General features: G+C 41.8%; 2 long non-coding RNA genes across 2 annotated transcripts; both read right to left on the bottom strand.

Annotated features, from left to right (window-relative positions):
* Positions 1 to 24,551: 24,551 nt before the first annotated feature.
* Positions 24,552 to 39,627, bottom strand: LOC138880339 (uncharacterized). Its single transcript, XR_011402937.1, has 4 exons — positions 39,556 to 39,627; positions 38,566 to 38,627; positions 25,653 to 25,720; positions 24,552 to 24,658 (listed from the first exon to the last, which is right to left on the bottom strand). It is a non-coding gene; the product is annotated as an uncharacterized lncRNA (long non-coding RNA).
* Positions 39,628 to 51,040: 11,413 nt separating this feature from the next.
* LOC138880340 (uncharacterized) lies at positions 51,041 to 54,029 on the bottom strand. The gene is made up of 2 exons (XR_011402938.1): positions 53,372 to 54,029; positions 51,041 to 51,282 (listed from the first exon to the last, which is right to left on the bottom strand). It is a non-coding gene; the product is annotated as an uncharacterized lncRNA (long non-coding RNA).
* Positions 54,030 to 72,089: the final 18,060 nt, after the last annotated feature.

Raw genomic sequence — 72,089 nt, 5'->3', positions numbered from 1 at the left:
AGTGTGCCCGCGTTGAGTGCTATGCGGACCGCACAAAAACGGCCGCGGCCGCGGTAGGCATCGCGCAGACCGCACAAAAGTGGGCGCGGCCGCGGTGGAAAACCCTCCCGCTGGTCCAACTTCGGAAGTTCATATCTTTTGATCTACAAGGAATTGTGAGGTGATTCAAAAACAAATATTGTAGTCCTTCGTGTCTAGTATCCAGAAAAGTAAAGATATTGCAATTTGGACATCTGGAGCAAATGTTATGACCAAAATACTAAAGCCTATCACTGCAGAGGAAGGCCTGTGCGGCCGCGGTTGCGTTTGCGCGGACCGCGGTCATTTTGTTGCGGCCCGCGGTAGCTGAAATCTGAGGGGTACCTATAAATACGAGGTTTTGAGTTTTATTTAATATTTTGACCTAGAGAGCTCGGATTTTGGCGATTTTTCGATGGTTTTTCAAGAAATTCATCGGGGTAAGTGATTTTAACTCAGATTTGGCTAGAATATATGAATCTATCTCTGAATTCATCATTTAATTCATGATTTGGGGTGAAATTTGGGAAGAAAATTGTGAAACCTTTCAAAAATGTAAAATTATGATTTGAAGAACCAAATGGTATCGGAATTGGATAATTTTGGTATGGTTAGACTCGTAAGGATATGAGGATTCGGAAAATGTAAATTTTACCCAATTCCGAGAAGTGGTCCCGGGGCTCGGGTTTTGCTAATTTCGGAATTTTTGATATTTTTCGAATGTTTTTGCTTGGGCTTTGTTCCCTTAGCATATTGTGACGTATTCGTTCTGATTTTGGATAGATTCGACACGTGTGGAGGCCAATTCGAGGGGCAAAGGTGTCGCGAGCTAGAGAATTAGCCAGTTCGAGGTGAGTAATGGTTGTAAATAATGTCCTGAGGGTTTGAAACCCCGGATTGCACATCGTAGTGCTATATTGAGACAAGATACGCGCTGGATGATTAGTGTGGGGTCTTTCACTACTGGGGATTGTGACTTGGTCCATCCCGATTGATGATTTTACCGAATATTTGACTGAAATTCATTTGTTATCATCATGATTTGGGCTGATTGCCATATTTGGGCTTCGTGCCAACTATTTGAACCCTTCGGGGATTTTTATCACTGTTTCCTCACTGCTTGACTTATTATTTGAACTCAGTCCTGTTGATATCAACTGTTTTACTAACTCAGCCACTTTTACTCAGATTTGAAACTTAAATGATATTTCTACATCATGTTTTGGGCTGAGAACTACTGTTTTACTAATGCCCAAGGGGCTTATGATGATTTCCGGACTGAGTGAGGCCGAGGGCCATATATGAGGATATGTTGAGTGATATGAGGCCGAGGGCCTGAGTTACTATTTATGCCACGCGGTGGCTTGAGTGATGTGAGGCCGAGTGATATGAGGCCGAGGGTCTGAGATACTTTATATGCCACGCGGTGGCTTGAGTGATGTGAGGATATACTGAGTGATGATGCTACGAGGTGGCTTGATATAGCGCTTGGGCCATAAGGGGCCTCTCTAGAGTCTGCACACCCACAGTGAGCGCGGGTACCCATTGTTCTGAGTGATTGATGCTATGCCCAAGGGGCTGATATGAGTGATTGTGAGGTAGCCCGAGGGGCTGATACTATTCTGAGAGTGAGCCCGAGGGGCTGATACTGTTCTAAGTGATTGATACTGAGCCCGAGGGGCTGATACTGTACCGAGAGTAAGCTCGAGGGGCTGATACTATGCTGAGCGATTGATACTGTGCCCGAGGGGCAGATTTTTACTTGTTATTTACCTGTTAAATTACCGGTTTTACTTGTTTTAAAAGGAATATCATTTGATTTCTCAACTGATTTACTACTTTAAGTGATTTTTACTGCTTGATACGGAATTGCTTTGTGCCTTTACGCGTTTTCATACTTTCAGCCATTATTTATAGTTATTACTCACTGAGTCGGAGTACTCACATTACTCCCTGCACCGTGTGTGCAGATTCAGGCATAGCAGAGTCCGCACCTGAGCGCTGATTCTGTCCAAGCTAGGCGGTGATTGGGGTTCCGAGGTAGCTGTTGACGTCCGCAGCCCCTTGTCTCCCTTATCCTCTATTATTTATGTTTTCTTCAGATTGTTGTATCGGATTTCGTACTTTGTAGACCTATAGCAGATTTTATAGTAGCTCATGACTTGTGACACCCCGGTTTGGGCTGTGTCGGGATGGTTCCTACTGTTGTTAACGTTAAAATTCTGCAATTTATGAGTATTATATTATATGTTATTACTGTTTATGATGATTAATTGTTTAAAAGAGGTGTTCCATTTTGGTCTGGCTGGCCTTGTCTTCACGAGAGGCGCCATCACGACCGAGTTTGGGGATTGGGTCGTGACAATAGGTCACCAGTATGAACTAATATTTCAATCCTTAAAATATAGTGATTGCACCTACAAGATTGTTTTGAAGCCATCAAGAAGTTCATGGTCAAGGAAACTGATGAAGAAGTGACTTGTTCCTTTGTGATCTAACCAAAAAATGATTCTTACATAGATGTAGCAAACATACAAAATGTACAAGGAAGCACGTGCATGTAAATGTCGTGTCATGCATAGATATAGGTGTACATAACATCATCAACCCTCTGAGCACATCCCATCATATCATTTTGGCCACTGTGGAAAAAATCGTCAACATATACCAACTGATCAGGAAATGGTGCGTATATAGCCCCGTAACCTTTTCCTATATCCCATACACATATATACGCGTATATAACGCCGTCTAGTTATGGGTCAATGTACATATATAAATAAATGCAATGCATAAGGAGTACGTCAATAAAATCTCTTGGAATATCATATTGACTTTGATATTTAATAGAACTTTGCCTCTATGATTAGATTAATTTCTACTTGGATTAGTTTAGTTCTCTTTCTTCATGACCTGAGAGCAGACATGGAGAATAGCTTTAGATAATACTAGAGAATTTGAAATCAATGTTGAAAAAAATGCCATTTTTATATATTTCTTAATAGCCAATTGGCTGATTGATGAATCATCAATCAATAAATAATGAAATAAACATAAAGAAATAAGTATTAAACAAGGAAAATGTCAAACTACAAGTTACATCATAGTTCTTAAACTATTTCTCAAATGATTCACGTTTTTTTAACCTCTTCTATGGAAAACGAAAGGAAATGAGATTGAATACCCAAAGACCATTATGCCTTTGAATAATATCATGAAGTAAACTTTATCAACTTACGTATTTTTTGAGACCCATGAATAGAAGATGTAATAATGAGACACATGGGAATTCAAGAACATAGGTACCTCTAACACTTCTATGAATAGAGTCATTTAAAGAAGTTGTGCATTTGCTCGTTTCGTTTGTATCGTATTGATCATGCCAAAAGAAAGAAGAGATATTCTTAACATACCTGAGCCGGTTCTCTTAACAATCCCTCTAATACACGTTAATTGCGACAATTAGAATATCATTTAAAATATCAAAACGGATTAAATATGGTTGAGTTATGAAAAAGTAGAATACAACATGACTGAGTACAAATATGAAGTCAAAACAGTGCGGAATAGTAGTTAAAATCCCCTAAGGTTCCAAAACAGTTGGCACGAAGCCCAAGTATGGCATTCATCCCAAAACATAGTAATAATTTCCAAAACACAATGACATGAAATAGTTTTCAATCAAATACGCGACTTAACAGTCATACAAGACGGACTAATTCACAATTCCCAACGATGCACGACCCCACGCTCGGCATTTAGCTTGTGCGTCACCTTAAAGTAGCATAACAATGTGAGATGCGGGGTTTCATACCCTCAGGACAAAATACTTACAATCATTACTTACCTCAATCCAGTCCAAACTCTAGCCCGTGATGCCTTTGCCTCTCACCTCGGTCTCCAAATTCTCCAAATCTAACCAAATACAGATTTATACCATCAAAATATGCTAAGGGAATAAAGCCCATTCGAAAATATCCAATTTACACCAAAAATCCCGAAATTGGCCAAACCCAACACCTGGGCCCACATCTCAAAATCCGATAAAAATTACATCAATAGAATTCTTACATTCTCATAAGTTCATACATACCAAGAACATCAAAATTCGACATCAAATGCTCATTCAAATCCCCCAAAGAATTCTCAAACCTTTCTTCCATTTTTCCCCAATTTCCACTCTAATTTCTCAAACTAAATGATGAAATTCAAGACTAAATCATGGTATTAAACCAAATATGAGTGAAGAATACTTACCCCAGTTGCTCCACTGAAAATCTCTTCAAACTTCACCTTCTCCCGAGCTCTCTAATGGTTTTTGTGATATTGAACTTAAACCCTCAATTTTGAACTTAAACATTCTGCCCAATTGTTTCCTTCATCGCGATCGCGGAAATTGCCTCGTGATCGCGAAGCACAAATGATGATTGACCCCAATAAACCTAAGACGATCGTAGAAACACACGCGTAATCGCGGATAACAAGCTCACTAAACAACGCGAATGCGACCCACACTACGCGATCGCGTAGAGAAATTTCCTTCACCTTACGACTGCCCCTAATCCTTCTTCGCGAACGCGACCTCAGTCATGCGTTCGTGATAACCAACTCGACAGACCCTCACGATCGCAGACTCCTTTTGGCGATCGTATAAGACAAATTTCCCAGCTGCCCACAACAGACCTATGCGATCGCGAACCTTACTACGCGATCGCAGAGAACAAAATTCTGCAACAGAATTGAAGCCAAATCTGCAATTTCTCAAACATGCAATTGGTCCATTTAACCACCCGAAACTCACCCGAGGCCCTCGGGACCTCAACCAAACATGCCAACATATCCAATAACATCATTAAAAGTTGTTTCAACCCTCGGAACGCTCAAAACAACATCAAAACACCAAATCTAAATCGGATTCATGCCTAAGAATTCCAAAAACTTTCAAATTCCGCTTTCGATCAAAAAGTCTATCAAACCTTGTCTGAATGACCCGAAATTTTGTACACACGTCACAAATGAAAAAACGGACCTATTCTAACTTTTGAAATTCCATTAAGACCCCTATATCAAAATCTCACCTATCAACCGGAAAATGCTAAAATTCCAATTTCACCAATCCAAGCGTAAACCTTCCACAGACCTCCAAAATACATTCCGATCACGCTGCTAAGTCCCAAATAACCTAACGAAGCTAACCAAATCATAAAAATTCCAATCCGAAATCATATACTAACAAGTCAAAAACTTGGTCAAACCTTTCAAATTTTAAGCTTCAAACTGAGAACTGTTCTTCTAAATTCATTCCGATTATCTTGAAAACCAAAACCGACGATTTACACAAGTCATAACACATCACACGAGGCTAGCCATGCCAGAGAACTGGAGAGCGAAGTGCAAAAGCTCAAAATGACCAGTCGAGTCATTACATCCTCCCAACTTAAACATACGTTCGTCCTCGAACGTGCCCAGAGTTGTTCTGAAACCCATCAAATCATTGTGTAACCTTACCATGCACATACCGGGGGTGATCCCACGTCACCCTAACTCATATAGGTCCGATAACATGATGTAACTGAAATTTCACAATTCAACCTAGCCCACAAACCTTAGAACCACATTTCCACTTCTAAAATCATCCACAAGATTAGAATCTCACATCTATACCCTTAATAAACCAGAACAAGCTGTAACAAACCATACCGACAACCTCAAATGCAATTACATGATATACCACATAGCTCAAACTCTCGTAACGATAACTTCTGATCACAACAGTTGCTCAGAACAACCGAATATCGACAATAAACCTCTTATCAAATAAAGCCTCATTCCAACATTTTCGTATAATGCCAATGATAACTGAAACACATAGAAAGTCATAACCATTCCTCAGATCAACCATTCGTGAAGCCCTTTCTCCTTTGGCAAGGACCATAGCAAATTTTTATGCCGAACATCGACTTAATCCTTTTAGCATGCTGAAATCGAATCTGTTTGTATTCATTCTAGATCCCAACGATCCCATCTAGTCCAACACAACTACTCTGGTGACATGACACATCAATACCATCTAAAGCCACAACTTGTGCAATCCATACAGCGATAAGCGACAATTCGAACGTACTCAAATCATAAAAAATGACTCAAATAAGAGAGTTGTATCGCAAGCTCACCAGTACCACCACAACACAATGTTGAGAACCCATTACACGTCGTAGAACTAGAACACACGAATCTAACCCGAAGGATCATTCCTCCACATAACTTCGCTCCAATGCACGACTTCATCCAAACACTGGTCCACATGAAACGCCTCAAGTCACTATTCTCAAAATCGACAACCACTAACAATTTGATGTCTAGGACCAAAGCAAATCATCATAACCACGGCGAAGCAATTGACATAACATTACACAAACCCGAAAGGACATAACCGATACGCCATCCGCCGAGCAATACCCAATACTCTTCCTGCTCGAATTCCACTGAGAGACCCTAATAAAACTGTACCACATGTGCCTATAACCAACAAATCCCAGTGCCTCGCAACATGGAAAAGTAACTCATCGATCTCCCTTGATCACTAATAAGCTCAATAACAATCGAATCAACACATCCCTCAACAGTGCAACTCGGACTCAACTAAGCCAACTCGATGTAGAATCACACATCTATATTGGCCTACCAATGAACCCCTCATCAAGGAGTTCCTGAAGTTACTCCTTCAATTCCTTTAACTCTGTCGATGCCATACGATACGGTGCCCGGCCCCAAATCAATACCTAAATCAACAACCCTATCCAGCGACATGCCCGGTAGCAGGAAACACATCTAGAAAATCCCTCACCACCGGAACTAAATCAATGGTAGGAGTCTCTGCACTGACATCTGTCATGAAGGCCAAATAAGAAGGACAACCCTCTCCAAAATCTAACACACCAAGCAACAAGGATCCACTCGGGTCTCCAACCCTCCAATGGTTACCACACATTACTGATACGCACGACCCACAACCACAACATAACCTAGCTATGAGAACTCCCGGTCTCCAAATCCATAAAGCACACGAATCACCATATCCAATCCCAATTCCGCCATCTGAATATACAACACACCTCTAATACCCAATCATCCCACGAGAGGTACTCCTATAATTCTTCTGTGCCACCAAGCAAACTCGAATATCAGCATTCGACCCAACAATGGAGTGTCGCAATACTAATGAAGTATCATCAACTCAATCACATTGCCCTTTTCTGAAACGTATACCCCCATCAAGCCACACCAATTAGTAATATCATTTCCCTAATCATCTGAAGTTGTCCATGCTGCCTAAGAATTTTATGACCTTCCTTTCAAAACTGAACCGTGACCTTACACATGCAAATCTTAATCCTACACCACATACTGCATCTACCATACATCCTAGGATAAACATGGGAACTTCATATCCCTTCCGAGCCACAAGCAGCTACGTGATCAACTAGCCAAGAACTTTCTATTGGTCTCATCTAGAAGAAAATCACTACACATCCCATGCTCCTCACGCTCGTAGAGAATATACATCTCTAACTGTGGTAGGAACCATCAAGAATTCTCCGAATTCCATTTGCACAAAACTAAACCATCAGGACTGAATCCTTCTAACTCAACAAAGCTACGCAGGCCACTAAAACCCAAGAGAATTTCCGCGAAACACCTGTAGAAACTCATTACCTCGTAAGCATCCAAAAAACTAATCATATCCTTACCATGCCAATCCGGCCTACTACCAAGCTATCCCATCTATCCAAGTTCCTTCTGTTTTACCTTTAACTTGATACTTCTTCTCGCTATAACACCACAATTCCTCAACCCAGACTCACCACACGAGACCCAAGCATAAAACCACACCGTCTTAAGGCTCATAAGCCGCTGAATACTCTCTCAAATATCCCCACAAGCACCACTTTCAAAATACTTACCCTGAAAAGACTCTCTACGAACCTAAAGCCATTGCCTTCACCTTCCTGATACTGATATATAGAATCCCATAATGACATAGAAATACCGCGAGTCTTGACACCCTCCAATGCAAACCTCAGTTTCTAGCCAAATATACAAGTTGAAAATCACCAATTATTACATGTAAAATCTTGAACCCGTTAGAACTATTCTCGAGAGTTTTCCACTCTGCTCAACCTCAATTGGTCTGATCAAATGAACCGAACAACATGTGCCTCATTAGTACAACAACACCTAAGTAAGTAACCCTACCTGAATGCAACCAAATGAATTCCTGCTCTACACACCGTACATCCTTTACCGATAACAACTCAAATCATTCTGTGATCCTCATACACCCATGCAGTATAACACAACCTTTATTAAACTTTCCTATACTCGAACCATTCTCGGTCTCAACCCTTGCAAGCCACGACTGATTCACTAACATACCTCAAAATGAAACCAATACAACACATAACCATGCCATCAACTAATCAATAGTGGACTCCCCCACTTGGCTCAAAGCCATAGGTCAAAGCACACAAAACCCAAAATGACCATACTCTATTACTGCCATAATACTGTGGTGATATTAAACTAAATCCTTCATAAGCACATGTAGTACAGACCATCTAGTACTTCAAATCTTCTGCATATCTCGCATTCACCCTCGCAACAGTCAAGCACACTCACTTAAGCAATCCAAATTCAAACTGCAACGCGCATATTTCACTGATAAAAGGGGTCTCCCAACAAGCAACTTAAGGACCACACGAACTGCAAAACACCCCGCAAGAGATAACCCACCTGCTTTGTCTCAAGCTAACATCTCTTTATACCCTTCCACAATCATAAACATCACGCAGTCACTTAATCTTCCTAAGTCTAAACTCGTATCACAACATGAAATCTACTTCACTTCCCAACTAGACAACATGAAAAAATCCTTCAACACACACACAATTCGGGCTATGCATCAAATCACGATGGAAATCAAGCACAAGATAGTTCTTTCTACCTTCAAACGACCCCTTCTCGTCACATTCAAATCATATGGACACCTCTTGCAATCACATCATACTCATCACATAGCCATATGGTCATCACTCCCACTAATAGGGACACTGCCGAACATATAAATTCAAAAACACACGCTCACACAATCAGCACTTCGATGCTTAAGCTACATGCAAAACCCGGCCTCAAGTCCTCCGGACTAGCCCAACATCAATGCATAGAAATCACACCTTGCTCATCGATCAAGGATCACAAGCCATCGATGCATATCTGATACCGAGCGCTCATGCGCGCATACAAACGCGTGGAAGGAATTCAAAGAGTTACATTTCAAGTTGAATCAAGGACGGATGGCTCTGCTACCAACTTGTCACGACCCTAAAACCGACCCGGTCGTGATGGCGCCTATCGTGAAACTAGGCTAGCTGGCACAACTCCTGAATTAACCATTTAATCAATCACAATCATTTTTAAGCCTTTAATTAATGAGATATCTCATAATATAAGTCTAAATGAACAGTGCAGAATAAATACACAAACCTAACATCGAGGTATCACAAGTCACGAGCATCTACTAAGGTCTGAATACAATGAAGAGTCTAAAAATGAACTAAATGCAATCTAAGGAAGACAAGATGGAGAAAAGCAGTGCTGCGAACTTCGGGCAGCTACCTTGCTAACTCCGATAACTCTACCACTGAGTAATCACCACCCGCTACCGAGTCCAGAAATACCTAAATCTGCACACAAGGTGTAGGGAGTAATGTGAGTACGCCAACTCAGTAAGTAATAAAAGTAAATGAAAGCTGAGCAGTAAGAAACACGTAAAACACAGCATAACGCTACAACAAATGCAGTACATTTCCAAAACAGTACAAAAAACGTTTTCTTCGTAAATCAAGCTCAGTTTTAGTAAAACCCTTTAAAGAAACTTTCAATAGTTTCAAACGAGTGATAAAGACAATGAGTAAAAATGATAGAAACGTAAATAGCCCCTCGGGAAAATATGTACCACAAACCGCCCCCGGGCATAATATCAACAGAACCAGCCCCTCAGGCATAACATGAATCAAGAACCGCCCCTCGAGCAAACATGGATCAAGAACAGCCCCTCAGGCATCAATATGAAGCAACAACAACTCATCGGGCTACAACATATCACTCACACTGGGTACCCGCGCTCACTGGGGGTGTACATACTCCAGAAGGGGCCCCTTATGGCCCAAGCGCAATAACAAGCCATCTTGTGGCATAATTAAACAGGGTCTCGGCCTCATATCAAGCCACCTTGTGGCGTAACAAATCAGGCCTCGGCATCATAATCATAAATTAGCACCACACTGCTAAGGCACGCAGCTTGATCCCATAATATCCTCACAACATAGGCCCTCGGCCTCACTCAGTCAGAAATCTCTCATGCCAGTGGGGCAACAGTAAAACATGATACTCAGCCCAAAATATCATTTAAAATATCAAAACGGAGTAAATATGGCTGAGTTATGAAAATTGTAGAATACAACATGACTGAGAACAAATATGAAGTCAAAACAGTGAGGAATAGTAGTAAAAATCCCCTAAGGGTCCAAAACAGTTGGCACGAAGCCCAAATATGGCATTCAGCCCAAACATGGTAATAGTTTCCAAAACACAATGACATCAAATAGTTTTCAATCAAATACGCGACTTAACAGTCATACAGGACAGACTAAATCACAATCCCTAACGGTGCATGACCCTACGCTCGTCATCTAGCGTGTGTGTCACCTCAAAGTAGCACAGCGATGTGAGATCCGTGGTTTCATACCATCAAGACAAATATTTACAATCATTACTTACCTCAATCCGGTCCAAATTCTAGCCCGCGATGCCTTTGTCTCTCAACTCGGTCTCCAAATGCTCCAAATTGATTTATACCATCAAAATATGCTAAGGGAACAAAGTTCACTCGAAAATATTCAATTTACACCAAAAATTCCAAAATTGGCCAAACCCGACCCCCGGTCCCACGTCTCAAAATCTGATAAAAATCACATCAATAGAATTCTTACACTCTCACGAGTTCATACATACCAAGAACATCAAAATCTGACATCAAACGCTCATTCAAATACCCAAGAGAATTCTCAAACTTTTCTTCCATTTTTCCCCAATTTCCACTCTAATTTCTCAAATTAAATGATGAAATTCAAGACTAAATCATGGAATTAAACCAAATATGAGTGAAGAATACTTACTCTAATTGCTCCATTGAAAATCTCTTCAAATTTCACCTTCTCTTGAGCTCTCTAATGGTTTTTGTGATATTGGACTTAAACTCTCGATTTTGAACTTAAACATTCTGCCCAGTTATTTCCTTCATCGCGATCGCGGAAATTGCCTCGCGATCTCAAAGCACAAATGATGACTGACCCCAATAAACCTTACACGATCGTAGAAACACACACGCGATCGCGGATAACAAGCTCACTAGAAAACGCAAATGCGACCCACACTACGCGATCGCGTAGAGAAATTTCCTTCACCTCACGACTGCCACTAATCCTTCTTTGCGAACGCGACCTCAGTCACGCATTTGCGATAGACAACTCGACAGACCCTCGTGATCGCAGACTCCATTTGGCGATCGCATAAGACAAATTTTCCAGTTGCCCATAACAGACCTACGCGATCGCGAACTTTACTACGCAATCACAGAGAACAAAAGTTTGCAACAAAACTGAAGCCAAATCTGCAATTTCTCAAACATGCAATTGGTCCGTTTAACCACCCGAAACTCACCCGAGGCCCTCGGGACCTCAACCAAATATGCCAAAATATCCAATAACATCATTCAAACTTGTTCCAACCCTCGGAATGCTTAAAACAACATCAAAACACCAAATTTACACCGGATTCAAGCCTAAGAATTCCAAAAACTTTCAAATTCCGCTTTCGATCAAAAATTCTATCAAACCTCGTCCGAATGACCCGAAATATTGCACACACATCACAAATGACACAACGGACCTACTCCATTTTCCGAAATTCCATTTCGACCCCTATATCAAAATTTCACCTATCAACCGGAAAAAGCCAAAATTCCAATTTCGCCAATTCAAGCCTAAACCTTACACGGACCTCCAAAATAAATTCTGATCACGCTCTTAAGTCCCAAATTACCTAACGGAGCTAACCAAATCATAAAAATTCCAATCCGAGATCATATACTAACAAGTCAAAAACTTGGTCAAACCTTTCAAATTTTAAGCATCAAACTGAGAAATGTTCTTACAAATTCTTTCTAATTATCTTGAAAAACAAAAATGCGATTTACACAAGTCATAACATATCACACGGGGCTAGCCACACCCGAGAACTGGCGAGCGATGTGCAAAAGCTCAAAACGACCGATCGAGTCGTTACAATTTTTTTGGAGTTTATAGGATGTCACTATTTTACAGTCCTTTTTTGTTCATTAGTTTTGTCTCTATTTCTCACTCAAAACTTAAAAGATTATCTACTCAGTTGTCCAGTCAAAAATAATTGCAACGGTTTTTCCCTCCCCTTGTCATCGACTAAAAAAGGTTATGGTTTTATTTTTTTGGTTTTATTATATTTTGTCTAGTGCGAGTATTTCAATCTGCTTTAGCGAGATTTCGGAAGAATTTTTTTTTGTTATAAGAATTTGTATAGTTTTGGAAAAAACAAAATAAACATACATAATGTCTTTCGAAGGTTAATTCAACATATAGTCATTGGGCTTTATATAACTCGAGGAGTACATCATGAACTTCAAAGGGATAATACATAATTACCTCATTGGGGTTGTGCCTAAGTTTCGGTTGCACCCCTTAAAAATATGGATGTCTCATGATCCCCCTGGCCTTGTTAGAAGTGTAATAAGTACAACCTTTTGATATGATGTGGCGTAGAGAGTGTAAATCACTCACTTCGAGAGAGTGAGAGGTAAAAACCTTATTAAAAGTTATATTTATTAGCAATTCTTACATAAACTATTAATTTTTTTAGTGTTGTTTTTATGTTTTTCCTTCTTCCTTTCCCTTTCTTCTCTCCTCTACTGTTACCATCAGTGAAGGAATTAACAAAATCGCCTGAAAGTGTTTTTTGGCGAACCTTTCTTGTCAGAATTGAATTTTCCCTTTACTAAGATTTAATATTAAGAGATTTACCAACTGACCGAACCCTCTTTCTCTAGCGACTATCACTTCTCCTTCTCCGGCGACTGTCACTATTCTTATCCTAAAATGGTGGAGGAATAAAGGAGGGAAATCAGTGAAAAAAAGTGGTGAAAAAAAAGAAGAAGAAAGATAAATAATTCATGGTGTCACAACCCAATTCTAATTTAGGCCGTGATGGCGCTCAGCACCGTTGCTAGGCAAGCCAACCGTGAACAACCTAGTGATTTTCTATTTTTAACAAGTTTTCCTGTATAGAAGTTTTTCCATAATTTACAAATTTAATAAGAAATCGATTTAAGATTAATAAATGAAAGTAGTTAGAAACATTTATGATCATAGAAACAAAACCCAAAAAAAATCACTACTCTACTAATGTGTGCCAAGATCTAGTAGAATATACAAAAGATGTTTATCCTACTGCCTGAAATAGAATAGACAACAACAAAATAAAAGAAAGACTCTGGCATGCTGTGAACGGCTCGGAAGGGGGCAGCTCACCATGAAATCTCGAACCAGGAAATGGGTAACGAGATGTACCTGTCTCACATCCTATACAATTAAGTATAGAAGTGTAGTATGAGTGTTGATACCCAATTTTTTCCTATATATTTTTAATATGCATAAATACTTTTAAAATAGCGTATATATGCATATATAAGCATGCACAAGGTTTTTATAATTTTTTTATAATTTTAAAGATTTTAAATTGATTTATTTCCTCCCCTTTTTACTCATAAAATCCTCAATAATTATTCTTCAAATTATTGTTGTAATATTTAATCATCTAAATCCTATATTTATGCCAAAATATTGTTAAAATATTTTTAGTGCATTTTTATAAATGCATTTTTGTATTTTTAAAGCCAATTTGCATATAATTGCAATATTAGCCCTATTAATGTATAATTACCTTTATATGCATAAAATCGATCTTCTATATTTTTAAAATGTTAAATATCTATTTTAAATCATTTTAGTACAAGAAATTATTTTTTAGAAATTATCTATCATTTATTATAAATTATATAGTGTTAAATTGGCTATTTAAAACTTAGCCAAATTGGATTTCAATTATAGCCTCAATTAAACCCAATACCCAGCCCAATTTCGGATTAACCCATGCCCTAATTACCCTTACCCGACCCAAAACCTATCAAATCATGGCCCTCGTTCAGTCTTTCCTTTTTTAATTCTAAACGACCCCTAACCCTAATCACTTTTCCATATCCGCCGCCCTAAGATCCTCTCCTCTCTCAAAACACTCTCAACCTAACCCTAGTCTTCAACCGCCGACTTCCCATCTTCGGTTATCTCCGGTGACCTCTCATCGTCTCTTGAACATCCAATGGCTTCTCTCATGTCATGCTTGCCTTCTCTAAGGTCTTCAAGGGCCCAGGGACATGCCGACTTGCATCTAGGGTTCCTCACCCGCCTGTTATTGGCTACTCCAGTGTGATTTCAAGCAAAATCATGTTGTATTTGCTACGATCCTTGGGTTTCTAAGTAGGTTTCTTCATCTATATGTGGATTTCTCTCGAAACCTTAATTTCTTTTTTATACCTCCTAGATCTGTATAGATCTAGGGCGATTTGAGTTTGTTCCTTTAATATTTGACACTGTCCTTGAGATTCTTTACAAGAATCGTTGATTTTAAGCGTTTTTCACCTCCTACTAAAACTAGGGTTTTCGGAACTTCTTTTTAAAAAATTTGTTTAACTTATTCTTTGTGTAAAAACTTCTATTTCTTGCATTATTTTAACTGATTCTATGAGTTTATTACATCTTTAACTCGTCTATGTTGAAAGCCCAATTTTCTAGGTTTCTTTGTTTGGTTCTGTGTATCAGCATGACTGACCGGTTCTTGTTTGAGTTTCTGTGACTATCTTGCCTCGAATATGTTTCTACTGAGTTTCTTAGCCTAACTTACATCAACTCTATGTGCTTGTGTTCATCTTGATTGTTCAAGACTTGCCGCTTTTTATCAGTGTTGTTTAACCTTCATGTTTGCTAGAGTTATGTGTCGACCTCTGGTTATTCTTATCTTACTCTATTTATATGCTAAAACATTGACTCATGACTCTCTCTTTGATTGATTCTGAGTTCCCTGTTTCTTGGCTTGATTTGAAACTTTCCTTTAGACCTTTGATTCTTCTTGTTTAAAATTGCTTATTTTCTTATTCATGGGAACCTATGTTATTCTCCTTAAATCGGTATTATTGAGTCCTTGATTCACTGATTTGCTATATGCTGATTCTCGATTATTTCCATATTCTGCAACCTTATTTAGTTTTCTTACCTTATTTGGGTTAACCGTGTTATTTGCTGATTCTTCACTAACTGTTTCCTTAATTGAACCCTTGTGTATTTACCCCTAATTGTCTATTTTGTACCTAATGCCTTACTTGATTTCTTTCCTTAAACATTTTCTGCCCATTACCGTTGGTTAATTACCCCTTAATTAAGGGAGTACTTGCATTGATTTGATTCTAATTAGTACGTGGTTCCATAATTATTGCTGAACTTTGATTCTTGCCTTATTTTCTGCCTATTTTCAAATTATAAATACCATGCTCTTTCACTAACACAACACACGAACACATTCGTTCAGAAACTATCTCTCACACACTCAAAGCTTTTTGCTCTCTTTTGTGTTACTTACTACTGTTCTAAGTTAGCCGGCTGCAAGCCAAGGCTAACTATTGGGTTCTCTTTCACTTTGTGCTTACTATCTCCTTACTGGTGTGTTCTAATTTCAATTCAAGTCCCAAAACAATATGCTTCTCCTACTACTTCAATTTGTCATGTTTCTAATATGCTTCTATTTATGGTTTTGTTGTTCAACCTGCAACTAACATGTCTACTTCACTGTCTTCTTTACTGTATGCTTCTAAATATACCCCCTTAGGATTAGACTACTCATGAATCCCTTTCTAGTATGCCCCAATGTGGCTATATTTCTTTGATTTCTAACATACACCTTCCTGTGTAAAGTTGTTGGCTATCCTAAGTCTGTTTGATTCTGTATTAACTCTGAAGTTCATTGTCACGACCCTAACCCGGACCCAGTCGTGATGGCACCTCTCGTGAAGATAAGGCCAGCCGACACTTCCCATTTTTCAATTATTAACATTTATGCATTTAAGAAATGGTCTAAACATGATAAAATAAATCTGAAATAACCATGATAACATAAATACGCGGAAGAACACTCATACACAGCCCTAACCGGGGTGTCACTAGTCACGAGCATCTATAAGTCATAATACAAATCCGCTAAGTCAATAAACTAGTATAGTTGTCTGAAAAGAGATAGAAGTTATAAAGGAGTAGAGACACGGGGTTGTGGACACCAACAGCTACCTCGTGAACTCTGAATGTCCGCCTGAAGCTGGAGGGATCAGCACTTGGGAGCGAAACCAGCTAAGCCCGAATCTGCACACAGGGTGCAGGGAGTAAAGTGACTACTCCAACTCAGTGAGTAACAAATGTAAATAAAGACTGAAAGCAAGAAATCATGTAAGGCACAAAGCACTCTATAATGAAGTAGTAAAACCAGTAAATTAGTAAAAGATAGGTAAAATTCTTTATCTCAGATGTAGTTTCATGAAAAGCCTTTTTTCCATACTTAAGCAGGTAATTGACAGTCAATTATGAAAAATAAACATATAAAGCTCGCCCCTCGGGCACAGCATCAACAAATCCCCCCCTCGGGCACCATCTCAAAACAGTACCAGCCCCTCGGGCTCAAATCTCACATCACAATATTAGCCCCTCGGGCTCAATCTCACATCACAATGGGTACCCGCGCTCACTGGGGGGTGTGTAGACTCCTGGAGGGGACCTTTACGGCCCAAGCACAATAACAAGCCATCTCGTGGCATCAAAACTAGGCCCTCGGCCTCATATCAATCAAGCTACCTCGTGGCGTACAATCTCAGGCCCTCGGCCTCAAATCAGTATCAGTGTTTCCTCACAATATAGGCCCTCGGCCTTACTCAGTCGAAAATCCTCTCAAGCCCCTCGGGCAAGAGTAAAACAGTGTTTCTCAGCCCAAACATCATTTAAAATGTCATTTAAGTATTAAAACTGAGTAAATGTGGCTAAGTATGAAAACAGTGAAAAATAACATGATTGAGTTCAAGTGTAAAGTTAAAACAGTGAGGAAATATCAATAAACGGCCCTGAAAGGTTCAAATAGTTAGCACGAAGCCCAAATATGGTATTCATCCCAAATCATGATGGTAGCAAAGAAGTTTCAATCAAATATGGAGTAAAAATCATCAACCAGGACGGACCAAGTCACAATCCCCAATAGTGCATGACCCCACGTTCGTCATCGAGCGTGTGTCTCACCTCAATATAGCACTACGGTGTGCCATTCTAGGTTTCAAACCCTCAGAACATCATTTACAATCATTACTCACCTCGAACCGGCTAAATCTCTAGCTCGCGATGCCTTTTCCTCTCGAATCGGCCTCCACGCAGGTCGAATCTATCCAAAATCAGAACGAGAACGTCAAAATATGCTAAGGGAACGAAGCCTTAGCGAAAGCAATCAATAAAGGACAAAAATCCCGAAATTACAAAAACCCGACCCCCGGGCCCATGTCTCGGAATTCAATAATTTTTAAATCAATAGGTTCCTTATCTCCCCACAAGTTCATACATATCAAAAGTTCTCAAATCCGACCCTAAATGGTCTTCAAATCCTCCATTAACGGCCTAAGTTCCCAAGCCCTAGTTTCCCCATATTTCACCCATGATTTCCTTAATTTCTAGCTCTAATCCATGAAATAATAGCATAGAAATGAGTTTTAAGTCCAAATCCTTTACCTCAATGAAGTTCCCTTGAAATCCCTCTTTCAAATCGCCCAAAAAGCTCCAAAGCCGAAGTCAAAAATGGTGAAATAACTCAATTTCGCGAAATGAAATAACTTATATGTTCTACCCAGTTGTTCCGCATCTGCGGCACAACAGCCGCTTCTGCGGTACCGCATATGCGGTGTTTCCTCCGCTTCTGCGGAAATGACTTAATGGGCCAAATCTGCATTTGCGGTCAACTCTCCGCACCTACGACTCCGCAAGTGTGGTCAAACTATCGCATCTGCGGTTCCTGACACTTCCTCCCAAATCCACTTCTACGGCACCCTTTCCGCACGTGCGGTGCCGTACCTGCGGTCCCCAAACTGCAGGTGCGAAAACACCAGAAACAGTAATTTTAGCAGCTGCAATAACATCTCAACTTCTCTGTTAACCACCCGAAATCACCCCGAGGCCCCCGGGACCTCAACCAAAAGCACAAACATATCCTAATACTTTATTCAAACTTGTTCCAATCATCAAAACACCTCAAACAACATCAAATCACCCAAAACACATCGGATTCAAGCAAACTTTCTAAAATCTTCCAAATTATGCTTTCGATCAAAAACCCAACCAAACCACGTCCGAATGACTTGAAATTTTGTACACACATCCCAAATGACACAACGGAACTACTGCAACTCTCGGAGTTCCACTCCGACCCCTATATAACAATCTCTCCTATCAACCGGAAATCGCCAAAATATCAACTTCGCCAATTCAAGCCTAAATCTACTCCGAACCTCCAAAACCAATTCCAATCACACTCCTAAGTCCCAAATCACCCTCCGAAACTAACCGAACCATCGCAACTCACATCTGAGTCCTCTAACACATAAGTCAACATCTGATTGACTTTTCCAACTCAAGCTTCCTCAAAAGAGACTAAGTGTCTCAAACCTTACCAGATTCATTCCAGATTCTATTCGACCAACCTGATATCACATAACACGGATAAACAAAGTATAAAGAAGCAAAAATGGGAAAATAGAGCGGTAACTCATGAGACGACTGGCCGGATCGTCACATCATCCCCAACTTAAACAAACGTTCATCCTCGAACGAGTCAAGAAACATACCTGAAGCCTCAAACAGGTGAGGATATCTGCTCCACATCTCCCACTCGGTCTACCAGGTAGCCTCCTTTACGGTCGACCTCTCCATTGCACTTTCACTGAAGCTATATCCTTCGACCTCAACTTTCGAACCTGACGACCCAAAATAGCTACTGGCTCCACATCATAAGTCAAATAATCATCCAACTGAACCGTGCTAAAATCCAAAACATGAGACGGCTCCCTAATATACTTCCGGAGCATAGAAACATAAAATATCGGATGCACACTCGACAAGCTGGGTGGCAAACCAAGCTCATAAGCTACCTCCCAATCCTCCGAAGCACCTCAAAAGGTCCAATGAACCGCGGACTCAATTTACCTTTCTTTCCAAATCTCATAACACCCTTCATGTGCGAAACCTTCAACAGAACCTTCTCACCAACCATGTAGGACACATTTCGAACCTTCCTGTCAGCATAACTCTTTTGCCTCGACTGCGCTGTACGAAGCCTCTCCTGAATTGCCTTCACCTTTTCTAAGGCATCCTGCACCAAGTCTGTCCCCAATAGCCTAGCCTCGCCGCGCTCGAACCAACCAACTGGAGATCTACACTGCCTCCCATACAAAGCCTCATATGGAGCCATCTGAATTACTCGACTGGTAGCTATTGTTATAAGCAAACTCTGCAAGCGATAGGAACTGATCCCATGACCATCTAAAATCAATAACACAAGCACGCAACATGTCCTCTAATATCTGAGTAGTGCTTGGACAGCCCATCCGTCTGAGGGTGAAAAGTTGTGCTCAACTCAACCTGAGTACCCAACTCTCGCTGCACAGATATCCAAAACTGCAAAGTAAATTGAGTGCCCCTATCTGAAATGATGGAAACTGGGATACCATGCAAATGAATAATCTCCCGGATATATATCTCTGCCAACCGCTCTGAAGAATAGGTAGTACACATAGGAATGAAGTGCGCAGATTTGGTCAGCCGATACGCAATCACCCAAATAGCATCGAACTTTCTCAACGTCCGTGGAAGTCCAACAACAAACTCCATAGTGATCCTCTCCCACTTCCACTCAGGAATATCCATCTGCTGAAGCAAGCCACCCGGTATCTAATGCTCATATTTCACCTGCTGACAATTGAGACACCGAGCTACAAATCCCACAATATCTTTCTTTATTCTTCTCCACCAATAGTGTTGCCTCAAATCCTGATACATCTTTGCGGCACCCGGATGAATGGAATACCGCGAACTATGGGCCTCTTCCAGAATCAACTCCCGAAGCCCATCCACATTGGGCACACAAATCTGGCCCTGCATCCTCAACACCCCATCATCTCCAATGGTCATATCTCTAGCATCGTCATGCTGAACTTTGTCCTTAAGGACAAGCAAGTGCGGATCATCATACTGGCACTCTCTGATGCGATCATATAAGGAAGACCGAGAAACCACACAAGCCAATACCTGATTGGGCTCCGATATATCTAACCTCAGGAACCGATTGGCCAAGGCCTGAACATCAGCTGCAAGAGGTCTCTCCCAAACTGAAATATATGCCAAACTCCCCATACTCACCTTCTGTCGACTCAAAGCATCGGCCACCACATTGGCCTTTCCCAGATGGTACAATATAGTGATATCATAATCCTTAAGCAACTCCAACCATCTCCGCTGCCTCAAGTTAAGATCCTTTTGCTTGAACAAATGTTGAAGACTACGATAATCAGTGAACACCTCACAAAATATGTCATATAAGTAATGCCTCCAAATTTTCAATGCGTGAAATATAACAGCCAACTCCAAATCATGAACGGGGCAGTTCTTCTCCTGGGGCTTCAATTGACGAGAAGCATAAGCAATAACTCTACCCTCCTGCATCAACACACAACCAATCCCAACTCTCGAAGCATCACAATACACAGTATATGAACCTGAAGCTGATGGCAAAACTAACACTGGAGTTGTGATCAAAGCTATCTTGAGCTTTTGTAAGCTCTCCTCACACTTGTCTGACCATACAAATGAAGCACCCTTCTGAGTCAACTTGGTCAAGGACGATGCGATAGATGAGAATCCCTGAACAAACCGGCGATAATAGCCTGCCAAACCAAGAAAGCTGCAAATCTTTGTGGCTGAGGACGATCTGGGCCAACTCTGAACCGCCTCTATCTTCTTCGAATCAACCTGAATACCCTCGCTGGACACCACGTGCCCTAAGAAATCCACTGAACTGAGCCAAAACTCACACTAGGAGAATTTTGCATAAAACTTCTCCTCTCTCAATCTCTGCAACACAACTCTCAAATGCTCCGCATGCTCCTCCTGACTACGTGAATACACTAGAATGTCATCAATGAAGACTATGACAAACGAGTCAAGATAAGGCCGAAACACACTATTCATCAAATGCATGAACGCTGCTGGGGCATTGGTCAGCCCAAAAGACATCACCGAAAACTCATAATGACCATATCGGGTCCTGAAAGTTGTCTTAAGAATATCCGAGCCCCTGATCTTCAACTGGTGATAACCTAAACGGAGATCAATCTTGGAGAACACTCTCGCTCCCTGAAGCTAGTCGAATAAATCATCAATGCGAGGCAAAGGATACTTGTTGTTAATGGTTACCCTGTTCAATTTTTCTATAATCAATGCACATCCTCATAGTGCCATCCTTCTTCTTCACAAATAGAAACGGCACATCCCAAGGTGACACATTAGGCTGAATGAACCCTTTATCAAGGAGTTCCTGAAGCTGCTCCTTTAATTCCTTCAACTCCGCTGGTGTCATACGATACGGCAGAATAGAAATAGGTTGAGTGCCCGACACCAAGTCAATACCAAAATTAATATCCCTATCCGGTGGCATGCCCGGCAGGTCTACAGGAAACACATCGGGAAAATCCCTCACAACTGGGACAGAATCAATACTGGGAGTCTCAACACTAACATCCCTCACAAAGGCTAGATACGAAAGACAACCCTTCCCAACCATACGTTGGGATTTCAAGAACGAGATCACTCTACTTGGAATATAATTGGTCACACCTCGCCACTCGATCCGTGGCACACCCGGTATAGACAATGTGACTGTCTTAGCATAACATTCTAGAATAGCACGAGACAGAGATAACCAATCCACGCCCAAATGACATCGAAATCCACCATACTCAGTAATAATAGATCCACTCTAGTATCCAGACCCCCAATAGTCACCACACACGACCGGTACACATAGTCTACAACAATAGTATTGCCCACCAGGGTAGATACATGAACAGGTGAAGCAAGAAACTCACGGGGCGTACCCAAATAACGAGCAAAGTATTATGACACATAAGAAAAGGTGGAACCGAGATCAAATAATACAGAGGCATCTCTGTGGCACCCTAAACCAATACCTGTAATGACAGCATCTGAAGCAATAGCATCATGTCTACCTGGGAGTGCATAGAAATGGGCATGACTGCCCCGTGATCGACCTCCCCCTCTAGGGCGACCCCTGAATGACTGACCCCCATCCCTAGCTGGCTGAGCAGGTGGTGGTGAAGAAACTGGCGTTGAAGCCGATGGTTGACCTCTTTGCTGAGATGAACTAACAAAACGATGAGGACACTACCTCCACATGTGACCCATATCGCCACACTCATAACAACTCATAGGTGTTGGAGAAGGGGATTGAAGGGAACCCCTCGCACCGGAGTGACTAGCAGATGCACTCAGCATGGAAGAGCCCTAAACTGATGGAGCACGGGTCGAACTCTGAGGTGGAAGGGCACTAAGGGATGACTTTCCCTACTGAGAACTGTGATAACCATGACCTGAAGATGCCCCACGATAACCTTGCGAGCTGGTTAGGCAGGACTGAATGGATGGCCTCTGCCATGCTGAAACTGAGCTCTCGAAAGAGAACCACTATAACTACCAGATCCTCGAGGCCTCTTGGCCTCCCTCTCCTCTCGCTCATGGTGATGAACAGACTCAATCTCACGGGTGATATACACAACCTCCTCAAAGGTAGCACCAGTCACCCTCTCCCTTGTCATCAGAATATAGAGCTGATAAGTAAGACCATCAATAAACCTCTTAATCATCTCTCTATCCGTCGGGACCAACCAGATGGCATGACGAGCCAATTCAGAGAACCTCAACTCATACTGTGACATGGTCATCTCCCCCTGACGCAACCACTCAAACTACCTACGCAGCTCCTCTCTGCGAGACTGTGGTACATACTTCTCCAGAAAGATAACGGAGAACTGCTGCTAGGAAAGGGGTGCTGCACCAACAGGCCTACGCCTCTCAAAATCCTCCCACCAAGTGAAAGCAGCTCCTGAAAACTGATAAGTGGTGAAAGCGACCCCGCTGGTCTCCAGAATACCTGTTGTACAAAGCATCCTCTAACACTTGTCCAGAAAACCCTGGGCATCCTCGCCCTGTGCTCCACTGAAGGTCGGAGGTTGAAGTCTACCAAATCACTCCAACATACACTGCTCATCCTCTGGCATGACAGGAACTACATAGTCCTGAGTAGCTGCAACCGGTTGGGCTAGGTGTGCCCCCAGTGTCTGAAGTCCCTGCACGACTTGCTCAAGTGTGCGAGCGGCGGGAGTTTGATTGCCTCCCCTGACCTGAGAAGTAGTTGCGGCTGTAGTGACTGAAACAGCCTGAGCTAGGCCAGTGTAAACAGATAAGATCTGAGCCAAGGCCTCCTGAAGACTCGGAATCACAATGGGCACAGCTGGTTCTTGAGTTGATGCTGCAGGGGCGTCCATAACTGGGACCTAATCCTGAACTGGGGCAGCTGGTGGATCTGCAGGTGCTGCTCTAGCTGCTCTGCCCCTACCACGACCGCGTCCTCGACCTCTGGTGGCCACAACTGGTGGTATAGGTGGTCTTCCATCCTATTCGGTAGCGCGTGTACTCACCATATGTGAGAGAATAGAACAACAAAAGTTTAGTACTCGGATCAACAAGTTCGCACGACAAGAATTTCAAGAATGTGAAGTTTTTCCTAAAGGTTCTGCAACCTCTCGAGGATAAATACAGACGTTTCTGTACCGATCCACAAGACTCTACTAAACATTCTCATGACTCATAAGACCTATGTAACCTAGGCTCTAATACCAACTTGTCACGACCCTAACCCGGACCCATCGTGATGGCACCTCTCGTGAAGACAAGGCCAGCCGACACTTCCCATTTTCCAATTATTAACAGTTAAGCATTTAAGAAACGGTCTAAACATGATAAAATAAATCCGAAATAACCATGATAACATAAATACGCGGAATAACACCCATACATAGCCCTAACCGGGGTGTCACTAGTCATGAGCATCTACAAGTCATATTACAAATCCGCTAAATTAATAAACTAGTACAACTGTCTGAAAAGAGATAGAAGTGATAAAGCAGTAGAGATACGGGGTTGCGGACGCCAACAGCTACCTCGTGAACTCCGAATGTCCGCCCGAAGCTAGAGGGATCAACACTTGGGAGTGAAACCAGCTATGTCTGAATCTGCACACAAGGTGCAGGGAGTAAAGTGAGTACTCCAACTCAGTGAGTAACAAATGTAAATAAAGACTGAAAGCAAGAAATCATGTAAGGCACAAAGCATTCTATAATGAAGCAGTAAAACCAGTAAATCAGTGAAAGATTGGTAAAATTCTTTATCTCAGATGTAGTTTCATGAAAAGCCTTTTTTCCATACTTAAGCAGGTAATTGACAGTCAATTATGAAAAATAACCACATAAAGGCTCGCCCCTTGGGCACAGTATCAACAAATCCGCCCCTCGGGCAATATCTCAGAATAGTACGAGCCCTTTGGGCTCAAATCTCACATCACAATATCAGCCCCTCGGGCTCAATCTCACATCACAATGGGTACCCGCGCTCATTGGGGGTGTGCAGACTTCTGGAGGGGCCCTTTTACGGCCCAAATGCAATAACAAATCATCATGTGGCATCAAAACTAGGCCCTCGGCCTCATATCAATCAACCCACCTTGTGGCGTACATATCTCAGGCCCTCGGCCTCAAATCATTTTCAGTGTTTCCTCACAATATAGGCCCTCTCCCTTACTCAGTCGAATATCCTTTCAAGCCCTTCGGGCAATAGTAAAACAGTGTTTCTCAGCCCAAACATAATTTAAAATGTCATTTAAGTATTAAAACTGAGTAAATGAGGTTGAGTATGAAAACAATGAAAAATAACATGATTGAGTTCAAGTGTAAAGTCAAAACAGTGAGAAAATATCAATAAAAGGCCCCGAAGGGTTCAAATAGTTGGCACGAAGCCCAAATATGGCATTCAACCCAAATCATGATGGTAGCAAAGAAGTTTCAGTCAAATACGCAGTAAAAATCATCAAACGGGACAGACCAAGTCACAATCCCTAATAGTGCACGATCCCACGCTCGTCATCGAGCATGTGTCTCACCTCAATATAGCACTACGATGTGCCATCCGGGGTTTCAAACCCTCAGAATATTATTTACAATCATTACTCACCTCGAACCGGCTAAATCTCTAACTCGCGATGCCTTTGCCCCTCGAATCGGCTTCCACGCACGTCAAATCTATCCAAAATCAAAACGAGAACGTCAAAATATACTTAAGGAACAAATCCCAAGTAAAAGCAATCAATAAAGGGCACAAATCCCGAAATTACCAAAACCTGACCCCCGGGCTCATGTATCGGAATTCAATAATTTTTATATTAATAGGTTCCTTATCTCCCCACGAGTTCATACATATCAAAAGTTCTCAAATCTGACCCCAAATGGTCCTTCAAATCCTCTAATCCATGAAATAATAGCATAGGAATGGGTTTTAAGTCCAAATCTTTTACCTCAATGAAGTTCCCTTGAAATCCCTCCTTCAAATCGCCCAAAAAGCTCCAAAGCTGAAGTCAAAAATGGTGAAATAGCTCAATTTCTCGAAATGAAGTAACTTATATGTTCTGCCCAGTTGTTCCGCATCTGTGGTACCGCATATGTGGTCTTTCCTCCGCTTCTGCGGAAATCATTTAATGGGCCAAATCCACATCTGCGGTCAAACTACCGTATCTGCAATTCCTGACACTTCCTGCCAAATCCGCTTTTGCGGCTCCCTTTCCGCACGTGCGGCGCCGCACCTACGGTCCCCAAACCGCAGGTGAAAAACACCAGAAGCAGCAATTTCAGCAGCTGCAATAACATCTCAACTTCTCCGTTAATCACTCGAAATCACCCCGAGGCCTCCGGGACCTCAACCAAAAGCACAAACATATCCTAATGCCTTATTCAAACTTGTTTCAATCATCAAAACACCTCAAACAACATCAAATCATCCAAAACACATCGGATTCAAGCCAAACTTTCTAAAATCTTCCAAATTACACTTTCGATCAAAAACCTAACCAAACCACGTCCGAATGACCTGAAATTTTGAACACACATCCCAAATGACACAACGGAACTACTGCAACTCTCGGAATTCCATTCCGACCCCTATATCACAATCTCGCCTATCAACTATAAATTGCCAAAATATCAACTTCGCCAATTCAAGCCTAAATCTACTCCGAACCTCCAAAACCCATTCCGATCACACTCCTAAGTCTCAAATCACCTCCCGAAGCTAACCGAACCATCGAAACTCACATCCGAGCCCTCTACCACATAAGTCAACATCCGGTTGACTTTTCCAACTCAAGCTTCCTCAAAAGAGACTAAGTGCCTCAAACCTTACCAGATTATTCCGGATTCGATCCGACCAACCCGATATCACATAACACGGATAAACAAAGCATAAAGAAGTATAAATGGGAAAAATGAAGCGATAACTCATGAGACGACTGGCCTAGTCATCACATTCATGTTGTACCTTAAAATCCCTTAAACCCCTTTCAAGGCTTCTCTAATTTTGTACCTATGTGCATCTGTGCATACTATGTGCCCTCTACTTACCCCAAATCCCAAATTAACCCTGAGTGAATGTGTGTACCTGTTAGATTCCATGTATTGAAGTGTTGATGAACCTCTTCTGGTTCTATATTTGGTTTGTTAATTGTTGGTCACCTTACCCTTTTCAAAATTGTCTTATTTAATAACTCCCTATGTTTTTTACAAAACTATCTCAAACAAATCTCTTTTAATACTGTTTTCCTACTAAAACCCTTTCAAACTATGTCAAGCACTCTCACTCTACTCCTAAGTCCCTAGGTTCTGCCCCTCCAGTGTGTGTACTGCTTTGGGATCCTTTTGAGCTCCCTCTGAACTCTGGCACACTGAGGCTGGCCCTTCCACACTGCACTTACTCAATTTGGTTACAAAGTCTAGGTGTGAGCACTGCTCGGGATCCTTGAGATCCTTAGGGAACTCTAACGCACCTGGACAATTACATTGTCTACGAAATTGGCATTTGAGGCTATTGGAGGTTGGGAAATCACTTGGGCCTGCTTCAGGCTCCCTATAATGTAACTTCTTATTTTCTTTATCTATGTAATTCATTCATCTGGTTTGTAATAATTTGTAAATGAATATTGGGGTAATTAGTGGAAAAGGGGTGGGGTAGTTACATATTTGTGGGGTAATATGGGTAAAAACCATGCCTATAGGATTTTTATATATTTGATATATCTGCCCTACTATATTAAAAACCATGCCTATAGGATCATTTATATAATTGTTATGTTTGCCTCACCATGCTAGAAATTATGCCTATAGGTTTCAAGTGGTTCCGCTAATAGAAATCATGTCTATAAGTTTTAATCTAAACTTCACAAGCAGATATCATGTCTATAGAATGTGATCCAGTTCAACTTCTATTACAACGGGTAATTACATTTGTTTTCATGCCTACAAGTTTCTAACATCAGCTCTTAACAACTAGATATCATGCTTATAGGGAACAATATTAGAAATCTTGCCTATAGATCTAAAATTAGTTTAGTTTAAATAAGTCAGTCCAACTCATGTGAATTAACTTCGAAACTGGTCTAATCAGTGGCTTGTTTTCCTAAAATGAATTCTTTCAAATACTACCCTAATTTACTATTAGAAAGCATGCTTATAGGAACTCAAGAGTCCGTTTTTTAAAATCTGCCCACTGTTTTACTACATCAAACGTAGTTATCATGCTCTTAGGACACCATTATTCAGCGTTTAGCCAAGCCTATAGGGTGAGTTTTAAATCATGCAACTCTGAAATTGTTTTTTCTACTTAATGTTGTTTAGATTTAATAGGTTTAATCAGTAGGCAAGTTAAATAGGATCCTTCACATATTGGCCTAGTTCAGTACTTTACAACCTCTGCTCACTTAGATATAATGTTCTAGGATTCGTTTTCTTAAGTATTTGAATGTTGTTTGAAGACATGCACTTATGTGATCTGCTTGAGGAGGTAACTGTGAGCCTCTAACTTGCTTTATATGCAGTCCTAAATTGTTCTTGCATGTCGCCTAGAATTTTCTCCTTTTAAGCACTTTAGGGGTTGTCTAGAACTGCTCAGATTTAGAGGTCCTAAAATACCTCCAGGGCCACAAGGAAGGGACGGGTAGTGCACGCACAGGCATTGTCAAGGTTACTAGAACGTTTTAGGCTATGACCAAGCGGTGGGAAGGCTAGATATGGGATATGATGACTACGCGCTAATGTCACGTGTAGCCCCTCATTAAGGAGTGTTTATTGAACATTGTATGGGGTGATCCTGTAGGCTAACCAGCCTAGGACCCTCCTTTCCCAAATTCCTTTTATTTAAAACTTTGTTTTATATGTACACAACTTGTTCAAATCTTTTGACTATTATCTGAGTCATGCAATATCCAACCTGCTCTTATTTGCAATTATGTGTTTAAAACTACTTATTTGTTAATGGACTAATTCGCAAGTATAAGTTTGGTTGGGACCCACTATTGTGGACTGAGAAGGGTGCCTAACACCTTCCCCTCGAGGTTATTTCGAGACCTTACCCTAAATCTCTGGTAATGCAAACCAATCCAAGAGTTAATCGCTCTAGGTGCCCTAACACACCATAATTCATTAGGTGGCGACTCTTCAAATACCAAATTCCCAAAAGGAAATGAGTTATTACCTACCATATAATGTCGAAACCCGGACTTCTTCTCCGCGAAGGGAAAAAGGGGGCGCGACAGCATGGCGACTTTGCTAGGGATACCTTTACGCTCTTACCATAACAAACTTATTTTATGAATTAGTCCAAGCATGCTTTATCCCGTACCCTTCTCCCTTATTTGAATTTAACTGTCTGTTTCCTTTTAAGCATTTATGATTCTTTACCCTGAAACTGACTTGTCTCTTTGTTTTCTTTTTCCGTAACTGTCTTTCAATTATTTAAATACTATATTTATTTTCCCTACGTGCAAATACTTAACTACATGTTTTTAATTGCTGCATAAGTCATGCTCCACATCATATTCCACTCGTGCGTATCAAATTCTATAGCAGCGCTTAAATGAGTGGTTGCGCTCTTCCTATTTACTACCCTTAAATTCGGAAAGGCTTATTTGTGGTATAACCAGTCGATCAGTAGTGCAGTCGACCGTTCTGTGCCTTCCTCCTCAATTTGTCCGCTTGAGGGTACCAGTCTAAAACCCCATAGTAGCCTTACTCTGGTTAAAATTATGCATGCATCATGGTCAAACCTAGTCGGATCAATATGTTGTCCGTATAATAATCCTTTAAGATAAGCCTTATCCAAAAGTCCATCGGATTTTCCATAATCCCAACGGACATCACCACGTTCTATGCATTAATTTGGAGAAATAATGTTGATATGTTGATCATAAATGTATAAATAGTCGAGTCTGGTGGGGATAAGGCTTAACCCTTTTGTTTTGTAGAAAATAAGGCACGAGGTCCCTAGATTCGGTATGGTTAGCAACATCCCACCATTGCTGCTAGATTGGTGGGAAGACCTTTCCTCAAGTGACAAGAAACATGTGCGAAAGTACCTTAGTAACTTGCCTTCCTTGCTAGATATTGAGCCAAACAATAAGTTGATCGAGGTTGCCACATTATTCTAGGATAGTGAAAGGGTTGTGTATCGTTTCGGCGGCATAGAAATGACACCGCTTCTAGAAGAAACTGGAGGGCTTGTGGGATTGACTTGGGATAGTCGCGGGTTATTGGTACTAGAAAACTGTATTGGCAGGGGATTTTTAAAGATGATGGGGTTGAAGAAGAATGTCGACCTAGTGTGCTTGAAGGAGTCTTACATACCTTTTGAATACATGTATGAGAGATATGGTCATAGCAAGTCTTTCCGTACCTACCATGATGAGATCTCTCTCACTTCTCTGGGTCACATCCACCGCAGAGTGTTCGTATTCATTATATGCTTCTTAGGCCTGATAGTGTTCCCAATGAAAAAGGGAAGAATCCACACTAGGTTGGCCATGGTCGTCAAGACTTTGATGGAAGGTATTAATGGACAGACATATACCATAGTCCCCATGATCATAGCTGACATCTACAGGGCTATGGAGTGCTATCAAAGAGGGGTCAAGCATTTCAAGGGTTGTAACTTGTTGCAGCAGTTATGGTTGTTGGAGCATTTCCAAAAGGGTCACTATCGCCACAAATTTCCGCGAAGGGCTTGAAACGACCATATTGCCTTCCATCACCCCAAGCGGATGACTTATATTCCAGACAGGTTTGCTCAGCCGGTAACTGCTAAAGAATGGGTAGGATTCTTTGACAATCTGACCGAGGAACAGGTGCAATGGACGTTTGAATGGTTCCCAACAGACGAATTCATCATCAGATCCAGGGATGCTCCGCACTTGGTGATGATCGGGTTAAGAGGGATATACCCCTATGTCCCTATCTAAGTTATGAGGCAAGCAGGTAGGAAACATGTTGTACCAAGGGTCGTCAAAATGAGTCATTTCAGGGCAGACTTTCAAGACGACGAAGTTCCTTACAAGTGCCAAGCTCAGCACATGTGGCACTGCAAAATCATTGTGGATAAGAACATTGTTGAGCCAGACAGGTATCATGCAGGGTGTGAGCCTCTCTACCCGGCATGGTTAGAGGACAATTTGAAAAGAATGGTGACACCAGGGGCCGGTCGAGGGAACAGAATTATAGATGAAGAAGCTGAAGCTCAAGTCAAATACAACAGGCTGCGCAAAAGGGTCCACAACTCTGAGAATGAGCATCGGGAAATACATGTGAGGAATGTGAGGTTGATCGAGGAATGGAAAGAAATGGCAGTCACTTCCAATAGGAAACTGGAATATCTGGAGCGAGGAATAGTGGAGATAGAAGGTAAAGTCATAAAGAGGATTGAAAATTGTCAGAACGCTGAAGGAGCTAAAGGAGGGCATCTGGCCAGAGCCTACTTGTTGTTGGGGTTGCGCGAGCTGGGTATCTATATGATGGAGTTCGGAAGATCGAATCTGGGGAAGGTCCTTCTAGGACCAAATAGGCTAGATTTATTTGTTTTTTCCTAAAAATGTAATAAGTCCAAGTGTTAGTGACTTATTTTTATTATTATCTTAGTGTCGTTTTGGGATTCGTCTATTTTTATATTATGAAATGAAGCATTTATTGGCATCTAAAGTTCTCCAAATCTATTTGTCGCTAAGCTACCTCGGGCACAACGAGGTTTCCAAATTAAGATGCGAATTTACATTTTAGCAATATGTGTTTAAATATTGGAAACATTTCAGGATCCTCACTGACTTGTTACCTTTTTGTTTTTTCCTTATTTATATTATTCCCATCCCCTTAGGTTGGTTCACTCATACTTCCCTCATCAGCTTACCACACCAGATCTAGAGGCCCTCCACATCCTCCTCCTCCAAGCAACACAAAGGGCAAAGAAAAGGCAAAAATGGACGACTTAAGTGGTATCCGAAAGGAGAATATTGAGAATGAAGAAACCTCATATGGCCATAGTACTCCGGCCCCGAATGATTTGGTTTGAGACTGGAACAAAAGATATTGAAATTGCAAGGAGAACTTGAGCAGGTCCGCAACTTGGCAAACTTGTCACTCACCCTCAATGCCCGATATCCACCAACAAAACACAAAGAACCCAGCACCTCCTTAGAACACACAAAACCAACAGCCATAAAATCCTACCACATCGAATCAATATGCAACTCCACCCCAAAATATCAATCCACTGCCAATACCAACCTCCGCCACAACATCACCATCAACCAATTCAGAATCTGCCAACCACCACTTACCACACTCCCCAAAACACACCACAACCTATTCACGATCCCTAAAACTCCACCATTACCATCATTACACCCAAATCCCTGGCACCCATCAAAGCAACCCTATATATGTGGAAACTATACCTCATTCTACCCAACCAATCTCCTATACACCGGAATCCTTCGAGAAGGACCTGCTCATTAAAAGCATGGCGGAAGAACTCAAGAAGTTAACAAGCCGAGTTCAAGGTGTTGAAGGTGACAGAGGAATAGAAGGGTTAAACTATGAAGACTTATGCATACAGCCAGATATAGAACTTCCAGAGGGGTACAAACCTCCCAAGTTTGAAATGTTCGATGGCACAGGTGATCTCATTGCTCATCTAAGGACCTATTGTGACAAGTTTGTCGGGGTCGGGAAATATGAAAAGATCCGAATGAAGATCTTTATGAGGAGTCTTACTGGGGATGCTTTGTCTAGGTATATTAGCCAAAATCCCAAGAAATGGTCCAATTGCGTAAGCATGGCGTCAGATTTCATGGACCGATTCAGGTTCAACACAGAAAATGCACCAGATGTTTTCTACATTCAGAACCTTAAGAAGAAACCTACTGAGACTTTCTGTGAGTATGCTACTCGTTGGAGGTCAGAAACAGCCAAGGTTAGGCCATCTTTGGATGAAGAACAAATGAACAAATTCTTCGTTAGAGCGCAGGATCCACAATATTATGAAAGGTTGATGGTTATCGAAAATCACAAATTCTCTGACATCATCAAACTTGGGGAAAGAATCAAAGAATGAATCAAGAGTGGGATGGTAACAAACTTCGAGGCACTGCAAGACACGAATAAGGCACTGCAATTAGGTGGCATATCGAAGAAGAGAGATGTTGGGGCAGTAATGGTGGCCCAGGGCCCAAAATCTCCACCTGTCTATCAAACACCTTCACCCACATATCAAACACATCCACCCACATATCAAACTCCTCCACCCACATACCAAACATCACCGCCTACATATCAGCCTTCATCTCCCAGATATTCCCAACCAGTCACTGTCCATCACACCTATAATTCCCAACCATCCCATTTCCAATCACCTCCAACTCGCCAAAACTTTCCAAGACCAAGACCCAACTTCGATCGCAAGCCTCCCAAATAATACACTGCCATGCTGAGCCTATCAACCAATTGTATGAAAGGTTGAAAGTCGCATGTTACATCACTCATGTTCCTGATGTGGCATTAGAAAACACATCCCAATGGGTCAATCCAAACAAAACTTGCGCGTACCATTCTGGTATGAAGGGGCACACCATTGCTGAGTGCCGAACATTGAAGGATAAGATCCAGATGCTAATTGACAACAAGTTCATACAAGCGAAGGAAGCTGCACTTAATGTCCACAACAATCCCATCCCTAATCATAGAGGTGATGGTGTACATGTGATAGAGACGAATGAAGAATGGGACCCTGAGGGTAAGCTTATTCGAGAAGGTGATGACTTTAAAGTTGTCATCACACATACTCCTATTGTGGTACAGACTCGGTCACCAGTTGAGGTTGAGGTAACTGCATTAGTTCCATTCGAGGTAGAGGTAGTTTCGCCTGCAACCACCCCCGCTCCATTTGAAGTAGAAGTGGTCACACCTTTCACTGTGACAGTATCAACCACACCTCCCTTCAACTCAAAAGCAATACCCTGGGATTATGTTGCCGAGGCTCGCCAAAAAGGGAAGGCCAAGGTAGAGGAATCTGACGCCACACAAGGAATGACTAAAACTGGAAGAGTCTATACATCTAAACATTTGGGAGGTTCAAGTAAGGATGCCACTACTAGGCAGCCTATCATTGAGACCGGGCCAGATGACTTGTGGAGGAAAGTACAGGCAAAGGAGTATTCTATTGTTGACCATCTAAACAAAGTCCCTGCTCAGATATCTATCCTCTTACGATTGCAGAATTCAGAGGCACACAAAAATGCTTTAATGAAAGTGTTGAGCAAGGCTTATGTACCCAATAACATCACCAGCGGAGAAATGGCCAACATGGTAGGGCAAGTATTGGAAAGTCACAAGATTATCTTCCACAAAGATGAGTTACCACCTAAGGGGCTGAATCACAATCGAGCGTTGCATATTACGGTGCAATTTGAAAGTTCATTGCCAGGGTCTTGGTTGATGTAGGTTCAAGCCTAAATATTTGTCCATTGGACACTCTGAAAAGGTTGAACAAAAGTTTCCATGAAATACGGGTAGAAAGCATGAATGTAAAAGCTTTTGATGGGTCCTAGAGGGCCACGATCGGGGAAATCAACCTTTGCTTACAAATGGGGCCAACTTGTTTCGACGTCGAATTTTAGGTACTCGACATACTAGCCTCATATAACCTCCTGTTGGGCCGACCACGGATCCATGCCGCTGGAGCTGTGCCTTCCATACTACATCAAGTCGTGAAGTTTGAATGGAACCGTCAAGAGGTGATCATTCACGGAGATGGGAGTAACAATTACACTAGTCAAACCATCCCGGCCATTGGACATAGAAGAAGGCTAGGAGGGGAAACCTATCATCACATTGAACGGGTCAATGCCGTCAAAAAGGATAAGTGGTGGAGTAACAAAATAGAAAACATACTAGCATGATCTGGATATGAACCTGGTAAAGGGTTGGGAAAGAACCTTTAAGGTATCACTAAACCAATACAGCTGAAAAGTCATGGTACCACCTTTGGGCTCGGATACCAGTACACATGGCAAGAGTACAATGATTGGTCGCCTCCATGGTATGGACTGTATTACCCTCTTGAGCAGCTAGTGCCACGTTTGGAACAAGCTTTTCACCAGGCTGACACAATATGGGGGACTGCATAAGAAGAGCACTAGCTGGGTTGAAGAATTTGTTCTTGGAAGATGAGGACATGAACTGCAGTGCCATAATTGAGGAGGAAGAGGAAGAAGGCCTCACTATTCAGACGGTGAAGAAGGGATTTGTTCTCAGGAACTAGACCGCCACACCATCCCGAGCTCGCCGAGTCCTTGGGTAGCTTGGTAGAATTTACTTCTATAGCCATTCTAGGCATTTAAGATTTCCCATAATTTTGTTCTAAGCTTTACTTGTTTTTCAAAATAAATGCTCGATTCATCGAGCCATACTTTGTCTGGACAATTTTTCAAGTTTTAATCAAATGCATTTGCTCTTTATCATTCACTACTATCTTTACATTTTTCCTTTCTACAGCGTTATTATTACTTTTCCTAATGAACCAGTGACTGTGACATGTAATGAGGCAATGCAACATGAGAATAGTGACTCGGATGAAGAAGATGAGATACCCGAGGAAATTGTCAGGGAGGTTGAAAATTTTGAGAATAAGCCTAAGTCCAATCTGGACGAGACCGAGGCGGTAAATTTGGGAGATGTCGAGACCATCAAGGAGACTTGCATCAGCATCCACTTGTCACCAACAGAGAAGGAAGAGTACATTCGGTTCCTAAAAGAGTATGAGGATATTTTCGCATGGTCATAAGATGACATGACCAGCTTGAGCACGTTTATAGTGGCTCACAAGTTGCCTACTAATCCCATGTGTCCGCCAGTCAAGTAGAAACTCCGGAAGTTTAAACCAGATATGAGCTTGAAAATCAAGGAGGAAGTTACCAAGCAGATCAAAGCCAAAGTTCTCCTTATGGTTGAGTACCCAACTTGGTTAGCTAACATTGTACCAGTTCCGAAGAAGGATGGGAAGGTCAAAGTATGTGTTGACTACCGGGATTTAAACAGAGCAAGTCCCAAGGACGACTTCCCACTGCCAAATATACACATCCTGATTGACAACTGTGCCAAGCATGAACTCCAATCCTTCGTAGATTGCTTCGCGGGTTATCACCAGATTTGGATGGATGAAGAAGATGTAGAGAAAATAGCTTTCATCACACCGTGGGGTGTATACTGTTACAAGATGATGCCATTCGGTCTGAAGAATGCTGGGGGGCCACTTACATGAGAGCCATGACAACCATCTTCCATGATATAATACATAAAGAAATAGAGGTGTATGTGGACGATGTCAATATCAAATCCAAGAAGGCCGCAGATCACATAGCGGACCTGAGAAAGTTCTTTGACAGGCTAAGGAGGTATAATTTGAAACTAAACCCCGCGAAGTGTGCATTCGGGGTTCCCGTAGGAAAATTATTGGGATTCATCGTCAGTCATCGAGGGATCGAGCTGGATCCATCTAAAGTCAAAGCTATTCAAAAGTTGCCGCCACCTAAGACCAAAAAGGACTTAATGAGCTTCCTAGGACGGCTCAACTACATCAGTCAATTCATAGCATAGTCCACAGTCATATGTGAACCAATCTTTAAGATGTTGAGGAAAGATACTGAAACAAGCTGGACAGAGGTTTGTCAGAAAGCTATTGACAAGATCAAGGAATACATGTCCACACCACCAGTTTTGTTCCCGCCAGAACCAGGAAAACCTTTGCTACTATATCTATCTGTGTTGGATGGAGCCTTCGGATGTGTTCTGGGACAACATGACGAGATAGGAAGAAAGGAGCAAGCCATATATTACTTGAGTAAGAAGTTCACACCTTATGAAGCACGATACTCTCTACTAGAATGCACTTGTTGTGCTTTGACCTGGACAGCTCAGAAATTGAGGCATTACTTATGTACCTACACTGCATACTTCATATCCAGGATGGATCCTCTGAAGTACATATTTCAGAAACCCATGCCGACTGGGAAGTTGGCTAAGTGGCAGATATTGTTGAGTGAGTTCAATATCGTCTATGTGACTTAGAAGGCGGTCAAAGGACAAGCATTGGCAGATCACCTCGCTGAAAATCCAGTAGGAGGAGAATATGAGCCCTTGAAAACATATTTTCCTAATTAAGAAGTGTCATTCGTATGAGAAGACATTACTGAAGCATATGACGGTTGGAGGATGTTCTTTGATGGAGCTGCAAATTTCAAAGGAGTAGGCATTGGAGCCGTTTTGGTATCAGAAACGGATCAACATTATCCGGTATCTGCTAAACTCAGATTTCCCTGCACCAACAACATGGCAGAGTATGATGTTTGTCTACTAGGACTCAACATGGCGATCGACATGAACATTCAGGAGTTGCTGGTAATTGGTGATTCAGATTTGCTTGTGAACCAAGTACAAGGAGAGTGGGCCACCAAGAATTCCAAGATATTTCCATATCTGCACCATGTGCAGGAATTGAGAAAGAGGTTCACGAAGATAGATTTCCGGCATGTGCCCAGAATCCAGAATGAGTTTGTCAACGCATTGGCCACTTTGTCATCTATGATACAACATCCATATAAGAATTGCATTGATCACATCCCGGTGAGGATCCATAATCAGTCGGCATACTGTGCTCATGTTGAAGAAGAAACAAATGTAAAGCCTTGGTTCCATGATATCAAAGCATACTTATCGAAAGGAGAATACCCGAAGTATGCAAATCACATTCAGAAATGCACACTCCGGAGATTGTCCAATCACTTCTTTCACAGCGGAGGGAACTTGTACAGAACAACTCCTAATTTGGGTTTACTAAGGTGTGTCGACGCAAAGGAAGCTCCTAAGCTACTTGATGATGTGCATGTTGGGACCTGTTGCCCACACATGAATGGTTTTGTCTTGGCTAAAAAGATACTCAGGGCAGGTTAATTTTGGATGACCATGGAGATGGATTGCATTCAGTATGTCTGCAAATGCTTTCAATGTCAAGAGCATGCCGATATGATAAAAGTGCCACCAAAATGAGTTCAATGCAACGAGCTCACCTTGGACATTCGCCGCCTGGGGAATGGATGTTATTGGTCCAATTGATCCCACTGCCTCAAACAGACACAGGTTCATTCTGGTAGCCATTGTGTCACGACCCCGGTTCGCCCTCCGTGAACCATCGCGACGGTACCTAGTCTCTACGACTAGGTAAGCCTAATTTGCGGAAGAAAAACCAAAATTTGCGAAAGTAAACAATTTAAAACACAAATAAAGTAGTAGCAGTGTTTAAATGTGCCACTCGGCTTACACCATGTTTAACTCTCAATACCAATACATAAATCCAAGACCCGGAAACCCACGAATCACAAGCTAAGATCAATACTACATAGCTCTAACTCCGAAATGTCTAATAAGAACAGGAAAGTGTAGAAGGGCTAAATACTAAAAGCAGGAATAGAAAGGGACTTCTCGGTCTACGGACATGGCAGATGTACCTCGAAGTCTCTAGAGCAGTCGCCTCCTCAAGAGTGATAGGCCTGAGTAGCGGTACCTGGATCTGCACATGAAAAACATGCACAGAAGGGGCATGAGTATACCACAGCGATACTCAGTAAGTGCCAAGGCTAACCTCGATTGGGTAGTGATGAGGAAGGTCAGGGCCCTACTGAGGTTAAATAAAATATAAAGATGCCAGGATAAGATAAGCAATGCAATTGAGAATCTACAGTAAGAATCTATACAGGATAATAAGAGTACAATAGTAGAAACAGAGATGAAGGCAAACCACAAGGAAGTACCACTAATAACAAGGATGATAATCGGGGATCTCTTAGTATCCCGAGGATCTCTTGGTATCCTCAATACATGCTAGGGATCTCTTGGTATCCCGAGGATCTCTTGGTATCCTCAATACATGCTAGGGATCTCTTGGTATCCCGAGGATCTTTTGGTATCCTCAATATATCCTAGGGATCTCTCGGTATCCCGAGGATCTCTTGGTATCTTCAATATATGCTAGGGATCTCTTGGTATCCCAAGGACCTCTTGGTATCATCAATATACGTGCCAGGTATCTCTTGGTATCCCGCACCTCAGTTCAGATCATAAATACGTAAAGGGGATCTCCCAGGATACCGTCCCTTAGTCCCAAATTAAAACACACAGAAGCAACACAAGAATACTCAACTAAATGCTAATTTCGTACCAAGTAAACAGTTAATTCTAACCTAACATGTTTCACGTAATGCAATTAAAGCAGGTTAAGCAAATAGGCAATTAAGTCAACTAAACATGCTTTTCTAAACTACAACAGGCTAAATTCGCAAGTAGAATAAAGCAGGAAAAAGGAACTCAATTGAAATACTTAAAGTAAAACCGGATTTTCAATAATTACCTCAAGTACGCACGTACAAGGCATTTCAATTATCAAATATATCATATCTTAAGGGGAAGGTTCCCCACACAAGGTTAGACAAGTCACTTACCTCGAACCGGCTCAAAATCAACCTGACACCACGTCTTTGCCACGAGTACTCGACTCCAAATGGCTCAAATCTATTCAATTCAATAGCATAATGTAAATAACACTTCAAGTAACTGATTTTACAATTAAATTCTAAGCTAATACGCAAAATTATATAAAATGACCAAAACGCCCCTCGGGCCCATGCTTCGGAAGTGGGTAAAATTTATATTTTCAGAATCCTCACACTCTCACGAGTTCATGCATACCAAAATTACCAAAATCGAACCTCAAATGGTCCCTCAAATCATTACTCAAAGGTCTCCATTACTAAGCCCTAGTTTTCCCAAATTTTCACCCTTAATTTCCCTGATTTCTAGCTCTAACCCATGAAATAATAGTATAGGAACGGGTTTTAGGTCCAAATTCCTTACTTCAATGAAGTCCCCTTGAAATCCCTCTTTCAAATCGTCCCAAAAGCTCCCAAGCCGTGATAAAAATGGTAAAATAAACCCCGAAGTCGCGGAACCCCTTTTAAAATAATCTGCCCAGCAGTTTACGCATCTGCGGCCTTGGGACCGCTTCTGCGGTCCCGCTTATGCAGAGAATCGATCGCATCTGCGAAAATCACTAACGTCCCAAAATTTTGCTCCTGCGATACATTTTCTGCACCTGCGGCATCGCAGGTGTGGTATCCTTCTCACACCTGCGGCTCCAGTTGGACTTCCCCAGTTCCGCTTCTGCGGTTGAAATGCCGCTTCTGCGGCTCCGCACCTGCGGGACCCAAACCGCAGGTGTGGTTATGACATATACTAGCAAAGCAAAAATCTTCCTAAGTCCACATTCAACTTCTGTTAAGCACCCGAAACTCACCCGAGGCCCCCGGTACCTCAACCAAATATGTCAACCAATCCTAAAACATCATTCAAACTTGTTCCAACCTTTGGAACGCTCAAAACAACAACAAAACACCAATTAAACCTCGGATTAAAACCTAAGAACTCCAAAACTCTAGAAATACGCTTTCGATCAAAAAGTCTATCAAACCTCGTCCGAATGACCTGAAATTTTGCACACACATCACATTCAACACTACAGAGCAACTCCAACTTCCGGAATTTCATTCCGACCCTCGGATCAAAATCTCACTATCGGACCGGAAACTCCAAAAATTCAACTTTCGGCATTTCAAGGCTAAATTAGCTACGGACCTCCAACACAATCCCATCACGCCTCTAGGCCCGAAATCACCCAACAGAGCTAACGGAACCATCGGATTTCCATTCTGAGGCTGTCTTCATACTGCTCCGACTACGGCCAACTTTCCAACACTTAAGCTCTCATTTAGGGACTAAGTGTCCTAAAACTCTCCGAAACTCAAAACCGAACATCTCGGCAAATCAAAATAGCATAAATAAACTCAGGAAAAACAGTTAATAGGGGATCGAGGCGTTAATTCTTAAGACGACCGGCTAGGTCGTCACATCCTCCTACACTTAAACATTCGTTCGTCCTCGTACGAGTATAGAGACATACCTGAAGTAGTGAAAAGATGAGGGTAACGGTTGCGCATATCCTGCTCGGCCTCCCAAATCGCCTCCTCGACCGGCTGACCCCGCCACTGAACCTTCACGGATGCAATGTTCTTTGGCCTCAGCTTTCTAACCTGCTTGTCCAATATTGTCATTGGCTCCTCAACATAGGATAGATCCTTGTCCAACTGGACTGAACTGAAATCCAACACGTGTGACAGATCACCGTGATACCTCCGGAGCATCAAAACATGGAATACCGAATGAAATTCGGCCAAACTGGGTGGTAAGGAAAGCTCATAAACAACCTCCCTAACACGCCTCAATATCTCAAAAGGGCCAATAAACCTCGGACTCAGCTTCCCTTTCTTCCCAAATCTCACAACGCCCTTCATAGGCGAAACCCGAAGCAGAACCCCCTCTCCAACCATATAGGAAACATCACAAACCTTTCAGTCCGCGTAACTCTTTTGTCTAGACTGGGTTGTGCAGAGTGTATCCTGAATCACCTTAACCTTCTCCAAAGCATCCTGAACTAAGTCTGTGCCCAATAATCTGGCCTCACCCGGTTCAAACCAACCCACCGGGGATCTACACCGCCTGCTATATAAAGCCTCATACGGTGCCATCTGAATGCTGGACTGATAGCTATTGTTATAAGCAAACTCTGCCAATGGCAAGAACTGATCCCAAGACCCTCCAAACTCAATCACGCACGCACAGAGCATATCCTCAAGAATCTCAATAGTGCGCTCAGACTGTCCGTCCGTCTGAGGGTGAAATGTTGTACTCAACTCTAATCGAGTACCTTACTCATGTTGAACAGCCCTCCAGAACCGTGATGTGAACTGAGTACCTATATCTGAAATGATAGAAACCGGAATACCATGCAGACGAACAATCTCCCGGATATAAATCTCTGTCAACCGCTCCGAAGAATAAGTAGTACACACAGGAATGAAATGAGCGGACTTAGTCAACCGATCCACAATCACCCAAATAGCATCAAACTTCCTCAGAGTCCGTGGGAGCCTAACTACAAAGTCCATGGTGATCCGCTCTCACTTCCACTCCGGAATCTCTATCTGCTGAAGCAACCCACCCGGCCTCTGGTGCTCATACTTCACCTACTGACAGTTGAGGCTTCGAGCTACAAATCCAACTATATCTTTCTTCATCCGCCTCCACCAATAGTGCTGTCTCAAATCCTGATACATCTTCGCGGCACCCCGATGAATGGAATAACGCAATCTATGGTCCTCCTCCAGAATCAACTCCTGAAGCCCATCAACATTGGGTACACAAATCCGACCCAGCATCCTCAATTGAGGTGAGGCACATGCTTGATGATGAGCGTGGGTCGTGCACTATTGGGGATTGTGACTTGGTCCGTCCCGACTGATGATTATACAGCGTATTTGACTGAAACCTATTTGTCATCATTATTATTTGGGCTAAATGCCATATTTGGGCCTTGTGCCAACTATTTGAACCCTTCGGGGATTTTTAATGGTATTTTCTCACTGTTTTGACTTTATACTTGAACTCAGTCATGTTATATTTCACTGTTTTTCGTACTCAGCCATGTCTACTCTGTTTTTTAACACTTACATGATCTTTTAAACGATATTTTTGGGCTGAGAAACATGTTTTACTACTGCCCGAGTGGCTTGTGAGGATTTTTGACTAAGTAAGGCCGAGGGCCTATGTTATGAGGAAACACTGATACTGATTTGAGGTCGATGGCCTGAGATATGTACGCCACGAGGTGGCTTGATTGATATAAGATCGAGGGCCTAGTTTTGATGCCACGAGATGGCTTGATATTGCGTTTGGGCCATAAGGGGCCCCTCGAGGAGTCTGCACACCCCCAATGAGTGCGAGTACCCATTATGATGTTAGATTGAGCCCGATGGGCTGATATTGTTCTGAGAAGTTGCCCGAGGAGCGGATCCGTTGATATTGTGACCGAGGGGCGAACTTCTATTTGTTTACTTTACCTTAACTATCTGTCAATTACTTGGTTTACTTGTTGAACGAGGATTTTACTTGACTTTTCATTGGTTTACTATTTTTAAATTATTTTACTGCTTCATTATAGAATGCATTGTGCCTTACGTGTTTTCTTACTTCCAATCGTTATTTACATTTGTTACTCACTGAGTTGGAGTACTCACTTTACTCCTTGCACCATGTGTGCAGATTCAGGTGTAGCTGGTCCCGCTCCCGAGTGCTGATTCATTCCAGCTTCAGGCGGATCTTCGAGGAGTCTTTAGGTAGTTGTTGCTTTCGCAGCATGTAGCTCCTCCCTATCTCGTTCCTTTATGTCCTTAGTTCAGTATTTAAACTCTGTAGTTACATTTGAGGACTTAGTGTTGTTAGATGCTCGTGACTTGTGACACCCCGGTTAGGGCTGTGTCGGGTTGTACTTCAGCACTTATTTGCTATTATTCGCTACTTAGTATCATTAAATCATGTTTTAGACTGTTTTTATGTTGTTTAACTGTTTAAAAAGTGAATTGGGTTTAATTGGCTGTCCTTGTCTTCACGAGAGGTGCCATCACGACCGAGTTCGGGGTTAGGGTCGTGACACCTCACGGGTCAAACCCATTTTGACGGCTCTACAAACAAGAAATGAATGCACGACATCACCCTTCGTGCTTTACTCTCAATCCTCACCATGCAATCAATAATGAAAAATGTGCACATCATCACCATTCATACTTTATCACTCTTCCTCACCATATGAATATTAGAAATGTGCACGGTATCACCATCCGTGCTTTATCTCTCTTCCTAACCATATGCATCAATATAAATGTAAATGTGCACAGCATCACCCTTCGTGCTTTATCACTCTTCCTTACCATATGCATAAGTACGAATGTGCACGACATCACCCTTCGTGCTTTATCACTCTTTCCTCACCCAAACAGTAGAAAAATAATAACATCCCGGCAAGGGAATCAACAATTGAATTAAATACATCCCGACAAGGGAATCAGCTATAACCAATCTCGTCCCAACAGTTAACTTCACAAAATGAATCTCAACTTGAGTCACTACTCAACAAAGGTCAATTACAAGGAAAATACCACAAGTCTTGTTCAACATGGATAATCGTCAGTTTAGGCATGAATAGTATATAATAGGAACCACAACGATCACAATATAAGACTCACGGGAATGTTGATACCAACATATAGATACTCGTCACCACACCTATACGTCGTACACAACACTAACACGTAGCAAATAAGACACAACACCTATTCCCTCAAGCTAAGGTTAGACCAAACACTTACCTCGGATTTCATGGCCAAACTCAAGCCTCAAATACCGCTTTCCCTCTAGATTTCGCCTCCAATTCACTTGTATCTAGCCATAATTAACTTAACAATATCAATAAGCGCTAAAGAATTCAACTCCAATGCTTAATTATAGGTTTTCTATCATTTTTCCCAAAAAGTTAAAAATCGACCCCGGGCCCGCTTGGTCAAAACTCGAGGTTTGGACCAAAACCCGAATACCCATTTACCCACGAGCCCGAATATGCAATTAGTTTCGAAATCCGACCCCAAATCGAGGTCTAAATTCCAATTATACAAAAAAACCTTAATTCTACCCAAATCCCCAATTTCTACCATGAAAACCCTAGAGTTTTGGATGAAAATTGATGAAATGCAATGGGTAATTGAAAGAAAGTGGTTTAGAATCATATATCAATACTTTGGGGAAGAACTTGTCTCTTGAAAATCGCCTCTATGCCTTCTAGTTTTTGAAAATATGAAATTATGGCCTTATTCCCGTTCTGATTCTATTTTAAGTGTTGAGCGACTGTGTTCATCGCGTTCGCGTGACCACTGTCGCGTTCGCGAAGACCAGCTTTCTAAGGACTTACGCGATCTCGGGAAAGGCTGCACATTCGCGAAGGTTTAGCCCAGCCCTGCCTTCGCGTTAGCGGTAAGGGGTTCGCGTTCGCATAGGTTTTCCCTAGGTTCCCTGACCAGCCTTCCTAAAGCTACCGTTCACGGTTGACCGGTCGCATTCGCATAGAGCAATCCCCCCCACGCTCCGCGTTCGCGACCTTGGTCTCACGTTCGCGTAGTGTAAGATCCTCCGTAGCCCAGTTTCCCCTTCGCAATCGCGAGAGTGACTACACAATTGCGAAGCACAGTGCAACAGACACCAAATACAGCAACTTATGCCAGATTTTCTAAGTGTAAATAACCCGTAGCCTATCCGAAACTTACCCGAGCTCTCGGCACTCCAAATCAAACATGCACACAAACCTAAAAACATCATACGGACTTGCTCGTCCGATCAAATTGCCCAAAGAACATCTTAAACAATGAATCCGTTTATCTAAAAGGTTGACCGAAGTCAACTTAAATTCAATTTTAAAGGCAAAATTAGCATTTTTCTCAAATTTTCACATAAGGGCTTTCCGGAAGCGCGCCCGGACTGCACACGCAAATCATGGAGAAAGAGAATGAGGTATTAAAGGCTTCGGAACCCCGGATTGTATTCTAAAACAAGAGATAACCTTTTGGGTCATCACATTCTCCACCTCTAAAACAATCATTCATCCTCGAACGGACATAGAAAAGTACTTGAGTCGGTGAAAAGATGGGGATATCTGCTCCGCATATCGGACTTGGACTCCTAGGTAGCTGCCTCAAAAGGCTGACCACTCCACTGCAAAGGGAAATTCTTCGATCTCAATGGACGAACCTGCCGGTCTAGAATAGTTATCGGCTCCTCCTCATAAGTCAAGTCCTTTTCCAACTGGACAGTGCTGAAGTCTAACACGTGGGATGGATCGTTGTGATACTTCTGAAGCATGGACACATGAAATACTGGATGCACCACTGATAAACTTAGCGGCAACGCAAGTCTGTAAGCCACCTCTCCCACTCGATCAAGAATCTCATAAGGATCGATGAACCTAGGGCTTAGCTTGCCCTTCTTTCCAAATCTCATCACGCCCTTCATGGGCGACACCCGAAGCAGCACTCGCTCTCCGACCATGAATGCCGGATCACGAACCTTACAGTCGGCATAACTCTTCTGCCTAGACTAAGCTACACGAAGCCTATCCTGAATGATCTTAACTTTCTCCAAGGCATCCTGAACTAAGTCTGTACCCAACAGCCGAGCCTCTCCCGGCTCAAACCACCTAACCGGCGACCATCACTGCCTACCATATAATGCCTCATAGGGAGCCATCTGGATGCTCGATTGGTAACTGTTGTTGTAGGCAAACTCTGCTAATGGCAAGAACTGATCCCAAGAACGTCCAAAGTCAATAACACATGCTCGGAGCATATCCTCCAAAATCTGAATATTACGCTCGGACTGTCCGTCCGTCTGAGGATGAAATGCTGTGCTCAACTCAAATCGCATACCCAACTCACGTTGACTGCCCTCCAGAAATGCAAGGTAAAATATGTACCTCGATCAGAAATGATAGACACGGGCACACCATGAAGACGAACGATCTCACGAATATAAATCTCTGCCAATCGCTCAGAAGTGTAAGAAACTACTACGGGAATGAAATGCGCTGACTTGGTCAGCCTATCCACAATAACCCATATTGCATCGAACTTCCTCTAAGTCCGTGGGAGTCCAACAAAGAAGTCTATAATGATTTTCTCCCACTTCCACTTAGGAATCTCATTCTTCTTAAACAAACCACCAGGTCTCTGATGTTTGTACTTTACCTGCTGACAATTCAAACACCAAGCTACATACGCAACAATATCCTTCTTCATCCTTTTCCACTAATAATGTTGCCGCAAGTCCTGATACATCTTAGCGGCGCCCTGATGAATAGAATACCAGGAACTATGGGCCTCCTCTAGAATCAACTCACGAACTCCATCCACATTAGGCACACAAACACGACCTTGTATCTTCAAAACCTCATCATCTCCGACCGTAACCTGCTTGGCTCCTCCATGCCGCACTATGTCTCTAAGGACAAGCAAATGAGGTTCATCATACTGCCAATCTCGGATACGCTCAAATAATGAAGAACGAGCAACTGTGCAAGCTAGAACACGGTTGGGCTCAGAAACATCCAACCTTACGAACTGATTGGCTAAAGCCTGAACATCCAAAGCAAGTGGTCTCTCACCGACTGGAATATACGCAAAGTTGCCCATACTGGTTGACTTCCTACTCAAAGCATCGGCCACTACATTGACCTTCCCCGGATGATATAAGATGGTGATATCATAGTCTTTCAATAGCTCTAACCACTTCCTCTGCCTCAAATTGAGCTCTCTTTGCTTGAACAAATAGTGCAAACTCTTGTGATCTGTGAACACCTCACATGACACGCCATATAAATAATGCCTCCAAATCTTCAACGTGTGAACAATGGCTTCTAGCTCCAAATCATGAACTGGATAATTTTTCTCATAAGTCTTCAACTGCTGCAAAACATATGCAATAACCTTACCATTTTGCATCAACACAGCACCAATTCCAATACAAGATGCATCACAATATACTGTATATGGCCCTGAACCTATGGGCAATAATAACACTGGCACCGTAGTCAAAGCTATCTTGAGCTTCTGAAAGTTCACCTCACACTCATCCGACCACCTGAACTGGGCACCCTTCTGGGTCAACCTAGTCATCGGGGCTGCAATATATGAAAACCCCTCTACAAACCGACGGTAATAGCCCGCCAAACCCAAGAAACTCCAGATCTTTGTAGCTGATGTGGGTCTAGGCCAGTCCTTGACTGCCGCAATCTTCTTAGGATCCACCTGAATACCCTTTATTGATACAACGTGACCTATGAATGCTACTGAACTCAACTAAAACTCACATTTTGAGAACTTAGCATACAACTGACTATCCCTTAGAGCCTGAAGAATGACTCGAAGATGTTGTTCGTGCTCCTCCCAGCTGCGAGAATAGATCAAAATATCATCAATTAAGACAATCACGAAGGAATCCAAATAAGGCTTGAACACTTAGTTCATCAAATCCATGAAAGTTGCTAGGGCATCTATCAACCCGAATGACATCACTAAGAACTCATAATACCCGTACTGCGGAAAGCTATCTTAGGGACATCGGATGCCCTAATCATCAACTGATGGCAGCCAGACCTCAAATCAATCTTCGAAAATACCTTGGCACCCTGAAGTTGATCAAACAAATCATCAATTCTCGACAATGGATACTTTTTCTTGATGGTGACTTTGTTCAAATGCTGATAATCTATGCACATTCTCATCGACCCATCCTTCTTCTTAACAAACAAAACCGGCGCACCCCAAGGTGAGACACTAGGTCTAATAAAGCCTTTATCAAGCAGGTCTTGCAACTGCTCTTTCAATTCTTTCAACTCTGGCGGGACCATACAATACGGCAGAATAGAAATGGGTTGTGTGCCCAGAGCCAAATCAATGCAAAAGTCAATATCCCTGTCGGGTGGCATCCCCGACAGGTCTGAAGAAAATACCTCTGGAAACTCACGAACAACGGGCACAGAATCCATAAAAGGAACCTCAGCACTAGAATCACGAACATATGCCAAACAGGCCAAATATCCTTATCAATCATACGCCGAGCCTTCATATATGAGATAACCCTGCTGGTAGAATGACCAGGAGTCCCTCTCCACTCCAAATGAGGCAACCCCGGCAATGCTAAGGTCACGGTCTTAGCATGACAGTCCAATATAGCATGATAAGGGGATAATCAATCCATCCACAAAATGACATCGAAATCCACCATATCGAGAAGTAGGAGATCTATGTTAGTCTCAAGACCCCCAATAACAACCACACACGAATGATAGACATGATCTACCACAATAGAATCACCCACCGGTATACACATATACAGGACCACTCAAAGAATCACGAGGCACAACCAGATAAGGGGCAAAATAAGATCACACATAGGAATATGTCGACCCTGGATCAAATAGAACTGAAGCATCTCTACTACAAACTGAAACCGTACCTGTGATAACTACATCGGAGGCCTCAGACTCAAGTCTGGCTGGAATAGCATAACATCGGGGCTGAGCTCCACCACTCTGAACTACATCCCTAGGATGGCCTCCTACTGGTTGGCCTCCACCTCTAGCTGACTGACTGCCACCTCTAACACATCAACCCCTACCTCTAGCTGGCTGAGCGGGCGGTGGAACACCCGGTGCTGGAACCATAGCACGAGAACCCTAGTGCTGAGAACTACTCGAGACTCGAGGGCAAAACCTAGCAATGTGGCTCGTATCGCCACAAGTATAACAAGACTTCGGGTGCTGAGACTGTTGACCCTGGAACTAACCCTGATAGCTTGAATAACCACCCTGAAAACTCTGGAGCGGAGGTGCACTTTTAGGAGCTAGTGGTGCACTATAGGGCAACTGATCAGAATACTGCATATGAGAACCACAGCCACCTGGAGCACTGTTAGAAGCCTGAAGTGCTGAATGAAACGGCCTGGGAGGATGGACTCTACCAAAAGAATCCCTACCTCCAGACGAGGCACCACTGAAAGTGCTAGAATGACGAGGCCTCTTGTCAGACCCCCAACCGCTCCCCTGAGCTAGAACCATCTCAACCCGCCTAGCCACATTGGCCACATCTTGGAAAGAAATCTCGCTCCAGGTCTCCTTAGCCATCTACAGTCTAATAGGCTGAGCGAGTCCCTCAATAAACTTCCTCACCCTTTCTCTCTTTCTCTCTCAGTAGGGAGTATCAAAAGAGCATGATAAGACAAATCAATAAACCTCGTCTCATACTGGGTGACAGTCATAGAACCCTGCTGAAGCCGCTCGAACTGCCTGTGGTACTCCTCTCTCTGAGTGGCGGGAAGGAACTTCTCGAGAAATAACTGGGAGAACTGGTCCCAAGTGAGAGTTGGTGACCCAGCTGGTCTAGCCAAACAATAATCTCTCCACCATTTCTTAATGAAACGTGATGGACAAAAAGCAACAAAGTCGACCCCATTGGTCTCCACTATCCCCATGTTCCGAAGAACCTCATAACAGCTATATAAATAATCCTGGGGATCCTCTGAAGATGTACCGCCATATGTAGTAGTGAAGATCTTGGTGAACTTATCCAATCTCCACAAAGCATCTGAAGACGTAACTGATCCATCACTGATCTGAGCTACAACACCCGGTGGAGCTACCCCAACTGGCTGAGCTGTTGGAGTCTGAAACTGGAGAGCCATTTGCTCTGGAGTCCAAGTAGCAGGAGTCTATGCTCCTCCCCCAGCCTAAGAGACGGCTGGTGCCACAAAAAGTATGCATGCTTGAATGACACTCTCCATAAGGCCCACTAGATAGACCAGAGCATCCTGGAGTACTGGGGTAGCAATGAACCCCTCTAGGACCTGAGATGGGCCCGCTGGAACTGTCTGGGTCGGAACCTCAACATCAAAATCTACTTGAGGCTTCGCCGCTGGTGCTGCTGCTCTGGGCTGAGCTCTGCCCCTACCTAGGCCTCTAGCACGAACTCGGCCTCGCCCTCTGCCCCTCGTAGGAGATGCCACTGAGGGCTCGGGCTGCTGATCAGCTGATAAAGCGATACGAGTTCTCGTCATATGTGAAAGAATAGAGTAGAAGTTCAATTAGCATTGAGAAATCAACCGCACGATAGAGATGAATAGAAGTGAAATTGTTCCTAACTCCGTAGCCTCTGGGGGATAAACACAAATGTCTTTGTACCAATCCCTCAGACTCTACTAAGCTTGTCCGTGAATTGTGAGACCTAAGCAACCTAGAGCTCTGATACCAACTTGTCACGACCCAAATTTTCGCACCGTCGAGACTATGATGGAGCCAAACATTGAAGCCACTAGGCAAGCCAATATTACTGGTTATCCTTACCTTTTTCTTTTATCTTTAACAATTTACTAGATGATATAAGAAAATCAGCGGAAATCAAAATGCAGAAGAACAGAATTTAACAGTTTAACTTAGTACAATTACGAAACTATAATAAAACTCCACTCAGAACTGGTGTCACAATCTCACAGACTGTCTATGAAGACTACAAATAGTGGTCTGAACAAAAAAATACAAATCTCTCTCAGAAATAGATAAAACAGAAGGAAGCAGGATAGAAGGGGGCGCCAAGGCATACGGACATCTGCAGGACTACCTCGGGTCTCCACTACACTAAAGGCAGCAACCTCTATCTACGATCTGTCGGGTCCAGTACCATGATCTGCACAAAAAGTGCAGAGTGTAGTATCAATACAACCGACCTCATATACTAGTAAGTGTCGAGCCTATCCTCGGTGAAGTAGTGACAAGGCTATGACACGACCAACATCATAACCTATGCAGTTAAACAATATCTAACAGAATAAAAGTTATAGAATCTAACATAAATTAACGGGAAGGGGCAGCATGCTAGGGGGTATACCAGAATAAGGAAACACAGAAGTAACGGAAACGAAACAATTAAGGCACTTGAACCGATGACAGCAATTAATCACAGCAAACAGGAAATGAATACATGGCATCACCCTTCGTGCTTTTACTCTTAATCCTCACCATGCAATCAATAATGAAAAATGTGTACGGCATCACCCTTCATGCTTTATCACTCTTCCTCACCATATGAATATTAGAAATGTGCACGGCATCACCCTTCGTGCTTTATCACTCTTCCTCGCGATATGCATAAGTATGAATGTGCACGGCATCACCCTTCGTGCTTTATCACTCTTTCCTCACCCAAAAAATAGAAAAATAATAACATCCCGGCAAGGGAACCAACATTGAACTAATACATCCCGGTAAGGGAATCAGCTATAACCAATCTTGTCCCAACAGTTAACTTCACAAAATGAATCTCAACTTGAGTCAATACTCAACAAAGGTCAATTACTAGGAAAATACCACAAGTCTTGTTCAACATGGATAATCGTCAGTTTAGGCATGAATAGTATATAATAGGAACCATAACAATCACAGTATAAGACTCACGGGCATGCTCGACAGCAATGTATAGATGTCACACCTCCTTTTTACCCGAGAGGAAATATAAAAGAGTTTTTCCACTTTAAGTGACATTATTCGATATGGGATTATTTATTTTATTTTCAGAGTCGCCACTTGAAATATTTATTATGATGTCCCAAGTCACCGGTTTATTTTAAAATCTCAAATTGAGGAAATTTTGACTTTATTTAAAAGTCTGCGAAACCAAAAAACTAGATAAGGAATTCTGTTAACCCAGGAGAATGTGTTAGGCATTCCCGGGTTCCGTGGTTCTAGCACGGTTACTTAACTATTAATAATTGGCCTAGTCATCTGATTCATTACTTGTTTTAAATTTATTGTGCATTTTTAACTTTATAACCGCTTTTTTAGGATTTATGAAATTTATTTGAACGAGTCACGATGTCGTACACTTGTTTTTTTTTGTACATATTGCGAATCGCGTCACATGAAATGCACCCGCAATTCACAACATGTTTATTTTAATTAATGTTTGAAGTTATGGTTGGGTCACATGAAATGCACACCCGAATGAGAATTACATATCGTGACCATGCCACGAGAGTCGTACACATAACCACAATAAGTTATTATTATTATTAATCGTGCTTAAAGCAAGCTACGATGTTCATAGGTCATTTTCCTAAACTAATTTGAGATTATTGTGAGGCTAAGAGTTATGGACATTGTCGTGGAAGAGATGTCTGTGGCTTAGCTATTGGAATTATAAGAATCATTTATACTATGTAGTTTCCATTTTCCTCTTAAAAGTTAACGGCTAATCTAACAAATGAATACACTAATTTTGATAACTATGTAAACTCAAAGGAAAACAATGTACTTATTCAACAATCTTTTATAAAAAAGAAAGAAAACTTAAAGCAAAAAAACATTTGTCATTGAGCAGCTACAACACATGTAAACCATATCGTGTGATGTTTCAGTTTTTGACAATAATTGCTTAATGAATGCAAAAATCCTTCAATAGCATTTTTAGTAATCAACTTTGACATTGCATCTAGATTAGGATTAAGAATCTGCAGTATGCATCCACCAATTCTTTCAAGTTCTATGTGATTATCTTTGCAGTAAGCTAGCATATCAGACTCGTGAAACTCTACTCTATCATCATATATTGGTTCCATTATCAATGGCAACAGTTCCCTTATTTCTTGTCAAATAATAGAAGCCAAAGATACTAACTAACCAAAGATAGGAAAATACTTAATGTGAACTAAACACAGTGATGCAAAATCATAATCCACACAGAAAGACAGTATCAAAATGCTAGCAAACAGAAAGCTGACCATTAAATGAACAGAAGCTTTGAAATTTGTTTAAATATTGAATTTCTCTGAATACATCGAGGAAGTGAGTACCGATATAACTCAAACACTACCCGAGTCACCAACTAAACGGAAAACTCGAACCGGGGGACCTCGACAAACTCGGAGCTCACCGGAAAATATGGCAAAAACAGAGACAAAGCACCGGGCTACCAGAAAGGCAATAAGGTCACTGGCGAAGGTTGTGACTCCGGCCAAAATGTACGACAATAGTATGTGGCTGCCGGAAATGTTATTTCTCGGCCAAAAACCAAAAAACTCGGCCAAATCTAGTATTTACTCCATGAAAGAACCAAAATGAAAAAATAAGGAGATGAGGGAGAGAGGAAATGAGGCAGAAAGACCTCCGGCATCAGAGTTGCATCTCCGGTGACTATGGGATTTCGATGTTCGACGCAGGTGATAAAAACGGTGGCTATGGGATTTCGATGTTCGACGCAGGTGATAAAAACGGTGGCTATGGATGTGGTCGACAGTCATGAGTTTAATGTGTTATGGAGCTAATGGAGCTATGGAGGAAAAGAAAATCAAAGAAGAAGATAATTTCACACCTTTTTTTTCTTTTTGGAATCTGGATGAGGAAGACAACTTATGCGGCGCTAGCGATTTTTGCTTTTACTCCCCCTCACTGCGTGCTCTCTCTTTGTGATATATATCTCTTAAAGAAAAAGACCAAAACGTGTGGGACCCCATGGAATCAAATGCCAGCCCCAAAAATTGTAGTGGGTACAGACAATGACAAAAAAAAGAAAGATTGAATATGTGCAAAGGAACGTGCACTATTACGGACATTGGGAGAATATTTTTGTGATGAGGTGTAAAAGGTTAAATGGTGCTATGATAAATATAATAAAAATAATGAAAAATACTATACATACTAATGCTAACTATTAGTAATATGTTACCTAAAATCAGCCCAAAAAAAAAAGAAACAAACAAAATATAAACAACTATTCAATGTTAAAAAAAATAAAAGTAAAAATTGCCAAGAACATTTAAATGCCAATCAGCCACTACTATTTGTTATAACCAAAGAAAAATATTTTCCATTTCTTATCTTCACGTTTGCAGCTACCGTTCTTTCTTTTTCTAATTTCTTATTTTTCTTCTTTTCTTCTAAAGATAAAATTCCAAAATACTAATTATCTAAATAATAAGAGAAATAAGATAAAAATCTAAATACTACTCAATATTTACTAAATACGTGCAACTTAAAATCACACTAAACCAAGTAAAAAAATATTTTTTTAAAAATTTTCTTTTTATCTTTTGTAAGAAAAATATAAAACTAACTAGACAAAATATCAATAAACTAAAACAGAGGAAATATTTTTGTAGTTTTTAATTTTTAAGATAAAATAAAGCCTAAAAAAGTTCAAAATAGTCAAAATAGTATTGTTAGACCTAAAACTAATATCTAGGCACTAAAAGGTATAAAGTTTCGGGGAGGGTAAAAATTACATGTGTACAGCTGCCCCTCTTTGTCTGGAAAGGCGAAGAGTTTTCAGACAAATAACGACGACACAGGTTTTTTGACCCGACCCTTATTTAGGAGACCAAAAACTAAGAGAAAGAAGAATGTGACCGAGCCCCAGTATCTGAGCTGCCTACATATCCTTGGCCATAAAGGAATCAGGTCACGTGTAGTTCAGACGTGAATGAAGTTGTTAGAGATAGCTATGTAATTGTCCCACATTGGAATAGGAGTAGTATCCTCTTTGTATAGAGTAGCTATAAATAGCACCTCTTGTATTGCATCACACACAATATATCAATATATATCATATTTTTCTCCCGTGCCTTCTCACATGGTATCAGAGCTATCGTGAGAGATTTATCGCTGTGCATAAATTCCAGCAATTTCGGGAAGTAAAATCAGTCACTGGAACCCTTTTTTTTCCGGCGACTTTCAAAGTTGTTTTGCGTCTGCTTTGTCTCGGTCAGTGTTGTGCACAAAATACAACACTACCACAAGAGTAGTCACTGTCCGGCAACCAAATCCCAATGAAAATCTCCGGCGGTACTGTAGCTATCCAAAGAAAATTTTCCGGCGAAGTTCCAACGTTACGTGGGCCACCTTCCGGCCATTTTTTGGCGACGACTCTTCAGGACAGATTGTTTCCCTTGCAATTCCGAGCCTACCCATCCAGGTTACACCAAATTCCGACCACTTTTTTATTTTTTCGGCGTGAATAGTGATTTCAAAAAAATGGACTTCCGGCCATTTTTTTAAAAAGTTCCTTCAGAACAGTTGGGTCTTCTGGTAATTTCGATCCTACCCCTACTGTTTTTATTTCATTCCGACCACTTTGAATATTTTCCGGCTGCAACAGTAACTTTCCAACTGCTACAGTAGTTTCCTATTTTGGTTCAGTGTTCCTTACTCTATTTTCAGTGGATTACAGTTGATTATTTCTCTTATTTGGTAATAATTTACAAGATGTCTTTGGGAATTGATGTTTTTGGGTCTAAAAGCATGAGTTCTGGAAACTCTAATGTTATGATTACCTCGGAACCTTTAATGGGAGGTTCAAACTACTTAGCTTGGGCTTCATCTGTCGAGTTGTGGTGTAAAGGTCAAGGTGTGCAAGATCATCTGATTAAACAGTCTAGCGAAGGAGATGAAAAGGCGATAGCGCTTTGGGCAAAAATTGATGCTCAATTATGTAGCATCTTGTGGCGTTCTATTGATTCTAAGTTGATGCCTTTGTTTCGGCCATTCCAGACATGTTATTTGGTTTGGGCAAAGGCTCGTACGTTATACACTAATGATATATCTCGCTTCTATGATGTGATATCACGGATGACAAACTTAAAGAAGCAAGAATTAGATATGTCTACTTACTTGGGTTAGGTACAGGCAGTCATGGAGGAATTTGAGACATTGATGCCAGTTTCTGCTAGTGTGTCAAAACAACAAGAGCAGCGACAGAAAATGTTTCTAGTTCTTACACTCGCTGGACTTCCTCATGATCTTGATTCAGTACGAGACCAGATTTTGGCGAGTCCGACTGTCCCTACAGTTGATGAATTATTCTCTCGATTACTTCGCCTTGCTGCAGCACCAAGTCACCCAGTGATTTCATCACAGATACTTGATTCCTCTGTTCTTGCATCCCAGACAGTGGATGTTCGGGCATCTCAAGCTATGGAGAATAGACGAGGAGGCGGTCGTTTTGGGAGATCTAGACCCAAGTGTTCTTATTGTCACAAACTTGGACACACTCGCGAAATGTGTTATTCCTTAAATGGTCGTCCACCCAAAAATGTCTACGTTGCTCAGAGCGAGACAACAGGTAACCAGGGTTTTTCTGTATCTAAAGAAGAATATAATGAGCTCCTTCAGTATCGAGCAAGTAAGCAAACATCTCCACAAGTAGCCTCAGTTGCCCAGACTGACACTCCTATTGCTGGTAATTCTTTTGCTTGTGTTTCCCAGTCTAGTACTCTTGGACCATGGGTCATGGACTCAGGCGCTTCTGATCATATCTCTGGTAATAAATCACTTTTGTCGAATATTGTATATTCACAGTCTCTTCCTACTGTTACTTTAGCCAATGGATGTCAAACTAAGGCACAAGGAGTTGGACAAGCCAACCCATTGTCTTCTATCACCCTAGATTCCGTTCTTTATGTTCCTGGTTGTCCTTTTAGTCTTGCATCTGTTAGTCGTTTGACTCGTGCCCTCAATTGTGGTATATATTTTATTGATGATTCTTTTATTATGCAGGACCGCAGTACGGGACGGACAATTGGTACAGGTCGTGAATCAGAAGGTCTTTACTACCTTAACTCGCTCAGTCCTTCCACAACATGTCTAGTTACAGATCCTCCAGATCTAATCCACAGACGTTTAGGACATCCGAGTTTATCCAAACTTCAAAAGATGGTGCCTAGTTTATCCAGTTTGTCTAGATTAGATTGTGAGTCGTGTCAGCTTGGGAAACATACCCGAGCTTCCTTTACGCGTAGTGTTGAGAGTCATGCAGAGTCTGTTTTCTCCTTGGTTCATTCTGATATATGGGGTCCTAGTAGAGTCAGTTCAACCTTGGGATTTCGTTATTTTGTTAGCTTTATTGATGATTACTCAAGATGTACTTGGCTTTTCTTAATGAAAGATCGTTCTGAGTTATTCTCTATATTCCAGAGTTTTTGTGCTGAAATCAAAAACCAATTTGGTGTCTCTATCCGCATTTTTCGCAGTGATAATGCCTTAGAATATGTATCTTCTCAGTTTCAGCAGTTTATGTCTTCTCATGGAATTATTCATCAGACATCTTGTCCTTATACCCCTCAGCAAAATGGGGTTGCAGAAAGAAAGAATAGGCACCTTATTGAGACTGCTCGCACACTTCTAATTGAGTCTCGTGTTCCGCTGCGTTTTTGGGGCGATGCAGTTCTCACAGCTTGTTATTTGATTAATAGGATGCCTTCATCTCCCATCAAGGGTCAGATTCCACATTCAATATTGTTTCCCCAGTCAGCCTTATACCCTCTTCCACCTCGGGTTTTTGGGAGCACATGTTTTGTTCATAACTTAGCCCCGGGGAAAGATAAGTTAGCTCCTCGTGCTCTCAAGTGTGTCTTCCTTGGTTATTCTCGTGTTCAGAAGGGATATCGTTGTTATTCACCTGATCTTCATAGGTACCTTATGTCAGCTGACGTCACATTTTTCGAGTCTAAACCTTTCTTCACAACTGATGTCACTTCTGCTGACCACCATGACATATCTGAGGTCTTACCTATACCGACTTTTGAGGAGTTTAGTAATCCTCCTCCACCTTCAACCACAGAGGTTTCACCCATACCAACTTTTGAGGAGTCCAGTGTTATCCCTCCTAGTTCCCCAGCCACAAGAACACCACTCTTGACTTATCATCGTCGTTCGCGTCCTACATCAGGCCCATCTGGTTCTCGTCCTGCACCTGACACGGCTCCTACTGCGGATCCTGCTCCTAGTACACCAATTGCACTTCGAAAAGGTATACGGACCACACTAAACCCTAATCCTCATTATGCTGGTTTGAGTTATCATCGTCTGTCATCTCCCTATTATGCTTTTATATCTTCATTGTCCTCGGTTTCCATCCCTAAGTCTACAGGTGAAGCATTGTCTCATCCAGGATGGCGACAGGCTATGAGTGACGAGATGTCTACTTTACATACAAGTGGTACATGGGAGCTTGTTCCTCTTCCTTTAGGTAAATCTACCGTTGGTTGTCGTTGGGTTTATGCAGTCAAAGTTGGTCCCGATGGCCAGATTGATCAACTTAAGGCACGACTTGTTGCCAAAGGATACACTCAAATATTTGGGATAGATTACAGTGATACCTTCTCTCCAGTGGCTAAAGTGGCATCAGTTCGCCTTTTTCTATCCATGGCTGCAGTTCGTCATTGGCCCCTCTATCAGTTGGACATTAAGAATGCCTTTCTTCATGGTGATCTTGAGGATGAGGTTTATATGGAGCAACCACCTGGTTTTATTGCTCAGGGGGAGTCTCGTGGCCTTGTATGTCGCTTGCGTCGGTCACTTTATGGTCTAAAGCAGTCTCCTCGAGCCTGGTTTGGTAAGTTCAGCACGGTTATCCAGGAGTTTGGCATGACTCGTAGTGAAGCTGATCACTCTGTGTTTTATTGCCACTCTGCTTCAAGTCTATGTATTTATCTGGTAGTCTATGTTGATGATATTGTTATTACGGGCAATGATCAGGATGGTATTACTAATCTGAAGCAGCATCTCTTCCAGCACTTTCAAACTAAGGATCTAGGCAGATTGAAGTACTTTCTAGGTATTGAGGTTGCTCAATCTAGCTCAGGTATTGTTATTTCTCAAAGGAAATATGTGTTAGACATTCTTGAGGAAACAGGGATGACAGGTTGCAGACCTGTTGACACGCCGATGGATCCGAATTCTAAACTTCTGCCTGGACAGGGGGAGCCGCTTAGCGATCCTACAAGTTATAGGCGGTTGATTGGTAAATTTAATTATCTCACAGTGACTAGGCCCGACATTTCTTATCCTGTGAGTATTGTAAGTCAGTTTATGAATTCTCCCTATGATAGTCATTGGGATGCAGTTGCCGCATTATCCGGTATATAAAATCGGCTCCAGGTAAAGGATTACTGTTTGAGGATCGAGGTCATGAGCAGATCGTTGGGTACTCGAATGCTGATTGGGCAGGATCACCTTTTGATAGACGTTCTACGTCTGGATATTGTGTTTTAGTAGGAGGAAATTTGGTGTCCTGGAAAAGTAAGAAACAGAATGTAGTTGCTCGGTCTAGTGCAGAAGCAGAATACCGAGCAATGGCTATGGCAACATGTGAACTAGTCTGGACCAAACAATTGCTCAAGGAGTTGAAATTTGGTGAAATCAGTCGGATGGAACTTGTGTGCGATAATCAAGCTGCACTTCATATTGCATCAAATCCGGTGTTTCATGAGAGAACTAAACACATTGAGATTGATTGTCACTTCGTCAGAGAAAAGATACTCTCAGGAGATATTACTACGAAGTTTGTGAGATCGAATGATCAACTTGCAGATATTTTCACCAAGTCCCTCACTAGTCCTCGCATTGATTATATATGTAACAAGTTCGGTACATATGATTTATATGCTCCGGCTTGAGGGGAAGTGTTAGAGATAGCTATGTAATTGTCCCACATTGGAATATGAGTAGTATCCCCTTTGTATAGAGTAGCTATAAATAGCACCTCTTGTATTGCATCACACACAATATATCAATATATATCATATTTTTCTCCCATGCCTTCTCACAGAAGTGATGGAGTATACCGAGGTGGAGAGCCGATTGAGGTGTCATCGAGGTTCCGGTCCGCGGTCTCATTATTACATCAGAATCAAAATCTAAAAGGACTAAACAAACCTATCAGCTATGAATTAGAAGATTCCTATGTATGAGTCTTCTGAAGCTTGATCTTGAGTCTTGGTTGGTTATTCATGCGGACTCTGATCTGAATTTTGATGCTTGTTAGCTGTAGGTGCTGGTTCTTTCCCTTTTCAACTTCTCGGATCAAGACCGGACATGTAGTATTCATGACTTCAGCCATGTCTTGAGTAGTTCACATCTTTTTCTGGTTCTGCATTCGGATTCACTTCTTTTTTTTCTTTCTCTTGTTTTCTGGATTGAGACTACTTTTGTTGGTCGTCTCGAACCCTGTGCCTCGAGGTTAAACCTTCTCAGACACCAAAACAAACAAACGAACGAAATTTTTTGCCCTAATTTACACTAGGAAAATTTTGTGAGTTATTGTAACAAATTCTAAAATATTTCTGTCACGACCCTAAACCCGGACCCGGTCGTGATGACGCCTCTCGTGAAGACAAGGCCAGCCAACTATTCCCAATTCGATGTTAAATAGTTAAACAGCAAGAAAACAGTCTAAAACATGATTTAATAATACTAAGTAGCAGGTAATATCATAATATGCGGAAGGACAACCCAACACAACCCTAAACCGGGGTGTCACTAGTCATGAGCATTTATAAATCATACTACAAATCCGACAAGTCTATAAACTATTACAATTGTCTGATCAGAATTAGAAATGATAAAGAGGGAGAAACACAGGTCTGCGGACGTCAAACAGCTACCTCGTGAACTCTGAATGTCCGCCGGAAGCTCTCACCTTGCACTGGCAGGATTAGCAACGCCTGAATCTGCACACAGGGGTGCAGGAAGTAAAGTGAGTACTCCAACTCATTGAGTAACAAATGTAAATAAAGACTGAAAGTAAGAAATCACGTAAGGCACAAAGCATTCTATAATAAAGCAGTAAAACCATTTTAAATCAGTAAATCAGTGAAAGATAGGTAAAATCCTTTAACTCAAATGTAGTTTCATGAAAAGCCTCTTTCAATAATTAAGCAGGTAATGAACAGTCAATTATGAAAGGATTCGAGGGGCAAAGGCGTCACGGGCTATTTGGCTAGATTAAGGTGAGTAATGATTGTAAATAATGTTCTGAGGGTATGAAACCCCGGATTGCACATCGTTGTACTATATTGGTGTGACACACACGCTAGATGACAAGTGTGGGGTCGTGCACTGTTGGGGATTGTGACTTAGTCCGTCCCAAATGACTATTTTGCCGCGTATTTGACTGAAATCTATTTGTTATCATCATTATTTGGGCTGAATGTCATATTTGGGCTTCGTGCCAACTATTTGAACCCTTAGGGGGCTTTTATTGATATTTCCTCACTGTTTTGACTTTATACTTGAACTCAGTCATGTTATATTTCACTATTTTCGTACTCATCCATGTTTACTCTGTTTTAAGACTTAAATAATCTTTTAAAGGATATTTTGGGTTGAGAATCATGTTTTACTATTGCCCAAGTGACTTGTGAGGATTTTGACTGGGTAAGGCCGAGGGCCTATGTTGTGAGGAAACATTTGATATTGATTATGAGGCAGAGGACCTGAGATATGTACACCACGAGGTGGCTTGTTGATATGAGGCTGAGAGCCTAGTGATGATGCCACGAGATGGCTTGATATATCGATTGGGCCGTAAAGGGCCCCTCCAGGAGTCTACACACCCCCAATGAATGCGGGTACCCATTGTGATGTGAGATATAGCCCGAGGGGCTGGTATTGTTCTGAGATATAGCCCGAGGAGCTAGTATTGTTCTGAGATATAGCCCGAGGGGCTGGTATTGTTATGAGATATTGCCCGAGGGGCTGGTATTGTTCTGAGATATTGCCCGATGGGCGGATTTATTGATACTGTGCCCGAGGGGCGAACCTTTATGTGTTTATTTTCCTTAATTGCCTGTCATTTACCTGCTTAAATTGTTGAAAAAGGTTTTCGTGAAGTTTAATTCGAGTTAAATGACTTTCACATATCTTTCACTGGTTTTACTGCTTCATTATAATCTGCAAATGTGCTTTACGTAATTTCCTGCTTTCAGTCCTTATTTATGATTATTACTCACTGAGTTGGAGTACACGTTTTACTCCTTGCACCCCGTGTGTATATTTAGGCACATTTGGTCCCGCTCCCGAGTGCTGATCTTTCCAGCTCAGGCGGATCCGAGGAGTCTCTAGGTAGTTATCGGCGTTCGCAGCCCGGAGCTTCTTCTCTATCTTACTCTCCATGTTCTTAGTTACTGTATTAAACTCTATAGATTTCTCTGAGTATTTTGGATTGTTTAGATGCTCATGACTAGTGACACCCCGGTATCGAGCTATTTTGGGTTGTATTCCGTAAATTATGCTATTATCTGCTTAAACTTTGGATTATTTTATCATGCCTAGACTGTTTCTTACTATTTAACTATTAAATACCGAAATGGAAAGTGTCGGTTGGCCTTGTCTTCACGAGAAGTGCCATCACGACCGGGTCCGGGTTTAGGGTCGTGACAAAATGTGGGCTTAAATGGGTGGCCTGGTCAAGAACCACTCCAATGGGTCTGGACCTTCTTCTCATGGGCTGGGTCCGACTTCCGGGTTCAAATAATGCCAAGGTATTTTTTTCTGCTGAATGCAATTAATTGGGTTCTTGATCTTTCTGCCTAATTTTTGGAACCAAAAGAATGTTGTATGAAGTTGGGCCTGTTATTGACCTAGTCAAAGTTGTTGGACCGCCTGCTCTTTGCAATCTTATCTGGGCTCAATTTCGAGCCCATGTTCTATTTTTTCCTAAAAGATATTTTTCTTTATGTAACAATTTGGGTCTGTCGCTGGCCCATCTCTTTTTAAACAGTTAAATGCTTAGTACATTGTTCAGCGCCTCCTTACAAGTTGCAACTAGTAATTTTAGAATTGAGCTTTAAATAGATTAAGCTGGTAAATCCATAGTTCACTTTAATTAAATATAGCTCTTTAAAATAAAGTGAGGTGAGCCATCCTAATTAAATCACTTATGGCCCTCATAAATGTCATAACTTAGGTGCTAAAGAATGAATATCATAGTTGTTTTAGGCGCGTTAATTAATTAATTATCATGGCTACGGGTATGGTTCTCATGAGGTAGTTGTGAGTTGTAATTACTAAAATCTGGGTGTACATTTCATGTGACCCGATTCTATCTCCAACAAGGTTAAGTAGAACATGTCATGAATCACGGGTGCATTTCATGTAGCGTGGCTTATGATGTGTTTTAAATAACCTTGAATTTTCCTAAAAATATTAAAAGCGGTTAGGAAGTTAAAAATGCACGTAGGTTTTAAAATGTGTAATTAATCAGATAATTAGGCCAATATTAATAGTTAAGCGACCGTGCTAAAACCACGGAACCCGGGAATGCCTAATACCTTCTCTCGGGTTAATAGAATTCCTTACCCGGATTTCTGTGTTCGCAGACCATAAATAAGAGTCAATTTCCTCGATTTGAGATTTTAAACCGGTGACTTGGAACACCATAAATTATCCCAAGTGGCAACTCTGATTTAATATAAATAATCTCGTTTCGATTGACACTTAAAATAAAAAAAACTCCCTTATACCTTTTTCGGGGGTAGAAAAAGGAGGTGTGACAGCTCTGGCGACTCTGTTGGGGAAAAGAACCCAGAACTTCTGGTTCAGGGTTTAGAATTCGAGCTTAGAATATTTGTTATAATTGGCTTTATTAGCTGATTTTTTATATGTTTGAACCTACTGTGCTAAATATCGTTTTTTTACCGCTTTGATATTGTTGAACTGTATAGCAATTGTTACGAAACCCTCCTCTCTCTAAGTCTTCTAAATCATCTGGAAAGGGTGCACTTTGTGTTGTTTCTCTTCTGTTAGAGTCATATCCCAATTTTAGAACGAGGTTCGGACAAGTTGCAAAGCCGGTGAAGCTTCTGTATTCCCGGTACGCTGCCCTTCCTCGGCTCCAGCTGTCCGCTCGGGTAAGCCAGGTCTAGAACAAATAAAACCAGGTTTTAAACATAGTATAACATAGCCTCATGCCGGATCCCTAGTAGAAACGCTTGTTTGTATCACATGCATTTGACTTTGGGGACTAAACACAAGGGTTGAGTTCGTTTAGGACAGGTGTACCCGAAATCAAAAGACCATCCTGATGCATTTTACCTGCTACTTGTACATTTATTTGACTCGGATTGCATGTTGTCCGGCTTCTAGAATAGGTAAGAAAATTGAGAAAAACCAAATTGAGGTAAGAGAGGGGAAATTACCCGCCTGTGAAAAAACCAGGTGTCCAAATATCCCGAAACTTTGTCGAAAGTTTTGAAGAAAAAAAGGGGAAAAAGCTATTTCAATATGTTTATGTTTTCTGTTGCATCAAAATTGATCAAACTACACAAGTTTGATTCTCACCGGGTGTGTGATACATAGGCAATCCTCACCTGGTCCAACTCCATTTTTTGCAAAAATAACCCAAAAATATGAAGTGTTGTTATTTTGTCATAAATAAAATTAGGTAACGCCATTCTTGTCCAAAATAGCCAAAATGCCCCAAAAGGGCGCCAGAATGCTGCTTTTGCAAGAATAGTCACCTAAGGTCCTCTCAAATTTTTGGTTGATTAGCAAACACAGGCCCAAAATCTTCTTTCCTGAGGTGCTGAAGGGCTGTATTCGCAAAGGTTTTTGTTTTAAATTGCAATTTTTGAAAATTGATAATTTTCTCTTGAGTCAAAATAAATCATGGTCTTTTAACCAATCACTTTAAATAAATGTGCAGGATAAGCACTATTGAAAATAAACCTTTCACAATCCTCGAGGAAATCCCGTTAGAACTCGATATGTGGTGGAATAATTTAGCAATAGTCAGTAGAGATACTGTGATAAAAGCTTTGGGCGGTCTTGTTGGTCTCTGAAGATTAAGCCGAGGATGGATATAATTGAGGCTTTGATACCCTTTTGGGACCCAGCGCATAATGTGTTCTGATTTTGAGCTAACCCTTACGCTTGAACAAATAGCGCGCTACGCTGGTTTTATTGGGAATATCATAAATCAATACTCAGTGGCACCTAGAACGGGGAATCCTCATAAGTTTCTGGATCTTTTAAGCATCAGTTGGGAAGTTAAAGATGGAAATTTGCTGAGGGATTCTGCACATTCTACTTCTTGTACCGACGTTATGAGGATCCCCATGGTTTTGGGACTCCAGATACCGGTCTAACTCATTCAGGGAACAAAGGTAAATGGGAAGTTCGGCGGGGACTAGCTTTTATAGTGGCATTCCTGGGCGTCTTAATTTTCCCAAGAAAGGATGGAAACATAGAGTTGGGGCTTGTGGGAATAGCCAACTTCATGACTAAAAAGGCTAATGGCACCATTGCACCGATGATCCTAGCGGAGATTTATCAAGATCTAACTGTTTGCCGAGAAGGAGGAAAGTTTTTTGAGGGATGCAATACACTTCTACAACTCTGGATGGAGGAACACCTTTGCCACCGTCCGGGGTACATGAACTGTGGTATGATTGATCTTAAATGCATTGAAGAACATGAAAACCGGGTGGAGGGCCATGAGTTTCCGGAAGGTACGGAAGCATGGTTCGCACATTTGATCTCCCTAACTGCAAGCAAAATTGAGTGGACATTCGGGTGGCTCCCGGTCAGTGAAGTCATTTACATGTCGATCGAAGTATGTTTTCTTCTACTAATGGGTCTCCGGAGCATTTAGCCTTATGCCACACATAGGGTTCTACGCCAGCTAGGTAGGTACCAGACTATCCGGCATGATGAGGATTTGAGTCGACAGGTCATCGAACTAGGACCAAAAGCTGCTTTCCTAGAAGAAAAGGTGCGCCGAATTTAGCATCAATGTAGGTTCCTAGAGCAAAAGACTCAGATACAGGATCTATCCAAAGGCAAGTTGGAGCCTAGTTACACAACTTGGTATGGTAAACGGTATCAAGTCCATCAAGAGCCCGAACAGCCCGCCAAAAGGCCCCATGTCCAACAATTCACTGATGGGGCACATGAACAATGAGATTGGTTGGCAAAAGAGACAAGCTACAGAGCCACAATAAGCAAATTGGAGGGGCAAATCCGAGATCTTAAATTTGACAAAAGTGTACAGGCCACTGCTGATGAAGGGGAGAAGAAGAAATTGGCCCAAGAAAACAAGGCCCTTCGAGCCCAGATCCAAAAAATAAAGATAGCTGTTGAGAATCAGGAAAGGAGCCGAAAGGATGAAAGACTCATAAATGGTCTTAGGAGAAAAATAGATGAGTATGAGGATGATTTGGAAAAATTCAAGGGTAATCTTGCGAGAGCCCGGTCACAATTAGTGAAGAACGCAGAGGGACGGGCAGAGTTTGTCTGGCAATTAAAAAGGAAATATGAGGGATAAGCCACCAACTTGAAGAAAAAACGAACTACCGTCGAGAACGAGATGGCCAAACAAACAAAGAGATTCAAAGCAGAAAGAAAACACTGCTACGCCTTAATGTCGCAGCTAGAAAAAGACCTGCAGCAGCTTCAAGAGCAAAATCATACAGCCGAACAAGTTTTGGGGGCCAGATCTCAGCAGATCAGATGGTTGTTATAAGAGAAGGGTATTATCAGAGAAGGGGTTAGGAGGATTGCGGACTACATTGTGATGAAGTGCAACGAATGTGAAGACATGACCAGGTCCATGTTCTTTGCTTCCGTTATGATTTTTGTCCGACAAATCATGGATGACCTATTTTGCCTTCAAGAAGATATGGCACATAGGCCCGCGGCGAGACCGACTGATGTCCCTCGGGCCCCTAGAACAGTAATTGAGGCACTTATGTATTCATGATTTTTATTCGAGTCTGTATTTTCATCTTTATTCCGGAGTTTGTTAGTCCATTTTCGAGTTTGTATTTTCATTTTTCTTTTGGAGTCTGTTAGTCCACCTTTCGAGTCTGTTAGTTTTTATGATTAATTATGTAGGAGAAGTCGTTGTAATCAGGATGTTTTGCTTTTATTTTATTTTATGAAAAATTGAAAACCCAAAAAATGTATCTTTCTTTTATTTTACACTTATCCCCTGAAATACGTAATGATCTGATTCATGCGGCTCTATGATACGTAGGGAATCCCCATAGGATTTGACCATAACCATAAAATGAAAAAAAGAGGGAAAAGAAGAGAGAAAGAAAAATCAAGTGGAAAGGAAATAATGGCAAAACAAGAGAGAAAAATGAGTGCAAAATAAAAGGGAGGCAACAAAAACAAGTGGAAAAGGGCAATAGTGATTAAAGAGGGTTTGGAGTGAAAAGAGAAAGGAGAGAGAAGAGAAAGCGCAAAATGCGAAGAGTTAGTTAAAAGCTAGGATGATGCATACAGCCGTTCAAATGCACGATAGAAGCTTTAATTGTCTAGGTGCATTGCATCCCAAATTTGCGGTTGTTTATCTGTTAAATCTTTAACACTGACAAGTTCGCTGTTGTCATTGAGTACAGGAAGGTGGTTAGTTTGTGTGGCATTCTGGTAGCTCACCCGTACAATACCAGGTCCAAAGACAAGTTGATCATAACTGGCCAAGAATTGGATGCAAGCATTATTGATCCACCGAGGGAGGTGGAGGAAATTGAATCTGGTCTGAAAGAGGAGTTGCATAAGTTGAAACACCAAATGGCAGAGATGTACCAGGCATGGATGAAAAGGCATCCCCCAACATCATACCCCGCCAACCCTGCTTTCATCCCACCGCTAGCTCAGTCCCAAGAACCTCTCACTATAGATTCATCCCCACAGCATGCCCCAAACTTCACCCCATACCACCACTACCATGGCACCACCTCAAAAACTATACAAGCTCCACCAGCCAAAACAACTACATACCCTCCTCCACCAGCTACTCCTGTTTTCGTAGCACCTCCACCGGCTACACTCTATCGATCTTCCAGTTAGCCATTATTCCAGACCCAAGATAATCGGTACTACCCCCCCAGAGCCTACTTTCAAGGCCCCAGATCATTACTCATACACTCCTCATTTTGACCTCCTTGTTGAGACTGAGAAACCACTTAAAAACTTGGAACAAGAGGATATGTTTAGGAAGATGAGAAGCCTGGAACAATCGCTCCGAAACATGCAAGGGTTGAGAGGTCAAGTAAGTGTATTCTACAAAGATCTGTGTTTGTTCCCTGACGTACAGCTACCTGTTGGGTTCAAAATGCCCAAATTTGATTTGTATGACGGGCACGGAGATCTCGTGGCCCACTTAAGGGGATTCTACAGTAAAATGAGAGGAGCCAGTGGGAAAGATGAGTTGTTAATGGCATACTTTAGCTAGAGTATGAGTGGCGCGGCATTGGAGTGGTACACTCGTCAGGATCATAGCAGATGGTATACCTGGGATGATTTGGCCCAAGCATTTGCTCGTCATTTCCAATACAACATCAAGATTATTCTAGATCATTTGTCTTTGACTAATATTGAGAACAAGCCTTTTGAAAGTTTCAGGGAATATGGATTCCGTTGGAGAGAACAGGCAGCAAGGGTTAACCCTCCAATGGAGGAGAACAAAATGGTGGAATACTTTCTTCAGGCCTTGGAGCCTACTTACTTTGGTCATCTGATTTCGACCATAGGTAAGTCTTTTAACAAAGTAGTAAAAATGGGAGGAATGGTAGATAAAGGGCTCAAATCAAGCAAGATCATGAGCTACTCCGCCATCAAAGCAACTACGCAGGCAATCCAAAATGACACCGGAGGCGTGCTTGGGAAAAAGAAGAAAGAGGATGTCGCTATGGTCGTTTCAGGATCATGGCACAGACCAGGGGATTCTCCTACCCACTACACCCAACCTCGACCCCAGTTTCAAGACTATACCTCAACTCCATATAGTCCACCCCAACATTACTTCCTACCACCAGAGCCTCAATACTCAGTCAGGCCACCCCAATATCATGTCCATCATGCACAGTCATATGCTCAACCCCCTCCTCACCCGCAATAGCGTGCACCAGCCCCACGAAACCCTTACCCACCACCACAAACATACCGAAGCCCCACTGGTCCAACTTTTCGAGCCAAGCCAGAATTCAGGAATGAAAGTTTGCAATGGAAGAAAACCTTCACCCCGCTTGAGGAATCTTATACCAGCTTATTTCAAAGATTGAGGCAATTGGATGTTCTGAGGCCAATTGAATTAAAACTACTAAACCCCCCTCCAAAGAACCTAGATTATTCTCTCAGGTGTGCGTATTGTTCTGATACTCCGAGGCATGACACAGAAAAATGTTAGCATCTGAAGAACGCCATCCAAAAGCTCATTGATAGGAACCAGATCGTAGGCTAGAGCGCCGAAGAACCCAATATCAACCAGAACCCATTTCTAGCCCATGCTGAAACGCACATGATTGAGATATACATAAAGATGGGAAGCCCAAGAAACCTTCACAATCTGTCATGATGATCCGGTCTAGTGAAAGCAAGTCGGTCAAGGACTCGGTTGTCATAAAAGGAACCTCTTTGATAGCTGAAGAATCGGTGGACAAGTTGAGCATGCCAAATGATAAGCCAGTTGTGGTAGTTGAAAAAAGGTCCACAAGTGATGTTGCAACAAAGCAAGAAAAGCCAAAGGTTATCGTGTCAGGGGTTGCAAGTAAACCAGTCATAATTGTGGAGGGTGCTCGCACAGACCCTATCATTATCAAACCTGTGACCCAACTGTCGGTAGCTGACACCAAGACTGTTCTATGGAACGATGAGCGAGTGATAGTGACCTATAAGGGAAAGGAAGTGAAAGAGGAAGTTAACGAGGCCTAAGGATTAACTCATTCGAGGAGATGCTTTACCCCGGAAGAGTTAAGGAAAGCTAAAACACTTAGAAACAATCCAGTTATAGTGAAGAAACCGGTCACTAAAGAAAAAACGGAGGAGTTTTTGAGAAAAATAAAGGTACAAAATTACTCCATCATAGAATAGTTGAGAAAGACTCCTGCTCAGATTTCCCTGTTATCATTGTTGATTCATTCAGATGAGCATCGTCGGGCCCTGATGAAGATTCTGAACGAAGCTCATGTCCCCGACAAAATCACTGTGAACCATCTGGAGAAGATTGCTAATAAGATATTTGAGTCAATCGGTTCACATTCTCTGATGATGATTTGCCTCTGGAGGGTACGGAACACACTCGAGCCCTCTATCTCATAGTGAAATACGAAGAGACTATGGTCACCAGGGTGTTAGTTGACAATGGTTCCAGTGCAAACATCTGCCCTCTCTTTACTCTGAACAAGTTAAAAGTTGATGATGAGAGGATTCACAAGAACAACATATGCGTCCGAGGTTTTGACGGAGGAGGAAAAGACTCTATTGGCGACATCATGCTCGAGTTGACAATAGGACCAGTCGAACTCACCATGGAGTTCTAGGTACTGAAGGTGGCTGTTTCTTACAATTTACTATTGGTTAGGCCTTGGATACATGTTGCCAAGGTAGTTTCGTCCTCTTTACATCAGATGGTGAAGTTCGAATGGGATAAACAAGAAATCGCCATGCATGGCGATGAGAATTTATGTGCTTTCAATGATACCTCCGTCCCGTTTATTGAAGCTGAAGAGGATAAAGGGACATAGGTCTATCAAGTGTCTGAGACGTTATTAGTTGAAAAGGTTCCGGAAGGGGAATACATCCCAGGTCCAAAGTTAGCATCTACAATCGTCATGGTAGCAACCGAGATGTTGAAAAATGGTTTTATGTCGGGCAAGGGTCTAGGTGCATCTCTGCAAGGTATCGTGTAGCCAGTGTCCTTGCGTGAAAATCTGGGCACATTTGGTCTGGGGTTCAAGCCTACATGGGATGATGTAAAGTAGTCTCGAAAGCTGAAAAAGAAGGCATGGTCGCTCCCTAAGCCAGTCCCATGTCTCTCCAGGTCTTTCATCAAGGCAGGGGTGGTGAAGCATCCAATTATAATAGTTCCAAGGCTTGTGGTTGATTTTGATGAGGAATTGGTTAAAAGGTTCCAGAATCTGTTTGATGAAGTAAACATGATAGAAACCAGGGAAGGTTCTAGCAAGGCGGATGTGCAGTTTGTTAGGCCAAAAGTGAAGATTAACAATAACACTCCTCTCCCTACCCGGAAGGAGTTTTGGTAGTCTGCTTTGTTTTCCTTTCAGTTTATCTGGATTATTCTAGGGTTGTAATTAAGATTTTATTTTTCGTATATTTTTGATGTACAAACCCTTCTATCCTTTATTTTAATGAAATGCAATTTCTCTTTTCCATTACTCCTGATAGTATCATTTTCTTTTCTTTCTTTGTACAGTTCTTTTTATGTTGGTTTCAATGACATGACATGCATGAGGAATCTTCAACCCAGTCTTAAAAGCCAATCTAACTCTAAAATAATAATCCAAGAAATAGAGTGTGATGACGAAATATAATATGATGAAGATGAAGTATTTGAAGAAATTAGTAAAGAGCTAAGTCACTTTGAAGAGAAACCCAAGCTTAATTTGAATGAAACTGAGGTAATCAATTTAGGGGATCTGGATAATATCAGGGAAACCAAGATAAGTGTACACTTGGAACCACAAATCAGGGAGGAAATAATCAAAGCACTGTTTGAATATAAAGACATTTTTGCATGGTCATACGATGACATGTCGGGTCTAAGTACTGACTTGGTGGTTCATAAATTGCACACTGACCCGGCATTCCCTCCTGTTAACCAAAAGTTGAGAAAGTTCAAAACTGACATGAGTGTGAATATCAAGGAGGAAATCACAAAGCAATTAAGCGCAAAGGTCATTCGAGTCACGCGATACCCCA

Source organism: Nicotiana sylvestris, chromosome 10, assembly GCF_000393655.2.
Source record: "Nicotiana sylvestris chromosome 10, ASM39365v2, whole genome shotgun sequence".
Classification (NCBI taxonomy): domain Eukaryota; kingdom Viridiplantae; phylum Streptophyta; class Magnoliopsida; order Solanales; family Solanaceae; genus Nicotiana; species Nicotiana sylvestris.
This window is presented reverse-complemented; position numbering and strand designations above follow the sequence as displayed.